Source organism: Lolium perenne, chromosome 2 (assembly GCF_019359855.2).
Source record: "Lolium perenne isolate Kyuss_39 chromosome 2, Kyuss_2.0, whole genome shotgun sequence".
Taxonomy (NCBI): domain Eukaryota; kingdom Viridiplantae; phylum Streptophyta; class Magnoliopsida; order Poales; family Poaceae; genus Lolium; species Lolium perenne.
The window spans coordinates 51,793,997-51,866,085 of NC_067245.2; the positions used below are offsets into that span (position 1 = coordinate 51,793,997).

The 72,089-nt window shown below is 40.5% G+C and overlaps 3 protein-coding genes, 2 long non-coding RNA genes and 1 pseudogene across 5 annotated transcripts in view; 4 read left to right on the forward strand and 2 right to left on the reverse strand.

Moving 5' to 3' along the window:
• The first annotated feature begins 2,833 nt into the window (after window positions 1-2,833).
• On the forward strand, window positions 2,834-5,140 carry LOC127330010 (uncharacterized). Its single transcript, XR_007869087.2, has 5 exons — window positions 2,834-2,923; window positions 3,094-3,184; window positions 3,538-3,586; window positions 3,706-3,763; window positions 4,807-5,140. It is a non-coding gene; the product is annotated as an uncharacterized lncRNA (long non-coding RNA).
• Window positions 5,141-8,253: 3,113 nt separating this feature from the next.
• Window positions 8,254-9,501, forward strand: LOC127328556 (leucine-rich repeat extensin-like protein 4; annotated as a pseudogene).
• Window positions 9,502-16,349: 6,848 nt separating this feature from the next.
• Window positions 16,350-20,573, forward strand: LOC127332583 (uncharacterized). The gene is made up of 3 exons (XR_007870537.2): window positions 16,350-16,868; window positions 17,567-17,731; window positions 20,261-20,573. It is a non-coding gene; the product is annotated as an uncharacterized lncRNA (long non-coding RNA).
• Window positions 20,574-27,338: 6,765 nt separating this feature from the next.
• Window positions 27,339-27,956, reverse strand: LOC127328557 (uncharacterized). Its single transcript, XM_051355149.1, has one exon. The coding sequence runs from the start codon at window positions 27,954-27,956 to the stop codon at window positions 27,339-27,341; it is 618 nt and encodes a 205-aa protein (XP_051211109.1).
• Window positions 27,957-28,802: 846 nt separating this feature from the next.
• Window positions 28,803-29,420, reverse strand: LOC127328558 (uncharacterized). Its single transcript, XM_051355150.1, has one exon. It carries the CDS (start codon window positions 29,418-29,420, stop codon window positions 28,803-28,805), a length of 618 nt encoding a protein of 205 aa, XP_051211110.1.
• A 41,050-nt stretch (window positions 29,421-70,470) lies between these two features.
• The window catches only part of LOC127328560 (uncharacterized), a 2,133-nt gene continuing 514 nt past the window's right edge, over window positions 70,471-72,089 (forward strand). The window contains exons 1-3 of the mRNA XM_051355153.1: window positions 70,471-70,616; window positions 71,711-71,775; window positions 71,819-72,089. The exon at window positions 71,819-72,089 is cut by the window's right edge and continues 514 nt beyond it. Of these exons, the coding sequence (XP_051211113.1) occupies window positions 70,471-70,616; window positions 71,711-71,775; window positions 71,819-72,089 (482 nt within the window). The remainder of the gene's footprint in view (window positions 70,617-71,710; window positions 71,776-71,818) is intronic.

Below are 72,089 nucleotides of genomic sequence, written 5' to 3' on the forward strand. Positions count from 1 at the left end.
CTCGCACCGGGAGACCTGTCGCGGCGGTGAGTGGAGCGTGGGTTCGGAGGATGTGTTCGGAGTTGTTGCGTTCGGCGTAGCAGATGACGCGGGCGAGTAGTTTGGACTTCGCGTGTTACTCGGGTGGGGTAAGTTAACATGAATTTGAAGGGGGTTTTCACTAGGGCTGGTCATATTGGTAAGTATCATGTAATAGTATCATACATATAATACTACTACATGATACTATATGTATAGTGAGTAGTATCATGATACTATATGTATAGTGAGTAGTATCATGGAGTAGTACATAGTCATGCTATATTTATTGTTTTTTAGAATCTCAATGCAATTTATGTACAAGATTTGTTTAGCATTACCTTTTCTCATTATTTGCGCAATGATACAGTATCTACCTATGTTACTCTAATCTCTTCTCCTTAATTAACTGTCACATCAGCATTTTTGTGAGACCAATGTGCATGATACTAGCTATGATACTAGCACTATAGCTAGTCTAAGAAAACACATTTTAGTTGGGTTTTTTGCTAATTAACTTACCTCTGACGAGTCAAGTCCTCTACCATCTGCTCTGCATCGCAATTCGTGTACTTATTGTTGCAACTCGGATTTTTTCTGAGGTAGCTACTACATAGTAGGAATTATACCTCAGACGGTTGAATTTGCTTCATGACTAATGCTAATTGGAGTTGCTACACTGGTTGCAACTTAAATTCAACGACGTCACTTCATTCATAACTAAATCAATTCTGATTCAACTAAAAATTAGTCGCACCAATTTCAATAAGTCAAAGAAATCTGGCAAGTAGAACAAAACTCCTTATTAATTTTTAGCGAATATTCTCTTTGTTGGTCGTGAAGAAATGTGATGTCGTATAAAAAGAAGGAGGATTTCAAATGATTTTGTGAGTGGTTGGAAAAAAGCGCTAGGAGGATCCAAGGCGGTTGGCATCTGCTTAGTGCCTAGGCGAAGTTTAAGCTCCCAAAGCGTGGCCTAGGCAGACATATAGATGTGACAATCAAGTGTATCACCACTACTAATAAAAGAACGAGAGAGTCCCATCCAACACATCTCGGCCGCACGATCATGATATCCAACGGTTCACTTCTTCTGCGTGTTTGACGGGAGCAGACAACTTTACCGTGGTAATCCTACTTCGTTCCCCCGCATGGTTAGCGAACGGAAACCGCTCAACCAAAGAAAATTGACATCCTGCCTCGGGTTCACGTCTTCGGGTGAAAGCCTTGATCCTATGGGATCGGACGACGGCGTCGATTCTTCGTCGTGTCCCCTCTTGAGGGCGTCGTCTTGAAGGTGGTGACCCCCTTCGCGCACTCCGGCGGGGTAGGCACACATGGCTTCTGGGTTGGCAGGAGGTCAATCGGAGGTCCGGGTGTTCCGGGTGGAGTCTTGTGAGGCAACGACGTTGGTGGTGACCAAGGTTTGGTTGCGGCAAGGTCATGTTAGTCGGCTCCGTTCCGGCGTGTTCGAATGTCTTCGTGGTGATCTCTTCTTGCTGTGAAGTCGAAGCCACCCTCTGGTGTACGATGACCTGCGTGAGGCGGTCCGGTGAAGGTCCTATTCGGCGCTTGTCTTGCGCATCTCCTCTCCGAGGCTCGTCGTCAGAAGCGGAGCTGCCGGTCTCTCTCCGAAGAGCCATCTGTTTGGCATAGGCTGGCTTGAGCTTCTTAGCTTTTGTGGGTAGCCAGGGTGGCTGGGTGTGCCCTTGTGGCGGTGTGTGTGGTTTGGGTGTGCCATTATGGCACAGTTGTTGTTGGTTTTTGCTTGGTTTTCTCCTAAAAACCGGGCACCTTCTGCTTAATAAATGGACGAGGCAAAGCTTTTGCCTCTGTTTCGAAAAAAAAAAAGATCCCATCGCCGCCTAACCCTGCCGCCGCCGCCGCCCTGCCGCCGCATCCTTCTCAGGCTCCCTCCCGCCGCTAACGACTTACTGTCAACCAGTTCGCGATCTGCAATAACCACGGGAGGGCCGCGTCCTCAACGTCGGGGAAGCGAGGCCGTCCTCCACAACTGGGGGAATCGAGGCCACCCTCCACACCGGGGAAGCAAGGTCGTCCTCCACGCTGGGGAAGCGATGCCGTCCTGCACGCTGGGGAAGCCACGCCGCCCTGCACGCCGGGGAAGCGACCATGCCCTGAACGTTGTTACTCCGACAACACTCGCACTGGCCGGACTCATGCAACTCGGCAACTTCCCTGCTATTCGACCATGTACCCTGGCAGGGTTTCTTCAATTTCAGTATGTCTGTGGCAGGCCGGGTTTCCCGCCTAAGCCAAATTTATAGTGTAATGTATGTTGTTAACTGTTTTTGACATTCTTAATTTCTTCTGCATGTTGCTTGTGTCTTTCATCACGTGTTATGAAGAGAAAGGGTGTATGATTGTGTTACCTCATGGACTTCTGAGATTCTTTTTGGTTTACTTCAGGACTTCTGGTTCCATTAGTTTACACGATTACTTAGACTTCAGTAGGTTCAGAAAATTTCACTTCAGTTTATTTTTCTCTATTAGTGATGCATGGGTTGACATCCTAATAAAAAATTATTACTGTAAGTAGCCTAGAACCTAAATATATGACAGTGCTTTCTTTATCAATGTTCCTTTATAAATCTAGGAGTCTCACTGGACTTATAAATGATAAAAAAGGTTCAGCAACAAATTATTTGTTTCTGCTCCTAGAACACTTCAGATAACAAGACATTTCTCTGAATACTTACAAAGTCTGCACCATCTGCAAGAGGGCTGAATTTGAACTTACCCTCAAATTTGAATTAAACTTTCCAATGTGATTTCAGAATCATAACGATCTTCGTTGCAGATCAGTTACAAGATCCAGGGTGTACAACCCCGGTTCGTCGACATGGACATCGAGAGGAACATGAACATATGGCTCAGAACATTGGTGAGTTCAGAATCGCCAGCTCTCAGATCCTTTGATTGTTAGATGCATGAACTAATATTGAGTGACACATTGTGATTTATGTTTGTAATCTACAGTCTATTAATAAACACCATAACTTGGCGGGAGCATTTATTAAGTGTGCATAAAATAATTGCTTGCAATCACATTAGATTTTCCAGAACTGTCAAGATGGCATCTCTGTACAACTTCAGTTGCATCCCGAAAAATGACGTGGAAGTACAAACAGTATTTTCCTGGCAGGTATTTTTTTTATCTGTTGTTGCCCGCAAATATATTATCGCTGGAGGTGAAAAGTGGTCAGAATTTAAGAATGAAATTTATTTAATGTTAAAGCCACTTAATAATGCATGTGTCTACTTTAGTTTTTCAAACGGACTCGCTGGTTATAATACTTCAATCTAAACTCTAAAGTATGCTCTATTCACTTGCTCTTTCATGAACTTTGTACACTTAAAAGATCTTTTCTTTTCTTTTGCCATTATGAAGGTTATACAGTTGTCAGTGGTTCAATGGATAGGCTTCAGGCAACTGATATCTGGCGATGTTCATTCAATAATGCCCATTCCTGAATCCTACAAATTTTATATTTTCAGAAAATTTCTCATGACAAGGATCGCCTTGGATTACACCTAAATCTTGTAGGTAATTATCTCGTGGTTTTTCCATTTCCTCATTCATGTGCATACGCTAGACATGACTTGCCCGTGCAACTCATGATAGGACCTTAAATGTGGCAGTACTTAATAAAATGAAGCTGACAGAAGGAGAGTGAGGAGGAGGCGAGGAGAGCACTGGCGCTGCTGTTGACCATATGCAGGGGTAAGCCATCTGTGTCTTTCAGGCACCTCTACTACTCAATTTCTCTGTATCCATAAACTGATGTTTTTTTTATGTATATAATGATTGAGGTTTCAGGCTTATAGCATCTTTCAGTTTCATGCATAATTAAATTCATGGTTAAGGTTTTTATATAACAATTATGCCTCATTTTCTTATTTCTTTTAGTTATTTCAACTTCAACTTTAAGAGTATTGGATATGTACTGAATACAAATTATATCAAATCAAGCATTGGAGCCATTAGGGTTTTAAAATTTCTTATTGATATTACTATCTTACATTGCATGATTAATTGTCTTGGTTTGCATTTATACCTTTGAATTTTTTGTTAAGGAAGTCTAGGATTTTTCCATGCACTGAGATTGTATCTGTTTTTTTTTCATATCCCCTTTCACACACATGATAGTGCTAATAATTTACCCGAGATACCTAAACAAGGTATTATGTGAAATAACAAGAAAGCTTTGATATTTGTATGCCACTTGGGACCTGCTATTTAGTTCAATGCAGATGGCAATTGGTGGAGTTTCTCGCATCTGTTCTCGAAAGTTTGTACTCAAATCAGTGCACGATTCTTTTATGTCTGATCATCCTTACAAGACAATCATGTCACGTGTGACCAATTTGAATAAGAATGGTCGATATAGGTCTATCGTGCATTGCCTAGACGCATTACGCAACACATGATCAATTATTGTAAACAAAATTAATAGGTATGTAAAAAACTATATGTGAATGGTATGCGAGTTAATATATGAGACATTGTTTCGCAAGATGTAGTTAGTTATGAGATATTGAATTCTGAACCTACATATTTTTGAGTTCTTGCAAAGTAGATCATAAGCATGGTAGCCATTTATTGGCTGTCATAAAATTGATGTGTGCATCTTGTGGTAATAATTTAAAAATATATAATTCAGAGATTTACATCAATGGTTGCTACATGCACATGCATTTTTATATGGTAACGTTGGTAGCAATTTCGAGAATATCCATTTTATCTATCTGATATATTATTTGCAGGCATATAAACAATCACAATGATACCACCTTACTGGAAAATTAGAAACAAGACTTGTCCCAGCGTTTATCATGATTTGAATATGAGCCTTTTTTCCCTGCTATTAATAAAGGTTATTTGGTTGTGACCGTGCATCACCAAGAAATAAACTTAGGTTTCTTGATACCGAGGTCGAGAAAGGTGGTAGAACGCAGCACACATGACAAAAGATGGAAGACAATAATATTTGCTATGATTGAATAGACGTGTTTTGCACGTGCACACTTACTAGTATAGATTATTATATGTGAATACACGTTAATTTAGAGGATGTAAATGTACTACAATTATACTATGGACCCCTCGTTAATGAAGTATGGCACGTTTTTCTTATGGAGAAAGGTAATTTGTTGATTATCCTGCCTAGACTTCCGCTTGTATCCTACACAAGGCATTTATTCATCGCATAATGCCTAAACTAGTGGAGACAGGGCCTTCAGCCCCGCACCGTAAGTGCCTTTGGTCCCGGTTGGCCAACCGCGACTAATTAGACGGGACAAAAAGGGAGGCCTTTAGTCGCTGCCCAGTTACTAGCCTGGATTAATGGCCATCCACGTGGCTGCATCACAGGGTTTGGGCTGGAAAACCTTCAGTCCCAGCCCGTAACTCCAACCGCTACTAGATATTATTTTCAGTAATTATGTTTTTTCATTTTTTAAATTTCTTTTTCATTTTTTTCTTTTTTCTTTTTATTTGACTTGTTACTATCTCACTTGAACCACTTTTAATACTAATTACACTTGTAGACTTGGTCATCACTTCTCGATCGGTCACCCATCCGCACACTACTCCACCCTCAACACGCTTAACTTCTTGGTTATTTCCTGTTCGCTCCCGCGAATGTGATTGTACCTTGTTATAAATACTACCATATCAACTGTATTAACTCTTATACCATTGTATCACAATTCTATTAACTCTTATATTATTTTGTCACATTTCGGACAAATAATATATGATTTATTATTAGAAAAATGTAAGTGATGTGAATATGAAATAATTATGTATTTATTAATTTATTATTATTATCAAATAATATATGCATTATTCATATAATATTGCCAAATAATTAATATCTTGAAATCTGTAACTCGAATTGGACAAATAATATATGATTTATTATTAGAAAAATGTGAGTGATTTGAATATGAAATAATTATGTATTTATTAATTTATTATTATTGTCAAATAATATATGCATTATTCATATAATTTATTGCCAAATAATTAATATCTTGAAATTTGTAAACCGGAATTGGACAAATAATATATGATTTATTATTAGAAAAATGTGAGTGATTTGAATATGAAATAATTATGTATTTATTCATTTATTATTATTATTATTATCAAATAATATATACATTATTCATACTCCCTCCGTCCCAGTTCGCAAGGCAAATTTCCAAAAAATATTTGTCCCAAAATTCCTCACCTCCTAGGCACATTTTGCATTTAATGTGGGAGTAAACTAATTCATTTTTGCATGCAAACACTTCTCTTTTCATCTCCCACCACGCACTAGTACTTCATGCATGTGAAACCACCGCGCACTAGTACTCGATTAACGTTTTAACGTGCAAATTTAGAGCCAATGAGAATTCACCTTGGGCCAAGATATTTGAAAACATTGCCTTGCGAACTGGGACAGAGGGAGTATAATTTATTGTCAATTAATTAATAGCTTGAAATCTGTAAACCGGAATTGGACAAATAATATATGATTTATTATTAGAAAAATATGAGTGATTTGAATATGAAATATTTATGTATTTATTAATTTATTATTATTATCAAATAATATATGTATTATTCATATAATTTATTGCCAAATAATTAATATCTTGAAATCTGTAAACCGGAATTGGACAAATAATATATGATTTTTATTAGAAAAATATGAGTGATTTGAATATGATATAATTATGTATTTATTAATTCATTATTATATAATATATGCATTATTCATATAATATTACCAAATAATTAATATCTTGAAATCTGTAAACCGAAATTGGACAAATAATATATGATTTATTATTAGAAAAATGTGAGTGATTTGAATATGAAATAATTCACCGCCTGCGCCTCCGCCACAATGTCATTAAATAGGGATGTCACCGAAGGCCATGCGTTGTCAAAGACCGTTGTGTTTCGGTGTTTCCATATCCATCATGTTGCTGCGCAACTGGGGAGGGGCGGTGAACTCAGTCGTGGGAGGGCCTGAAGTGGATTGAATCCACGACAGGACCTCAAACCAAACTATCCTGGAGAACGAGCAGCCTGTGAATAGGTGGCGCAGTGCCAGAGCGCTTGGTGCCCCTACTATATCGGCAATCCAAAGTGCGGTCAACTACATTTTGAAGGAAACAATTGGATAAAGATCTCCATCTTCACTGCATAATTATCACGACGGTTAAATTGGACTAAATTAGACTTGGTTTAGTGAATACATTTGGCTAATTCCCACATGGTAAAAGGACTGCGCTCAGCAACAAGCAAGCAGGCACGCTGTGCTGCAAGCAAGCACAGACACAAGACACATAGTTCATATATATGAAAGACACATAGCTCATATATATTGAAAGACACGTAGTTCAAATATGAATGAAAATATGTTAATAACATATATAGCTCCAGATCTAATAATGCCTATAAGGGAATTTATTGAAAAAATGAGTATTGGGTTTCAGACTAAAGGATACGAAGACTTATTTCTAGAAGATAACTGTTTAACTGATCCAATCATTCGTGGCGCTTATTTGTGTGTGTGTGTATATATATATATATATGTATATGGGAAATAGCCACATGACTTGGTGCATAGCTGTGCACACCCCCCAAACCGTTGATCTACACCATTGTTGATATAGAGAGCATGCATGTGGGCTGAAGATTCCAACGCCGGCAGGATTTTCCGTCACACCAAGAGCATGTCTCATGCAACGTCTTAACCAACACATGCATGCCTTTAACCGAAACAAAAGAACACACACATTGTTGCATGAGAAACCAAGCAGCTCACCACATGTGATACCATAGGAGTTGTGGAGGGACGGTCCAACAAGCAAGTGACTCCACATGCTAAGCTAGGTAGGCAATAAAACCTGGGAAATCCATGCGCTGTGTTTAGAGGCATATAGATGATTGTTTGATACAACAATTGATTTTTTATCTTGGATGATACAAGCAGTTACACATGCAATTTTTTCAGACATCCTGTGTTGTATGTTGTTACGGCATGTCCCGCCACTATATTTTGAAAACTGAATCAGACAACCATACTGTGGGAAGCAGGTGATCGCCCTGGGCTCAAGGACTAGTCTAGCACATGATTTGTTAAGTTATGTTGCGTTGCTACGACACACACGAAATATTAAAGTTGCAAGCCCATCCCATTTGGAGGATCGATGCATGTGTGTGTTGGAGTAGGTTTAATTTTGGAGCAACGCCCTTACACGATACAACATGGAACCATCGCAGTACCTCAAATGCATTTGTTTGCTTTTCCAAACACAGCACGCACAAGCTAGAGTTGGCAAACAATCAGCCCAAATACGGAAACTCGGAGTTGCTTGTCGCCGCTGCTCCTTGCCGCCGTGTTCCTCCTCTCCGCCGTGCTGCTCTGCTCGGGCCACCCGCCGACGCAGACGGCGGACAACAACCCGCGGCTGCAGCGCGCGTACGTGGCCCTGCAGGCGCTGAAGAAGGCCATCACCGACGACCCCAAGAACCTGACGGAGGGCTGGTGCGACCCTGACGTGTGCGCCTACTTCGGCGTGTTCTGCGCGCCATCCCTCGACGATCTCTGCGTGCGCACCATGGCCGGCGTGGACCTCAACCACGGCGACCTCGCCGGCACGCTCCCGTTCGAGCTCGGCCTCCTCACCGACATCACCGTCCTCCACCTCAACTCCAACCGCTTCACGGGTGGCCTGCCGGACTCCCTCCCCAAGCTGAGCCTCCTCTACTAGCTGGATGTCAGCAAAAACCGCCTCTCCGGCGGCTTCCCGCAGCACATCCTCTGCCTCCCCAACGTCAAGTTCGTGGACATCAGGTTCAACAACCTGTGCGGCCCCGTGCCCCCGGCCATCTTCGACAAGAAGATCGACGTGCTCATCAACAACAACCACTTCGACATTGAGCTCCCGGACAACTTCGGCAACTCCACCGCCTCCGTCATCGTCCTCGCCAACATCCGCCTCCGCGGCTGCATCCCCTCGAGCATCGGGCGCATGGGCGGCACGCTGAACGAGCTCGTCCTGCTCTACTCCGGCATCAGGTCCTGCATTCCGCCGGAGATCAGGGCGCTGCGCGAGTTCACCATGCTGGACGTCAGCTTCACCCAGCTGCAGGGCTAGCTGCCAGAGTCCATGGTTGGGCTGCGCTCCCTCGAGCAGCTTGACGTGGCGCACAACGAGCTGTCCGGGCACATTCCGGAGGGCATCTGCGCGCTGCCGCGGCTCTCCAACTTCACCTACTCGTTCAACTACTTCAGTGGCGAGCCAGAGCGGTGCGCGACGCTCCGGCGCAACGACGACCGGCAGAACTGCATCGCCGGCAAGCCCGACCGGCGGCCGACGGACCAGTGCATGGCGTTCCTGCACCGACCGCTGGTGCACTGCGACGGGCATGGATGCTTCGCCCAGCACTACTGATGCTCGATCACCGCGGTAATTGTTAGAGTACTGCGCGCTTGCAGTGGCTAGATTGTGGAATTGGCTTGGTGGTGGTGTAAAATGGATGGATTGATGGATCGATCCAACAGGATGAATCCGTACAGAGATTTCAGTCATCGTATATATATATACACTGTAATTTTTTTGGTTATTTTTTCGGGTTTTACAGAGAGAATGGTAATAATGGAATTGTAGACATTCCACATGATACAAGATTATTATTACCCACTGATATATTATTGATTGGTCTATTAGTAGCGTAGTAGCATTTTATTGGTTCATACATTGGTGAAAAGTGGAATACTGCAAAGTTAGCAACTAGATTATTGCTTGGCTTCAGTGGCGTGATGGAGAGAAGACACAAATGGAGGGTGCTCGCCCAGCCCACCAAGTGACAAGAGCCTATCAGCAACCCAAGTACCCAAACCAAACATATACCGACAGTTCTTGAGCACACCAGACTATCTAAGACTTGACAACACAATATAGCACAGAAACATGTAGGTATAGCTGGTGCTACTTCTCTGTTATTTGGTGATCTATTCACTGATTATTGTTTGTTCCATTGGGATTACGACAAGCCCTTGCTTGGTGTTAGTACTAATCAGCGATTCCGTTTTATTAACCATCAGTTTTCGATGGGTCGGACAGTGAGAAATGTTAAAACTTCAATAGTGGTGGTACTAGGTCAGAAAGAGGAAGAGCCTGACATCTCAACACTTGTCAGCACAATTTTGATACATAGTAGCAGTTGATAACAGTTAGCACCACCCCCTTTACCTTTATGCATGAACGTGATGGTCATGATTCGGCAGGGAACATGCATGCACGAAAGAGATGCGTGGCCAACCTCAGAAGTTTTACAGGCTTAACAATACCATAATCAGCACAAAGAGGCATCACGACGCAACACATAAATCAGCCAGAATAAGGCGTGTAGTCCCTTGTCAGCCAGTTTAAGAAGTGGATGCTCTTGTCACATGTTTTATCTTGCCTACCAACGTCACGCACTAAAACTCGTGGCACTCAACTACATCAAACTATACGTGTTGTTTTTCATCCATGCAAAGTGCATGCGTTTTTGACGGAGATGCATGCGACGTTAACTGCCCAAAACAATGTGAAGTATCCAAAGGCACCAAGTCTCAATCATGCTCCCTATATCTAATGGCTGAACATGTGTGCACAGCTAGCCACCCGGTTATAAAATCCGCGTTGATATATATATATATATATAGAGACTTGGTTTAGTGAATACATTTGGCTAATTCCCACATGGTAAAAGGACTGCGCTCAGCATTAAGCAAGCAGACACGCTGTGCTGCAAGCAAGCACAGACACAAGACACATAGTTCATATATATGAAAGACACATAGCTCATATATATTGAAAGACACGTAGTTCAAATATGAATGAAAATATGTTAATAACATATATAGCTCCAGATCTAATAATGCCTATAAAGGAATTTATTGAAAAAATGAGTATTGGGTTTCAGACTAAAGGATATGAAGACTTATTTCTAGAAGATAACTGTTTAACTGATCCAGTCATTCGTGGCGCTTATTTGTGTATATATATATATATATATATATATATATATATATATATATATATATATATATATATATATATATATATATATATACCAATATACACAGATTACGATTTATTTACTAATAAATTCGAAATTAAAATAAACTGATTAAAATTTATTAAATGTTAAGATTATTTTATGGATTTTTGCAGGATCTTGGAGGCTGGCGAGGCCAACGGTACTTTCGTCGGTGTGCGCAGTGGTGTAATAGTCCTACTCAGTACTCCCCGTATTTATCATTGCATTGCTTCAGAAGCAGCTAAGTTTCTTTCCCTAGATGTTTTTAGCCAAGTTTATATGTGTTGATTTTTATCGTCTTCCCAGGCAGTTCCACCCGAAGGGAACACTTCTCTACGGCTACGGTTCTCGTTCTGACGCCACATGCAGGGCTTAACAGAGAACTACACGCAGAGATTTCTCCTATAGGATCCCTAGCATAAAAACCCATCCCATATAAACATGATAAAAAGATCAAGGGAAACACGCAGAACTACTTCATTTCCACAATATAATTTACATACGGGTTTCCCTTTCGGGAACCCAACGGTACTTTCGTCGGTGTGCACAGTGGTGTAATAGTCCTACTCAGTACTCCCCGTATTTATCATTGCATTGCTTCTATTGCGTTTTCTAAATTATGTAGTCCAACATCATCTAGGGAATTTATGAAGTCATTATATTCCTCAGAGGCATCTAAATAATCTTCATCTGTCATCATTTCTCTCATTAACTCTTCTTCTTCTTCATAACTCTCTGTTAAAAATTTATTATTTATTTCCCATTGATCTTCTTCACTTATGGCTTTATTTTTATGACTTTGATCAATATTTTTGTTTATATCTTCAACTTTTGATGCTATATTATTATTTACCTTTGGTGAGCTATTTGTGGCTGTTTCTCTCTCTTTTTTAAATTTCTTTAGCCTTGCAATTTCTATTATGAAAAACAACTCTTTGTCTCTTATCTTAGGCCAATCTTTTATCATAGAATTGCTATACTCCCATTCTATATGTTTTAATTTTTGTTCATAATGATTTATTTCATTATTTAAATCTGTCCTTTCCATGCATTCTATTGTATCTTTGCTTTTATTGTCACTAGATTCTGGATTTACGACATGAGGGATTCTGTGTCTTCTACAGATGCAGATTTATAATTTGTAAACCTAATGCTACTACTTCCTTCGCAGTTTTGATAGCTTATGTAAGCTTGTGGTTGTTTTAATTCCTTTCTTTCTACTAGTTCACCTATATTCCATTCTTCTCCAGCTCTTTCCTCAGAGCCGATTGTAAGGGGACTCATGAATTTTATACCTTTTGATTGCATATTTTCGATTACATCATTTACATTTACTCTGTATCTAGAGCTACTTTTATTTGTGAGTCTTCCTATAAATTCAATGCTTACTAACAAGTTGGTTCCTCTAAAGTCTTCATATCCTTTAGTCTGAAACCCAATACTCATTTTTTCAATAAATTCCCTTATAGGCATTATTAGATCTGGAGCTATATATGTTATTAACATATTTTCATTCATATCTCCTTCCATGAAGCCTAAAGCTGCTTTATCTACTGAATCACATCTTTTGTCTAATAGCGTTATTAAGACCTTTGCTCCTATTTTCTTTCTTGTCATTCCTTTGACCCCTATAATATACATACCTTGATGAATATATTTATACCCACAATATTTGAGTTCACCTTCAATATTCTTGCTTACAATTCTCAAGTCTCTTTGGATGCGTTATTACACTTAACTCTACTTCTCTTGGATATTCTATATAGATTGCTTCTACTTTCAAACATACCCATATGATATACTTGTTGTGGTTTTATTTTTCTTAGCGTATCTTTACGATACCTTTCTAGATCTCTTTCAAGGTCTATAACTTCTTCTAAATTATTAACATCATCACTGTCTTTGCATGATAATCTATGTTTTATTGACAACGGTTTTGAGTCTTGTCTTATAAAGCTGGAGGTTTCTGTCTCTTCTAAGCGAAGTTTTTAGATATATCCATTTTTTGAATTGATATTTCTCGACGATGTTACTAACCCGAGATGAGGCTAGCACAATTTCTTTGTTTTTACGCACACTATTTAGCTTTTCTAAAGTCTGAAGTAATAAGCTGGATGATTGTGTTATTTTGTTTTATGATTATTTTGGAGTCTTCTTTTGGTGATTCGTGATCAGAAAAACCAATAGGAGGTGTTAAATATTTTGCTACTTCGTTTAAGGCTTGGTTATATTCGGTCATGCAAATTATGAAAGGATCAATTTCTTTACTTCTTGCACTAATTCTTTAATTTTAAGAATATCTTGTCTTGTTTCATTTTGTGAATAGGTCTTTGTTTTTATTCGGACAAACCCCTATACTTTTCCCAAGGGATAACACTTCTTCTTTAATATAATCGTTATTCCTACGAGGTAGTGTTCTTGTCTTGTTTTTGCTTCTTCTAGCTTATGCAAAGCTATATCAACTTTATTGTTTAAACCTGAAAATCTTTCAATGAGTTTTTGATATTCTTTCAATAAACTTTCTAATTTTTGGTCTAAATTTTCTTGCCTTTTTCCCCAAGATATGAAAAAGTTATATATCGGATCAACGACAATATTTAGCGGCTATGGGAAGTATGCCAGGTATGATCTTCCGACGGATTTATTCTACACCTTATGTCAATATTATCTTTGGATTTTACTACCTTTCCTGTGCTAACTTCTAAATTTAGATACTTTAACCTTTCAATGATTGAACACTAGCTCTGATACCAATATACACAGATTACGATTTATTTACTAATAAATTCGAAATTAAAATAAACTGATTAAAATTTATTAAATGTTAAGATTATTTTATGGATTTTTGCAGGATCTTGGAGGCTGGCGAGGCCAACGGTACTTTCGTCGGTGTGCGCAGTGGTGTAATAGTCCTACTCAGTACTCTCCGTATTTATCATTGCATTGCTTCAGAAGCAGCTAAGTTTCTTTCCCTAGATGTTTTTAGCCAAGTTTATATGGGTTGATTTTTATCGTCTTCCCAGGCAGTTCCACCCGAAGGGAACACTTCTCTACGGCTACGGTTCTCGTTCTGACGCCACATGCAGGGCTTAACAGAGAACTACACGCAGAGATTTCTCCTATAGGATCCCTAGCATAAAAACCCATCCCATATAAACATGATAAAAAGATCAAGGGAAACACGCAGAACTACTTCATTTCCACAATATAATTTACATACGGGTTTCCCTTTCGGGAACCCCCGAAGGGTTTACACACGGACGGAGAAAATACCTTACAACTTCTCCAGATATATCTTACAAGCGCCTTCTTCTATGGAGGCTTCTTATTTTAGGGAAGAACTACTACTACTACTACTGAGCGGAGAGTGTGCTCTGGATGTGCTCTGGATGCTTGATGCTTGCTCTTCTGGCTGGTACCCCTTCTTCTGAGGCTTGGCCTCCTTTTATAGGGGGGAGAGATGCCTCCAGCACCGCTTCGTGGCCCTTCTCGGCGCTTCTCTTCATGGCACCACGTGGAAACGGTTGGTGTCACAGTATTCGCCATATTATTGGTCATACTGTGTGATACAGTATTGGTCATATAATTGGTGATACTGTGTGATACAGTACCGACCATATAATTGGTGATACTGTGCGGTACAGTACCGACCATATTATTGGTGCTACAGGAGAGCACGCATTCGTGGCAATCTTTGTTGCTACAGTAGCATTTATCATTTTATTTTTATTTAAAAGGGGGGTCTTCCCCGCCCAATTTATTGATAACACGTTATCAATATGCCTTATATTATTTGGGGGGGTCATGTCCTCCATGCCCGAAGTATTGATATACATATCAATATCTCAGACTTATTCTGGTGGTTGTGAATCTTCCATTGTATCATCGGTCTTGCTATCAAATTTTAGGAAATAATCTTCCTCAAAGTTTTTAAATTTTTCTTCATACTGCGTCTTTAATTCATAAAAAAATTCAATAAATTCGACTCGTACTTCTCTTAGAACTTGTTCTTTTATTTCTGATATGATTGAATTCCTTGCATCTTCCATTTTCGCATCTATTTTTTGGTCTATATATTCTCCATCCAAATGATCAACACCCTGTATGAGGCATTGCTTATATGAACCATATTTTTGCAATTCTTCTTCTTTTGGCTTTTTAGAAGAAGTTTGGCCTTCTGGCTTCTTTGAAGAAGTTTAGCCTTCTTCTATTGTCTTTTTGATAGGTATCTGTTTTGAGGCTATTTTACTTTGAGCCAGTTTTTGCTTATTAATATATTCTTTTGCTTCAGGCTCTATATAGTAATTTATTCCTATCATTGTTCTTGCGAGAGATAATGCTTCTTCAATATTAGTATATTTCTTCTAGGATGCTCCTCCTGTATATTTTGCTGCTGCTTTTGCTTCAATTATTTTTTCGAATGTGGTATAAATTCCAGGTGTCTTTCCATCATATAGGATGTATAATGGTTTTACCTCTGGTATTTCAATATTTTCTGATGAGGGTATTTTCCCATTAATCATATTAAAATATTCAGAAAGGCTATTTAGGATTGATAGAAAATATCCCTTCTCATCTCTTTTGTTATTATATTGGTACCACAAATTGTCTAATATGCATTCTTGCATATCATCGAGGACAATGTGATCCTTCGGCTTGAATTTGTATGAATTTGGAGGGAATATTCGTAGTTTATTTTCAGCTCCAAATGAGAATGTTTCCATTCCATTGAAATTCATTCCTCTCTTCATTTCTGCAAAATTGATGAACGAGAGAATATGTCAGGTAAACAGTTATCTTTTCCTTTAATATGTTCAAAAACAACCTTATATCCATTCCCAGTTATTATATCTTCAAATAGAACCCATCTTCTAGTTGAACTTTTCTTGCTATTGATTTGATTATAATATCTGCATATTGCTTCACAGTCAGTTCGTACTGTGAATTCTTTAAATCCTAAATATAGTCTAAATGCATTGATTGCATGGACTATTGCAAGGATTTCTCTATCGATGTTATTTACTATTTTTAGACTCTATTAGACCCCCTGGGTGCAAAATAATTATTCTGCACCCGGTCGGTCGACTGAGCCGGATTACCACTTGGTTCCATCGAACCTGTTTGATGTGGTTCGCACCACCAGACCACTCACCATAAGTTTCTTCTTTATTTTACCTCGACAGTTTACTTTCTCAATTAGGGTCGTGGGGTCTGGAGCTAGCCCCCGTCACCTCATTTCCCCCCCTGGTTTTCAATCGTGGGCATACGGCGGCGAGGCGGTTCAGAACTGAACACGGCGGAGGCGTGTAGGTGAGCGGCCTACGGCGAGTGGGTGAGCTGCCGACGGCGAGCGGCCGGCGTGCTTTGCGGGATCTGGGCGTTCTGGACTCCATCGGCGTTGCTTGGTGGAATCGGCGGCACCATGTCGACCGGCTGGATCTGTGGCAATGGCCGCGTGGTGCAGACGAGTGGTGGTTTCGGGAGGTGCTGCAGGCGGCATCGACATCCTGGTCAGCAGCCCGGCAGGCGGTGGCTGCCGGCCTAATCCCATGGCCAGCCTGTCATCGCTGCGCCTCCACTCCACCCAGTCCTCGGCGCCCTCTCCACCAGGCTGTTCTTCTGCACCTCCGCCCCTGCTAGATGTAGGTATCCTCTTGCAGGGAACGGGCGGGTGGCATACCAGGTCGCGATAGCACTCTCCAACTCGGTGGATCGTTTCTCCTGATAGGAGGTGAATTCCGATCTCCAGCACCACGTTTACTTGTCGTGTTTGTTGGATACAGTTAGGAAAACCATATCATATCTACAACCGAAGCAATATGACATATACAACACAGTGCTAATTTTCCAGTGACTGTTACTAATAGAGGGATATGTTATTCCCGTCCCTATTTGGTGTCTTGCTCTAGAATGGATGCCTTGTTCATATGTGTCAAACTCGTTATATTTAGTACAGTGCGTTGGTACTATAGGAGATTAAGACAAAAAGATATATATTGTGACTGATAGTTGCAGGCTGAAAACGAACCACGATTCGAGGCACTCCAATTGGCAATAGAACTAGGAGCTGAATACATTGACATTGAGCTCAAGGTTGTCCCTGAGTAGAACATTTTCTTTTCAATAAGTTTGCAGTAAGCTTATTTACTTCATGATCTGAAGTAGATAAATAAAAGTTTGTACCGTTTATGGCAGAAAAATGTTGCTATGATGCTTAATTATATTTTTTAGACTTCACAAGCTTTACGTATGTGCCATTTTAAGCTGATGCTACTGTTCTTAACTTAAGAGACACATGCAGTAAGATGAACCTGTCTAAAGTCAATTAAAAATTAACACTCGATTTATGTTGTACCATGATGTTATGATTCTGCCTTCTGAACTACGAATCAGTTTTGCAGCTGCTTACTCTAATCTTGTTGTTTGCAGGCCGCTGACAAATTTATGAAATTCATCAACACTCCGTTGTCACAAGTGCTTGGAAGAATGTTTGCTTGGATACAGGCAACAGGAGCTTCCATAGTGAATTTTGCAACCACTGCTACTGAGATCGTTGATGTGTCAAGAATATTTCAAATACTTGTGCACTGCCAAGTGAGTTTACTGTTTAAACCTCTGCACTCTTTGTATCTTAGCCCACAAGGTTGTTTACATGTAATTCAATCACGGATTTAATAGCTATGTGTTGTTATTATTAGGATTTGTTACTACTATACCACTGACATAGAAAATGCTTTTATTTTGTCCAATTTAATATTGATTCATCTATGTGATTATGTCCATGCTTTTTCATAAATTCTTATCCAGTCTGCTATTGATCATTTTGATTTTGTTATGTCGGCAGTAGGCCTCCCATAGAAACAAACATGTTCGAGGTGCGTGCAGCGCTTACGAACTTGTTAAGATTGGTTACAGAAAGATAATTGAATGACCCCAAGCAACCCTGTTTAGTGAGGGTTAAAGCACCAGTATGCACAGACCATATCTTGACCACTTGATCATGGCGATCACCGATTAGCTTGCTACGTTATTGTGGAATATTATAGATCCACACCCACCATCATTAGCACGGATGGTGATTCTGCATGTAGATGGGATTGGTGTCTCCATTATGTTGACGTACCCATCTTCAGATCGACAAATGCTGCCATCAGCTTGGTGCTGTGCATTGTGTTGTATTCCGGCAGCCCCAAGCCCAGCTGCCTTTAGCTTTAAGATCATCTCCTCGTACATTGCATTGGTCTGAACATTATCTACAGTATTTAAGCAGCAGTTTTTCCGTAGATAATATATACTAACACCATGCAAATTATCGAAAATATAATATACTCCCTCCGTTCCTAAAAAAGCTTCCCAACTTTATCTAGATAGGTAGGTATATAGATATGTTTTAGCTATAGGTTCATCCCTATCTAGAAAAAGTTGCAAAGCTTTTTTAGGAAAGGAGGGAGTACTAAAAAAAATCTGATAGCTAAAACAACAATAGGTCCATAAGTAACTTGGTTCTTCTATTTTCCACTCTTTTGTTACAGAAGTGAAGTTCTGAATATTTCATACAATTCAGGGAAGTGTCGACTTTCCCAGAAAATGATAAAGGGAAAAAATATTTTGAGAACTGCTACTATAAAACAGTATTTTTCAAGGATCACAGATTTTATCCTGTAAACATAAAGAGATGAAGTATTTGAACAATTAAAAATCACATTTAAGTGGGAGCGGAAGTCCACCAAGTCTCATGTGGTAGCATGCTGGTATCTGAAGTTTCTCATTGCAGATCCATCGACAATATGTAAGGATACCTGAGAAGATTTTGAAATATTGTATAATTGAGACTGCCACGTGCTAGAAGGCAATGCGTAATTCTTGATTTTTTTTATTTGTATTACCAGTAGCTATAAGCGGGTCAATAGTTCAAAACTTTGCTTGACAATTGTCTGTCTATTTTGGGTAGCTTGTGGCTGGCTTTGGCGAGGGCCGAGGGGTTGCAGTGGCTGGTTTCGGTGGGGCGTTGTGGGTCGTGGGGTTGCAGTGGCTCCCGTTCTAAATTGAAGTTGGTCTCAAAATGTCGAAGTAGGCTATTTGGTAATTTCTTCATGTGTCGCCATACATGGATCTGTTAATGTGTTTCTTACTTTCCTAATTGTGTTGAATTATGAGATTTGTGGGGGGTGTCTCTGCTACACGAATTATGCTGCACACAAACAGTGTACATGGTTCTGGTGTGAAGTTAGAAGTGCATGTGTCTGCTACTAGTACTAGCAGCCACAATGAATAAAACTTTGCCTGCTCTAGCTTTTCTTTTGCGTGGGTCACCTGTACTCATGGAGTTTGCTTTGCTTCTCTAGTGTATATAGACATGGTGATTCCGTTTGCTGGCATTACTATCTTCCTCATAATTTGTCTGTTGTGTTGCTACCTTACAAGATGCTTTTGTTTGCATGGTATCTAAACATGGATTAGTGCTTTTGATTTAGTCATTGATTCAAATCTTGTGCAAATTTTGAAGAAAATTTATATGCATAATACTTTGTCACTGCACATATTTCTTTGAGGAATTAAATTGATGACAAATTACATCCTATTTTTGAAGTAATCTACTATATAATTACTTCGTCAGTCCACGTAAAGTACGGTGTAGTTTGTACTCTTGACTTTTACTTAATATAAAATTTACACCGTAGGGGAAGCCCCTACGGCAATTCTGTAAAAAAAACGTGAAGTACGGTGGCCTCCCGTTCCTTTCTCGTGTTGTTTTCATTCAGAACTAGCGAAGAGGCAAAACTTTATTTTTATCTGGCCCTTGAAACCTTAGAGACTACATTACCTTAGTGCTTCAGTTGTTGATTTAATGAATTCAATGGGTAAAATAACGTATTTTTTAGTGCTTTGACTATGGGATTTAACCTGTATCAACATAGCCTAATGCTCCGATTTTGATTTGATGGACCTACTGTTAAATCAATGATGCTTTCCCTAAACTTAAAGACTATAACCTGTATCGATGGAGCCTAATGCTCAGATTTTGCAGTGATGTAGTGGAAAACTTTTTTGTGCAATGTAACAATGGAATCATCTCTTTTATTAGTCATGTATGGTGAACAGTTGCTTTTGTGATTAATGCAGGTCATCCTTTAGATATGAAGACTATGACCTGTGTAATTAGATTGAACTTTGGTTGGAACCCTGGAAGATGGTTACTGCATTGCTGGGATATATGCCAGGCTGGCGATGAGGCAATTGATGTCTAAACTGATGTAGCATGAAAAAAGAATCTGCTGCCAAGGTGGAGATCAATCATCGAAGTGGTCGTGTAATGAAATTTATTTGAAAACATAATTTTGTAATGGGTCATTTTTTCGATAGGAAAGCCATATTGGTATTTATTCTATGGGCACACGAGGTTGTGCTAGTGATTTATAAAGATGTGAGCATGTCATCAAGCGTAATGTTACAGCGGGGCATCATTTCATACTGAAAACAGACAATGTAACTACGCACAATTTCATGCCTGCAAAATATTTCTTACAAACATAATTACATTACAAAGTTCGCAACATCATTTAAATCGGGTGTTTTCGAATTACCTCTCGTAGGCTGGTTTACTAGACGTAAAATTACAACAATTCTGTAAGCCGAGCAAAGGTCTTACGTTGTTGGTTAGAAAAAGGAAATCGTGGCCACAAAGCAGTTGGCTGGTGGGACACTCTGCAACATAAGTTTACATCACAGGCTGGTGTGCAACGTAAGTTTACATCACCTGATATTTAGGCTGGCCGACCCAGGCACTGGTTCGGATGTCTGGCGCGCGCGAGAGGGCGGGGTGCAGAATAATATTCTACCCCCAGGGAGTCAAATAGATTATATATATATATATTTAGAGCCCAACTATTCTCGAACCCCCCTTAAGAGTGGTTCTAGAATACCTATTCTAGAACCCCTCCCTAATCCCGCTCGGCCACCTCCCCCCGTCCGAACCGAACTTCCTACCTCCCGCACCGATAACGATTCGTGTAGGAACCGAACTCCCCACCTCCGTCTCATAAAAACATCGCGCCCCCGCCTCGAGCGGAGATCATCCAGCTCCGCACCTCGACCTCCTACCTGGTCGGCGCGGGCGAGCGAGCGGCGGCGGGAGCCGACGCGAGGGAGCCCGCGACGGACACGTACCTGGTCGGCGCGAGGGAGCAAGCGGCGGCGGGAGCCGACGCGAGTAAGCCCGCGCGGATGCGAAGACGACGGCGCGGGCGAGCGAGCGGCGGCGGGAGCCGACGCGAGGGAGCCCGCGACGGAGGCGAACGGCGGCGGTAGCTGACGGAAAGGAGGCAGCGGCGGAGAACGGCGAGATCCAGCCTCCTTACAGGCAATAATGGCTCCAATTCGAAGCAGATCGGCAGAGCATCCTCCAAATTCAAGCCAGCCAAGCTCCACAAGCCAGCCAAGCTCCAGAAAGAGGCCAGCAGAGGATGAGGTAACAAAAAAAACAGGAAGTTCACATGATTCACTTACTGATATTGGAAGTTCACCTCCACTGGATTTTGTTTAGAATAGAACATAAGAGCAGGCTCGTGTGAATTGAGACTGGAAGTTCACATGCAGAGTCTATTGTAGGAAAGAAGAAAACAGTTCATCCCTTTGTTTCCTCTTTTTTATATGTCTTTTACTGGGAAGTTCTTAAAAACAGTTTCATGGAGTTCACTTCAGTTATGAATAAATTAAAACAGCAAAATGAAAAAAATAAGTATGCAGGTTAGCATGTATGCAGGAAGTTCATATTACATTGTGTGGCGGTTAACTTTACTTGTTTTAGTTTTTTGAAGACATCAGACAAAGTTTTATGTATAAAAGTTCTAGTCCCAATGTTCAAGAAGTTCACATGTTAAAAAACTTACCAGGTTCTGCGACTGTCGGACAAAGAATCTGGAACAGGCAGTGACGACGAGATAATCAGCTGGTCAGGCCCTAAAAAGCCTCCAATGACTCCCATATGCTGTGATGAGCCAGTTTCATTTATCCAGCCAGTGTTCCGCAATCCCAAGAGAAAGACAAATGCTGCTGCCATTGAAAGGAATTTCAATCAGAAAATCCAAGAACAAGATGACATGGATAACAGCAAGAGGAAGCGGGATACCACAACATCAACAGATGATGATGAGGATATTATGTGTTGGTCAGGCCCACCGAAAAAACCCCGTTCTCCAATAAAGTGCACTGAGGAGATATTTGCTAGTAATGCAACGTTCCGCCAGCCACGAAAACGGCAATCTACAAGTACATCTAAAACAACCATAGCTGGAAGCAACGATGTGAACAGGGACAGTGGGCAAAAGTCGTCTTCTAGCAGTGATGCTTCTGAACAGCAACGCAGTTATGGGGATGGTCAAAGTGACAACATACACCAAGATCGTCGAGGCACTCAATCAAGTCATATGCCGCCTCGAGATCCACTCTGCCATGTACCAAAAGTCACACCGCCATGCCCCATAGTACCAGATGATAGAGCCACCCCTGCAGAGCTGCGAACATACACACACGTAAGTTCAATTTATATTTTGCTGATAAAAATTTCACTCTTACACACATTTATTTAGACAAATTTGCATGGAAGTTCACATGCTATATCTTTAGAAAAAACAGTTGATATGATTTGGAAAGTTCGTGAACCCTGTATCCCTGATAAAAGTTCAGCTGATTTTTAGGAAGTTCACATGCTCTATTTATTATATGAAATGTATAGTTGATATGTTCTCGAAATTCATGTGCAACAGTTTTTCTGTGAAAAAAAGTTCAGATGACTTTAAGAAAGTCCATGTTCTTATTTTTATTAAATTTTAGGAAGTTCACTTGACCTATTTCCTGAAGTTAACATACAATAACATATGTAAACAAAAAATAATAATGCAATAACAAACCGTGGCAATTTGCAGGCTGCAGATCTTGATCCGGACCTGATACCATCCATTGGTCAAGAATTTAGCACATTCAAAGACGCATATGTATTTTACAATACATATGCAAAGCACACAGGGTTTGGGATAAGGAAAGGACAGCACAACAAGAGCAGGAGTTACTTGAGATGTGCACGAGAAGGTGCACACCGCCAAAGTGTCAACGAGGAAGACCGACAGCGTGACAAGATGACCAAAAGAACTGGGTGCAAGGCCTTTATGAGATTGAAAGAGAGGAGTGATGGTACCTGCATTGTCAAGGACATTACACTTCAGCACAACCATACCCTGCTGTTAAGCCCATCAATGCTAGTTTTCATGCGTTCTCACAAAAGGTGGATCCAACATTGAAGGGGTTGGTAAAAGACCTTCAGTTCAGCAATATAAAACATGTAAACATAATGGGCCTGCTTACAAGGCTGCATGGTGGCCGTGATAAGATTGGCTGCCACAACAGAGACATACTCAACATGTAAGTACTCCCCCCCACCCCCCTCCTTTATATATAAAATGAAAACTTACATGAAAAACAGGGGAAAGAAAAAAGCAAAACAAAAAAAGAAAAATAACAACAAATTTCTTTTTGCAGGAAAGCAGAAAACACGAGGAAGGAGTCCATGAATGAGGTGCAGAATATGTTCAAATTCTTTGAAGACATGAAGAAGGAGAATGAAAATTTCTTTTATGACTACAAGGTTGATGACGAAAACAGACTGGAAAATGTTTTCTGGTCTAATGCTAGCTCGAGGGCAGCATATGCAGATTTTGGAGATTGCATAACTTTCGATACTACTTACAAGTCGAACAAGCACCACTTGCCCCTTGCAGTATTTGTCGGCATAAACAACCACTTGCAGTCAACAATCTTTGGTGTTACGTTGATGAGAAACGAGTCAGAGGAGTCCTTCAAATGGGTATTCAGCAGATTCCTTGAATGCATGGGCGGTAAACAACCAATCTGCATACTTACAGGTTTGGAGAAAATCAAAATCTATCCTCCTGTTTGTACCTTCAGTTGTAGTTCATAACAAAACACACAGAAGTTCAGATGTTTACACTCCTGCAACACGAAAAAATAAAAGATATTTAATTTGCTGAAGTTCACCTTTGTTTTGTTTTTGTGAAGTTTGCTTGCATTATACCTGATGTGTTTTTTCCTAATAATTGTTCAGATCAATGCCCAGCAATGACAAAAGCAATACCTAAAATTTTCAAACGGACTCTACATAAGTTCTGTAGATGGCACATAATGAAAAAGCATAAGGACCCGCTGAAGAAGCTTTATAAACTATTCCCTGACTTGAAGGATAAGCTGACTGCAATTTTGAACCATCCCCTAATGCCATCTGAGTTTGAAGATGCGTGGAAGGCTTTGATTGAAGAGTACAATCTGCATGATATAAATGTCATGATTAACTTATGGGCTGAAAGGAAATTGTGGATATCAGCTTACTGGAAAGAAGTTTTCTGTGCACACATGACTTCAACACAAAGAAGCGAGAGCATGAACTTTGTGCTGAAAAGGGGTTTTGTCACTGAACGAGACAACCTCCACATTTTTGCTAAGCAAGTTAACAACTGCATACAGGCAAGGCATGAAGCAGAGAATGCAGAGGCGAATGCATCAACGATGAGTGCTCGATTTCCTTTTTTATATTAATGAAAAAAAATATGCTTCAATAATTTGGAAAAACATAGGATGAGAACATAAAAAAAAGGAAAAAGACTATGCAGATGTTATGGAAGTTCACAACTGTTTGGTTAGGGGTTCTTCTGTACACAAAAAGTGTCATCTGTTTTCGAAAAAAAAAGTATGCATATGCATGGAAGTCCACATCTGTTTAGTTCTGGGGTTCATATATATATATAAAACTTATCTTATGTTTCATGTTCAAAGCAAATGACTTTTCCATCGACAAAAATCAAAATTGCAGGGCACAAGGAAAACAGTCACCAGGTATGGCTTCGAGGCACAGGTGATGGATAAGTACACACGGGCAGTGTACTCAGTTTTCCGGGAGCGGCAATATCACAAAGACAATGACTTTCCGCATTAAGACTTCCCAGGATAATCCCAACATTTACCTTGTGCATCACTACAATCAGAGTAAAGAATTCGCTTGGTCAAGACATGAATTCAGAGTGCTAGCAGATGAAGTTGAAGGCCGCTATGAATGCGAATGTAAACTGTGGGAACATACAGGTAAAAAAAAGCCTCTTTCAGCAATTGCTTTTGGTTGTATTACACTACAGATGCATAGAAAAAAGTAATTGTTGACACGAAAAAATAAAAAATTAACCGAGCTAATGTTAAGTTTATGCACACACAGGGTTGTTCTGCCACCATGTCATAGCTGTCTTTGAGCACCTACGCCTGGATGAGATACCAAGCAAGTATATACTCCAGAGATACACCAAAGATGCAGTGACAAACCCTGATTTCAACCGCAGAGACTACAGGACAACAACAGATGATGGGACTTCAATTGAATACAGACGAACAATCCTTTACAGTGAAGCAGTTAAAATTATAAACAAAGGATGCACTTCGGAAGCAAAATTCCAAATAGCATTATCTGCCTTCAGAGATGCCAATACAAACCTGGACAATGAGGATGCAGAGCTGGAGAATAATGAGGATGCGAGAGATGGAGAATAATGAGGATGCGAGAGATGGAGAACAATGAGCAGTCATCGAACCAAGAAAACACAACACGAGAAACTGGCGAGCAGAACGACATTCCTCAGACTGAGGACAATGATCCATATGCAGATATACAGCCTCCACTACTTGCAATAACAAAAGGAAGCAAGACTACAGATGCTACAAGGAGGAATGGAAAATGCAAACCCCCTGCACCTGCCCGTCCGGAACCAGAACTAGATGAATACGAGAGACCGAAAGGTACAAGAATATGCGGAACATGCAATAAAATTAATGGCCACAATTCCAGAACCTGCAAGGCAAGGCAGCTGGCTAAAAAACTCTTGGAAACACATAAGAAGGTGTATGGGCCTACAGCATCTTCAGCAAATATCAAGGTGCGCATAAGAAACTTGCTTGCTCGCCAGCACAACCCAGAGAATGATGAAGAGGAAAAGCTGGACACAGATGAGGGTGAATGCTTCGAAGATGAGACGGATGATGAAGAATATGAGCAAGAAGATGAGGATGAAGATATCACTGAGCAAGAAGATACACAGAAAACACCAGATGTGGAGAGCAAACTGCAAAACTTAAATAAAACCGGAGGACAAAGGAAATGCAGCGTGTGCAACCTAAGGCTAGGACACTACGCATCAACGTGCCCCTACAGGGAAAAGATACTACAACAACAGATTGTTGAACGACAAAAAAGTGATGGTGCGACAGTGAAACCAAAAGGGGTGAAAGCTTGTGGTACATGCAATAAGATAAGGGGACACAACTCTAGAACTTGCGCAAGAAGGCAGCTTGAGGAACAGCTATTACACCTGCAGTCAACAGAAAATGATAGCAACACAATGGAAGATAGGAGCAAGGAGAAGAACAGGGAGAAAACACAAACTACACCAGCAGCTATAAGAAGGAGTACCAGAAAGAGGTAGACACAAAAAGGAAAAAAATAGAATAGTTCATACTGAAACAATATGTAGTTGGTTACATTGTGTAGAATAAATATACTGCTGAAGTTCACTATTTGTTAGGTACTACGCGACGATCCAAATTGTAAAGAACAGGAATTTTCATAAATATCATATATTTTAAACCTCTACACAGGATGTTGTGAGAATAAATATATCGTAATTCAACTGCTAGACAGTTGTTCACGTAAAATGTTGATTAAAAAAAAAACAGTAGGAAGTTCACAACCGATTATCCGCGAAGTTCACTATTTATGACGGTGTGAAAAAAAGTTCGTATAAAAATTAAACAGGAACACACATGCAAAAAAAGGGAGTTCAGATATCAACAGCTGCGAAGTTCTCACATACTATTCAGACGTGAAAGGTACTGAATTGTTAAAAAAATGAACAGACAACATATAGGATTGCAAAAAAGTAAAATAGGGACATCTTCATTGTATTATAAAATGAATAAAAGGGAAGGGAAACACAAAGTAAAAAAAAACATATGACTGCGAAGTTCAGATCTAGCCAACTAAGGAGTTCTCTTAAACATAAGACCTAAAAAAGAAAAATGTAGGGAAAAATAAACGATTACAATCTGATCATAGAAAAATAAAAAGAAAAATGTCCCTACAAAACTAAATTCTTCACCAATCCCTGCCACGCTTCTTCTCGGGATGTTTGAATAAGGAGAAGAAGCCCCTCTCAAACAAATCCAGCCTTCGATAAACCTCGTACGTTGCATATGCATCCCGTGCAGCATATTCCAAATGCTTAGGCGGTAGAGGCGGCGGATTAGCCCACATCCTGTGCTCTGCCCTTCCAAAACCATCCTTCATCTCAAAATAGATTGGATCTATAATAGCTCCAGCAACATCCTTCAGGCCTTGAAGTTTCTTCTTTTTGTCCGGATCTCTCCATATTTCCTGGATATCCTTCAGATTATGAACATAGTGATTTGAACGTGAGAGAACTTTGCAGTCTTCTGTGGTGCAAAAACCAGCAAAAATGTACCTAAAGCCATGAAGAAACTCAACCAAACTTTCACTCCTCTCATCAGCATGGCATATGTGGTACACAAGAACATCGGTGCCAACACATAGCTGGATCACAGCAGCTTTCTTCGGATTGAAATAGGTACCACTAAGTCTGTCATACTCAACATCAAGACCAACAATCTTCCTAGCAGAAGAATCGAGGGAAGCTTCAGCATTGGTGATCCACTCCTCAACACTAGCTGCTGAATTCGTGTACAAAACCTTCATAGTGGTTGTGCCATGGCAGGGGAATGTGTACTCGTGGGAAAAAGGAGCGTTTGCCATGCAAATCGGTGGACAGAAGAAAAGAAAGAAGAAGCAATCGGTAATTCACGTGCACCAAGCCAGAAAAGAAAAGACCTGTATTTATAGATTGAGATGTAACAAACACGTCTTGATCCACGAATTCAGGAAACAAACAGTATATATCCAAAACAAATAAATAGAACAGCCGATAGAGATAACAAGAAAACAAAAATTCTGCGGGATAACAAAACAAAAAGGATCTTATCCGGGTCCGGGGTGAGTTAACATGCAGCTAAATGCCAGCGATCCAAATTGTAAAGAACAGGAATTTTCATAAAATATCATATATTTTAAACCTCTACACAGGATGTTGTGAGAATAAATATCACGTAAAATGTTGATTAAAAAAAAACAGTAGGAAGTTCACAACCGATTATCCGCGAAGTTCACTATTTATGACGGTGTGAAAAAAGTTCGTAAGAAAATTAAACAGAAACACACATGCAAAAAAGGGAGTTCAGGTATCAACAGCTGCGAAGTTCTCACATATTATTCAGACGTGAAAGGTACTGAATTGTTAAAAAAAATGAACAGACAACATATAGGATTGCAAAAAAAGTAAATAGGGACATCTTCATTGTATTATAAAATGAATAAAAGGGAAGGGAAACACAAAGTAAAAAGAAATTTATGACTGCGAAGTTCAGATCTAACCAACTAAGGAGTTCTCTTAAACATAAAACCTAAAGAAAAATGTAGGTAAAGTAAACGATTACAATCTGATCATAGAAAAATAAAAAGAAAAATGTCCCTACAAAACTAAAATCTTCACCAATCCCTGCCACGCTTCTTCTCGGGATGTTTGAATAAGGAGAAGAAGCCCCTCTCAAACACATCCAGCCTCCGAAAAACCTCATACGTTGCATATGCATCCCGTGCAGCATATTCCAAATGCTTAGGCGGTAGAGGCGGCGGATCAGCCCACATCCTGTGCTCTGCCCTTCCAAAACCATCCTTCATCTCAAAATAGATTGGATCTATAATAGCTCCAGCAACATCCTTCAGACCTTGAGTTCTCTTCCTGTTGTCCGGATCTCTCCATATTGTCTGGATATCCTTCACATTATGAACATAGTACTTTGAACGTGACAGAATGGTGCGGTCTTCTGCGACGCAAAACCCAGCAAAAGTGTACCTATAGCCATGAAAGAAATCATACAACTTTTCACTCCTCTCATCAGCATGGCATATGTGGAACACAAGAACATCAGTGCCAACACATAGCTGGATCACAGCAGCTTTCTTCGGATTGAAATAGGTTCCACTGAGTTTATCATACTCAACATCAAGACCAACAATCTTCCTAGCAGAAGAATCTAGGGAAGCTTCAGCATTGGTGATCCACTCCTCAACACTAGCTGCTGCATTCGTGTACAGAACCTTCATAGTGGTTGTGCCATGGCAGGGGAATGTGTACTCGTGGGAAAAAGGAGGGTTTGCCATGCAATCGGTGAAACAGAGAAAACCCACAAAAAAAGAAAAAGAAAGGAAGAAGAATCGCTGATTCATATGCACCGAAACACAGAGGAAAAAAGACATGTATTTATAGTTCCAGAAATGTAACAACAGACGTCGTGATCCACAAATTCAGGGAACAACCAATACATATCCAATCAAACAAAAGAGAAACAGCCGAGTGATAACCACAATAAAACAAAAAAATCCTGCGGGATAACAAACAAAAAGGATCTTATCCGGGGCCAGTTGTGAGTTCACGTGCAAGCACAAACCAAACATAAAAAGACTACAAAGAAGTTCACGTGATAACAGTGCAGACGTTCGCACATAGTAAAAACACTGAAAAAAATAAAAAGCTGTTCCGCACCAACCAACCCACCCCCACCCACCAAACCACGCCCAACCCACCAAAAACCACCACACGGCGCAAACAAACTCAACCACTGCCTGGTGTTCCGCCGGAAGAAGCATCCCACGGAGGAGTCGAAGGAAAAGCAAAAGGGAGAACAAGAACAGAGAGAAGAAGAAGAGGAGAAGTCTAGCAAGATCTACAAAAAAGGAATCCAGGATAAGAAAAGCGAAGGGATTGCCTAACAAAAGAAGGTGCGTCTAACCCATCCCCATCCCATCTACTCATTGAATCGCACTGCATTTTCCTCTCTTTCATCCTTCATGGCCGTGGTTTTGAATCTAGACTAGTATAAAAAACAAGATCTAACAACTTAACAAAATAATACCTTACAGATTACTTAATAAATGGTTTGCATACGATAGATCTATCAAAAAGAATCAAAATAAAAATATGTTAGGCAGAGTGGGGGGGGGCGGGGGGGAATAGACACTGATGAACAAGAAGAGGAGTTCAGATAAGAACTCCCGAGAAGCTCACTTGTGAAAAGAAATGGAAAACAATATACAAAAAATAAATAAGTTGGAGGGTTTTTAAATCTACAAACATGTATCCAGCCGGCATTAGTATACTGTGATTGGGAAACTTAAAAAATATATAATAAAAGAAGTTGGAGTTTAAAATGTAGACAAAAGAATAACATAAAAACATGCAAACTAGAAGTGGAAGTTCAGTTCAAAAAAGTGCAGAGGTCCTGTTAGTCTAAAATATGTTTTATGTTGGAATCTTGTGACAGGAATGGCTGCTGGTACATCGTACGTCATCCTCAGCGACAACGAAAGCGATGAAGAGACCTGTAAAAGAGGTAAAAAAGATATAAATGCTTTCAAAAATACTTTATGGAACTATAAATGTGCTTATTTTTTATGCAGGTCCAACTATTCATGGATTTGAAATCTTTGACAAGCACTGCCACTTCGGAAATGAAGTTGAAATGACCAAGGAAAATCTGGATCATCTCAAAAAGCAAGTACTTGACTACAAGCCAACAATCCCATATTATGTATGCAAGATGGGGAAGACAACGAACAACCTCACGAGGGGCAAAATGGTAATACCAAAACGCCAACTTACAAAACTTATTTTCGTACACTACCTGTATTACATATGATGTTTTGGCTGAACCAACATGTATTACTAACTTTATTACAGTCTTCCAATATTTAAATGTTTCCTGAAGTCCAGATAAAAGAAACAGTGAAGTTCACTTACAGCAAAACACAGAAAAATGTTTCATGTTGACTTTGATACCTATTAACTAGCATACTGAGATCAGTTGTTACATGGCTATGATATTCACTTTCATGTGTTTTCATGCAGACTTTCGATAAGGAATACACTGAAGAACACCTAAAGAATTATCTAACGGAGCCAACAACAATTCCAATAACCTCCAACACAAATGCCTGGGTTGGTACACGGGTAAGGATAAACAAGGTTGCAACTGGAAATGCAGTGATGACAACAAATTGGCCAGATGTAGTCATGGGTGCAGAAATAAAAGATGGAGATATCTGCATGTTCTGCTTCTACGACGGAACAAGAGAACTCGACTGCTTCGTGACACGTCTTAGCAACTGAGTCTAAAAAACTTACTATGAAAATAAAATTATGTACCAGTTTACTTTATTGAACCTTATGTTTTGTATCAGCACACCGAGAACAATTATGGTTGTTTCAGTATTGTTGATGTAATAAGAATGCTTACTTATGAAGAAGTTCACATAGAGTGAGTACGAATTTCGCTTATGAATGAAAAAACATTAGCAAGTTTATATTCACGAAAGTTCATACATGAAAAATCATTTCTGACTATACAGGAATAAAAATAGTACAGTTTGCATTGAGAAAAACGAATGGATATGGGAATACTTTTACACACATAACTGACAAAAAATAGAAGTTCACACTATGATGACAGAGAAGTTCACTAATAACAAAATACATCACAAATTTTGTACAATTCGCTGTTTTGAAAAAGAAACAACATATCCTCACTAATTAAATCTGTATCCTGAATTCAATCACATAAATGAGAAGTTCAGTACACTAACACAAACAATATAAAAATGTTGAATTTCCTATCAACTACTAATTGCGAAAAAATTGAATCAGATCATGATCATGCAGATCCCAATGATTGCTGGGTTGTCTGCGAACCTAGACCAATAAGCAGCATCTGATCTTTCAACATACTAGGCCACTCCTCCACCAGAATTTCATTCTTGGGATGAAATAGGAGCTGATACATGTACTCAGCTTTCCAATCCTCAACGCGCCGCTGGTAGACAATCAGGAATGCAAAAAAAAACATAAGAAAAACAGTAAAAAAAAGACAAAGAGCTATACCGCGAAAAAAACACAGCACTACACTTACATCCTGGTTTTTTATATTATCAGCAATCTTATCACCACCGTATGTAGCACAAATTCTTAGAGCATAGAAACCACACTCATTAATCCCTTGTGCCGGAGTATTTGGATATGAACACCTGTCAGCAACAACATCCCACTGTATATTACCATTATGTTTGTTAAATTATGTAACACCATACACCTGTTTTATCAAGGCCACCATCCTATTAATCTGCAAAAACAAAAAAAAAGTGAATGGTTTCAGCAGTTTAAAAACAAAAAGGAATAAAAAACTGGGAAGTTCACATAGTAATGACATATCAGTTCATACACTACTATGGATAGTTTCAGCAGTTTAAAAAACATATAAAAAACTAGGAAGTTCACATTGTACTAACATATCAAATTAACACACACAGTCAGATGGTTTCAGCAGTTTAAAAAAATATAAAAAATAGCTAGGAAGTTCATATTGAATGGTTGCAGTAGTACATGATACGTCTCCGACGTATCGATAATTTCTTATGTTCCATGCCACATTATTGATGATATCTACATGTTTTATGCACACTTTATGTCATATTCGTGCATTTTCTGGAACTAACCTATTAACAAGATGCCGAAGTGCCGATTCTTTGTTTCTGCTGTTTTTGGTTTCAGAAATCCTAGTAAAGAAATATTCTCGGAATTGGACGAAATCAACGCCCAGGGTCCTATTTTGCCACGAAGCTTCCAGAAGACCGAAGAGGAGACGAAGTGGGGCCACGAGGTGGCCACACCCTAGGGCGGCGCGGCCCAGGCCCTGGCCGCGCCGACCTATGGTGTGGGCCCCTCGTGCCGCCTCTTTACCTGCCCTTCCGCCTACAAATAGGCTCCGTCGCGAAACCCCCAGTACCGAGAGCCACGATACGAAAAACCTTCCAGAGACGCCGCCGCCGCCAATCCCATCTCGGGGGATTCAGGAGATCGCCTCCGGCACCCTGCCGGAGAGGGGAATCATCTCCCGGAGGACTCTACGCCGCCATGGTCGCCTCCGGAGTGATGAGTGAGTAGTCTACCCCTGGACTATGGGTCCATAGCAGTAGCTAGATGGTTGTCTTCTCCCCATTGTGCTTAATTGTCGGGTCTTGTGAGCTGCCGAACATGATCAAGATCATCTATCTGTAATTCTATATGTTGTGTTTGTTGGGATCCGATGAATAGAGAATACTTGTTATGTTGATTATCAATTCATGTCTATGTGTTGTTTATGATCTTGCATGCTCTCCGTTACTAGTAGATGCTCTGGCCAAGTAGATGCTTGTAACTCCAAGAGGGAGTATTTATGCTCGATAGTGGGTTCATGTCTCCGTGAATGCAGGAAGTGACAGAAATCTCTAAGATTATGGATGTCTGTTGCCACTAGGGATAAAACATTGGTGCTATGTTCGAGGATGTAGTTACTGATTACATTACGCGCAATACTTAATGCAATTGTCTGTTGTTAGCAACTTAATGCGGAGGGGTTCGGATGATAACCTGAAGGTGGACTTTTTAGGCTTAGATGCATGCTGGATAGCGGTCTATGTACTTTGTCGTAATGCCCAATTAAATCTCACAGTACTCATCATAATATGTATGTGCATGGTCATGCCCTCTTTATTTGTCAATTGCCCAAGCGTAATTTGTTCACCCAACATGCTGTTTATCTTATGGGAGAGACACCTCTAGTGAACTGTGGACCCGGTCCAATTCTCTATCTTGAAATACAATCTCTTTGCAATACTTGTTTCTTGTTTTCTGCAAACAATCATCTTCCACACAAGACGGTTAATCCTTTGTTACAGCAAGCCGGTGAGATTGACAACCTCACTGTTTCGTTGGGGCAAAGTACTTTGGTTGTGTTGTGCAGGTTCCACGTTGGCGCCGGAATCTCTGGTGTTGCGCCGCACTACATCCCGCCGCCATCAACCTTCAACGTACTTCTTGACTCCTACTGGTTCGATTAAACCTTGGTTTCTTACTGAGGGAAACTTGCCGCTGTGCGCATCACACCTTCCTCTTGGGGTTCCCAACGGACGTGTCAACTACACGCATCAAGCAAATTTCTGGCGCCGTTGCAGTGAGATCAAGACACGCTGCAAGGGGAGTCTCCACTTCCCAATCTCTTTACTTTGTTTTTGTCTTGCTTAGTTTTATTTACTACTTTGTTTGCTGCACTAAATCAAAATACAAAAAAATTAGTTGCTAGTTTTACTTTATTTGCTATCTTGTTTGCTATATCAAAAACACAAAAAAATTAGTTACTTGCATTTACTTTATCTAGTTTGCTTTATTCTTGTCTTGCACTCTATATTAAAAATACAAAAAAAATTAGTTACTTTTGTTACCATGTCTAGCTCTGAACCTGTTACTTCTTCGCCTGAAGAATTAGTCTTCACTTTTAAACAAGGGGATGAGGAGAGTTTTAAGGATGCTTGGTCTAGAATTTTTACTTCTTATCGTAAAACTGAACCTCAAATGACTCTAAGTTTGCTCCTTAGTAATTTTTATTTTGGTCTTATGATTCGTTATAGATATGCTTTGGATGCTTTAGTGGGAGGAGATTTCCTTCATTGCAATGGGGATCAAGCTTTTAATGCCATAAAGAAGTTGGTTGCATCACATGATTCAGCTAATAACTTTGATTCAGCCCTTATTAGCATTTATAATAGATTAAACAATCTCGAGATAAGTACATCTCGCTTGGGTGACAACTATCACCATGTTCGTAATCGTCTTGAACAAGTTTTAGTGAACTCTAAACCTTCATTATGGGATCCTACTGTTAAAATTGTTATCGGTGATCAAACTCTTCGTGCCAACTGTGATATTATATCTGAATTTTGCCTTATACCTGAGAGCATTTATAAATCTTTGAAACTTTGGGGAGTTGATGAAGGAGGAGAAGAAATAACTCTCATTGATAACTCTGTTATAATTCGTAAGGGAATAGCCGCAGGTGTGCATACAACCATTCTTGGAAGAACAATACCCATTGATTATCTTGTTATTGAATGTGTAGGGACAGGAAAAATCACACTCGGAAGATCCCTGCTAAAACTATTGGGAGCAGTCATAGATGTGGGAGAAGGCACCCTGGAATTCACCTCTATACCGGGGGGGAATCATATATTTCCTAAATCAAAGAGAAATAAAAACAACAAGAAAGGTAAGGGTAAAGCCCAAGGTAAGGTTGATGCACCACCCTCCGATAATACTTGATACACACTTTCTGCGCCTAGCTGAAAGGCATTAAAGAAAAGCGCTTATGGGAGACAACCCATGGTTTTTACTACAGTACTTTGTTTTTATTTTGTGTCTTGGAAGTTGTTTACTACTGTAGCAACCTCTCCTTATCTTAGTTTAGTGTTTTGTTGTGCCAAGTAAAGTCGTTGATAGTAAAGTTCATACTAGATTTGGATTACTGCGCAGAAATAGATTTCTTTGCTGTCACGAATCTGGGCTGTTTTCTCTGTAGGTAACTCAGAAAATTATGCCAATTTACGTGAGTGATCCCCAGATATGTACGCAATTTTCATTCAATTTGGGCATTTTCATTTGAGCAAGTCTGGTGCCTCGATAAAATTCGTCAATACGAACTGTTCTGTTTTGACAGATTCTGCCTTTTATTTCGCATTGCCTCTTTTGCTATGTTGGATGAATTTCTTTGATCCATTAATGTCCAGTAGATTTATGCAATGTCCAGAAGTGTTAAGAATGATTGTGTCACCTCTGAACATGTTAATTTTTATTGTCCACTAACCCTCTAATGAGTTGTTTCGAGTTTGGTGTGGAGGAAGTTTTCAAGGATCAAGAGAGAAGTATGATGCAATATGATCAAGGAGAGTGAAAGCTCTAAGCTTGGGGATGCCCCGGTGGTTCACCCCTGCATATTCTAAGAAGACTCAAGCGTCTAAGCTTGGGGATGCCCAAGGCATCCCCTTCTTCATCGACAACATTATCAGGTTCCTCCCCTGAAACTATATTTTTATTCCATCACATCTTATATGCTTTGCTTGGAGCGTCGGTTTGTTTTTGTTTTTGTTTTTGCTTGAATAAATGGATCCTAGCATTCACTGTATGGGAGAGAGACACGCTCCGCTGTAGCATATGGACAAGTATGCTCTTAGGCTTTACTCATAATATTCATGGCGAAGTTTCTTCTTCGTTAAATTGTTATATGGTTGGAATTGGAAAATGATACATGTAGTAAATTGCTAAAATGTCTTGGATAATGTGATACTTGGCAATTGTTGTGCTCATGTTTAAGCTCTTGCATCATATACTTTGCACCCATTAATGAAGAAATACATAGAGCATGCTAAAATTTGGTTTGCATATTTGGTCTCTCTAAGGTCTAGATAATTTCTAGTATTGAGTTTGAACAACAAGGAAGACGGTGTAGAGTCTTATAATGTTTTCAATATGTCTTTTATGTGAGTTTTGCTGCACCGCTTCATCCTTGTGTTTGTTTCAAATAACCTTGCTAGCCTAAACCTTGTATCGAGAGGGAATACTTCTCATGCATCCAAAATCCTTGAGCCAACCACTATGCCATTTGTGTCCACCATACCTAGCTACTACATGGTATTTCTCTGCCATTCCAAAGTAAATTGCTTGAGTGCTACCTTTAAATTTCCATTCTCCACCTTTACAATATATAGCTCATGGGACAAATAGCTTAAAAACTATTGTGGTATTGAATATGTACTTATGCACTTTATCTCTTATTAAGTTGCTTGTTGTGCGATAACCATGTTTCTGGGGACGCCATCAACTATTCTTTGTTGAATATCATGTGAGTTGCTATGCATGTCCGTCTTGTCTTAAGTAAGAGAGATCTACCACCTTAATGGTTGGAGCATACATATTGTTAGAGAAGAACATTGGGCCGCTAACTAAAGCCATGATTCATGGTGGAAGTTTCAGTTTTGGACATATATCCTCAATCTCATATGAGAATAATAATTGTTGCCACATGCTTATGCATTAAAGAGGAGTCCATTATCTGTTGTCCATGTTGTCCCGGTATGGATGTCTAAGTTGAGAATAATCAAAAGCGAGAAATCCAAAATGCGAGCTTTCTCCTTAGACCTTTGTACAGGCGGCATGGAGGTACCCCATTGTGACACTTGGTTAAAACATGTGTATTGCGATGATCCGGTAGTCCAAGCTAATTAGGACAAGGTGCGGGCACTATTAGTATACTATGCATGAGGCTTGCAACTTGTAAGATATAATTTACATAACTCATATGCTTTATTACTACCGTTGACAAAATTGTTTCATGTTTTCAAAATAAAAGCTCTAGCACAAATATAGCAATCGATGCTTTCCTCTTTGAAGGACCATTCTTTTTACTTTTATGTTGAGTCAGTTTACCTATTTCTCTCCACCTCAAGAAGCAAACACTTGTGTGAACTGTGCATTGATTCCTACATACTTGCATATTGCACGTATTATATTACTCTATGTTGACAATTATCCATGAGATATACATGTTATAAGTTGAAAGCAACCGCTGAAACTTAATCTTCCTTTGTGTTGCTTCAATACCTTTACTTTGATTTATTGCTTTATGAGTTAACTCTTATGCAAGACTTATTGATGCTTGTCTTGAAGTGCTATTCATGAAAAGTCTTTGCTTTATGATTCACTTGTTTACTCATGTCATTACCATTGTTTTGATCGCTGCATTCATTACATATGTTTACAAATAGTATGATCAAGGTTATGATGGCATGTCACTCCAGAAATTATCTTTGTTATCGTTTTACCTGCTCGGGACGAGCAGAACTAAGCTTGGGGATGCTGATACGTCTCCGACGTATCGATAATTTCTTATGTTCCATGCCACATTATTGATGATATCTACATGTTTTATGCACACTTTATGTCATATTCGTGCATTTTCTGGAACTAACCTATTAACAAGATGCCGAAGTGCCAGTTGTTGTTTTCTGCTGTTTTTGGTTTCAGAAATCCTAGTAAAGAAATATTCTCGGAATTGGACGAAATCAACGCCCAGGGTCCTATTTTGCCACGAAGCTTCCAGAAGACCGAAGAGGAGACGAAGTGGGGCCACGAGGTGGCCACACCCTAGGGCGGTGCGGCCCAGGCCCTGGCCGCGCCGACCTATGGTGTGGGCCCCTCGTGCCGCCTCTTTACCTGCCCTTCCGCCTACAAATAGCCTCCATCGCGAAACCCCCAGTACCGAGAGCCACGATACGGAAAACCTTCCAGAGACGCCGCCGCCGCCAATCCCATCTCGGGGGATTCAGGAGATCGCCTCCGGCACCCTGCCGGAGAGGGGAATCATCTCCCGGAGGACTCTACGCCGCCATGGTCGCCTCCGGAGTGATGAGTGAGTAGTCTACCCCTGGACTATGGGTCCATAGCAGTAGCTAGATGGTTGTCTTCTCCCCATTGTTCTTAATTGTCGGGTCTTGTGAGCTGCCGAACATGATCAAGATCATCTATCTATAATTCTATATGTTGTGTTTGTTGGGATCCGATGAATAGAGAATACTTGTTATGTTGATTATCAATTCATGTCTATGTGTTGTTTATGATCTTGCATGCTCTCCGTTACTAGTAGATGCTCTGGCCAAGTAGATGCTTGTAACTCCAAGAGGGAGTATTTATGCTCGATAGTGGGTTCATGTCTCTGTGAATCTGGGGAAGTGACAGAAATCTCTAAGATTATGGATGTGCTGTTGCCACTAGGGATAAAACATTGGTGCTATGTTCGAGGATGTAGTTACTGATTACATTACGCGCAATACTTAATGCAATTGTCTGTTGTTAGCAACTTAATACTGGAGGGGGTTCAGATGATAACCCGAAGGTGGACTTTTTAGGCTTAGATGCATGCTGGATAGCGGTCTATGTACTTTGTCGTAATGCCCAATTAAATCTCACAGTACTCATCATAATATGTATGTGCATGGTCATGCCCTCTTTATTTGTCAATTGCCCAACTGTAATTTGTTCACCCAACATGCTGTTTATCTTATGGGAGAGACACCTCTAGTGAACTGTGGACCCCGGTCCAATTCTCTATCTTTGAAATACAATCTCTTGCAATACTTGTTTCTTGTTTTCTGCAAACAATCATCTTCCACACAATACGGTTAATCCTTTGTTACAGCAAGCCGGTGAGATTGACAACCTCACTGTTTCGTTGGGGCAAAGTACTTTGGTTGTGTTGTGCAGGTTCCACGTTGGCGCCGGAATCTCTGGTGTTGCGCCGCACTACATCCCGCCGCCATCAACCTTCAACGTGCTTCTTGACTCCTACTGGTTCGATTAAACCTTGGTTTCTTACTGAGGGAAACTTGCCGCTGTGCGCATCACACCTTCCTCTTGGGGTTCCCAACGGACGTGTCAACTACACGCATCAGTACACATAAAAGAAAAAGCTGGGAAGTTCACATTATATTAACAAATGAGTTAAGATAAAAAAAGTAAAAATGATAGCAGTGAAAAAGTAAATAAACAAATGATGAAAAGAAAATCACATACGATCTCAACACGATCCTCGTGATGCCGACTCCTTGAAGTATGTGCCAGACCAGTATACCTCCTAGTGTCAAGGATGTCCAACGTACCAGTGTACTTGTTCATAACATAAACAGAGTGATGATCATGCATGAAATGAGGGATGATGATCTGTTCAGCAACAACCCAAATTAACAAAAAGGAAGTACGCACGTGAAAAACAAAAAAAAATAGCAATTTCACTAAAGCAAAAATATATGAAAGAGGTTCAGATTAAAAAGCATACCAACTTTGCTTTCAGCAAATTTTCATTAGGCCGAACATAACGCTTGAACATTTTAGCAGCAGACTTCACATCAAAAGGTTGTCTCGGTAATGGATTACCATTGCTATCCCTTAACTTGAATGGTGCAAAGTCAAGCAAGTACTGCACAAAAACAAAAAGGAAAAACACAACCAAAAAAAGAAAACTATACAAAGTAAGTATATGCATACAAAGGTATATCTGAAAAATAAATTTTCAATGTTTGAAAAACCTACAGGGATAGTATGAGGTGACATCAAAACACGGGAGCCAGATTCAAAAATATATTTCATCCCTGGATCATCCTTCCAGTAATTGATGATACGATCCATCATGTCGGATTTCAACATTTCACAGCGGCCAAACAGTTTATACATGTAATTGGCATCAATTAAAACAGGATCATCAAAAGCATTGCAGAACTTCACCAGGGGGACACTGCAAACACATTAAAAAAGAAAAAAAGTATATATATAAGACTAAGGAAGTTCACTTAGCATATAAAAAAATGAAACTCTCCTAAACACAAAAAAAAATAAAAAAGAACTAGGGAAGTTCACTTAGCACAGTACATGAAGTTCATATGCCACAAAAAAATAAAAACTAACTAAGTAGTAAACGAAAAACATACCTTCCATGAGCTTTGATGTACTCCTTGCTTAGAATTAACTCCATCATCTGCTTGGCCTTGGATAAATGAGGAAACACATATGGTACAAAGTTTGGGACTTCTTCCCTGAACTTATTGGACAATTTAGTAGGCCTTTTATTCGAAAGAACCAGATTTTTAGCACTAGACTGCCTGGGCTTCTGAGTTTCAAAATCATCACTGCTAGTCGGAGAACAGTGCCGAACATCCTTTGTAATGGGCTTCGCAGTAAGCTTCTTACCAAGCTGAGTGACAAAGTCATCAGAATCATCATCGTCATCGAGCAAAACTACATCAGCCTTCCCCTTCTGTGCAGTGTCAGGAACCTTATTCCTAGAAGATTTTCTGGTATTGGAATGCAGCCTCTGGATAATCTTCTTTGACTTGCTTACAAGACTATCAAAATTCTCTTCAGGAATAATCTGAACTTCTGGTGTGAATGACTGAGTCTCGAAAAGTGAGAAATTATCTTCCTCGATACCAAGAGATGGACCTGCATGAGAAGTATACAAAACCAGGAAGTTCACTTCTAAATAAAAAAACAAAAGGTAACAAAAAACAGTGCAGTCCAAAAAACATGTGTTATAGAGCATAGCCAGCGATATATTTTGCGAAAATGTAAAAATCATACCAGGATCAACACCTAAAACATCTTTCAGGTCGATATTGAAATCTCCACCTGTCAGCCAGCTATATAACATGGTCGTCCTAATGTTTAGAATATCTTTTTGACTGAACAAGCACATGCTTTCGCCATCATAAGACTGGAGGATCTGTAGCATGAAGAACCCACAATCATGGCTGCAAAAAATAACAAAAAAAGAATAAGAATAAAAGAAAACAATTGTAGTAGTCAAAAAAAAAACCTGAAGTCAATGTATACAGAATAAAGAGCAAAAAAACAGAAAGAGGAAAAAAACGCTTACGCAGTTGCCTGTCTTGGAGAATTAACATAGTGAAGCTTGAAGTGGTTGATGGATTTTGGATGAAAATGATCACCCTTTGAATTCCCTGCTAACGACCATAACTTCTTGATACCAGATGCCATTGTATGTAACAGCTTCTTACCATCTGGATCATTTATATCGCGTAAGGAATCAAGCAATTCAAAACGCTCTTTCTCAAGGTTCAAAGCAACAACACAGAAGTGACCAGGAGCTTGTGGTGCACATGGATCAGGAGGATCAAATGTACCAAAAAGAATCTGCCATTAAAATGATAAAAATAAAAAAGGACAGGTTAGAAGTATGAAAGGTACACTATTTCCTGAAAAAAGAAATCACATTTAACTTTACTACTGAGTTATTTTAATAACATGTACAATAGGGGAGGAAAAAAAAGGTAGGAAGTCCACATGCCATAATTAGTGAAGTTCAGATGTATAGAAAAGAAGAAAAAAGACAACAGTCAGTACCACTTTCTTGTGGTCCAAACATTCCGGAGCATCGACGCTGAAAATATTACGAACAAGCCGAGAACTCAGATTTCTTTCAAATATCTGCCTCTGCAAACATGACAATGAAACACAAAAAGGTGAAAAACATAAAGGAGAAAAAAAAATAAGCACCTACATTAACAAAAAAAACTAAAAAATGATAAAAAGAACGGAAAAATAACTTACAGAACAATTGTATGGCACCACCATTTTATCAGAATTCTTGTACTTCTGACCAAGCAAGTATGTTCCAACAGGAACAGTTAGAGAACAAAGAAAACCGTTGGGTTTAAAAGCTTCAGCAATTTGTCCGATCGTGCAATCACATTGATCATTCCTGAAAAGGGTCTTCTTACTGCAGAAAAAACACAAAAATAGAGGACAAAACAAAAATTTAATAAAAATAAAAAAGAAAACAAAAAAGAAAAAAGAAAAAAGCCTAAAAAACAGATAGAACCTTCTTATAGGATCTTTCCTCAACTTGCAAACGCTTTCATATACTTCTTTGATTTTAATCATCATAGGTTGAAGAGACAGTGGAGGCGTCGAACATAAACTCGAGTCTGCAAAAAATAAGAAAATACAGACAAAATGTAAGAACAAAAAGGAAGTTTAGATGATGATATTCCAGAAGTTCACATATTCAAGAACGTGGTGCAGAAACTGGAATGTCCAGAAGACCCACAGTTCATCAATGAAGGCTACCATCAAAAAATACACACACACGATATCGCTCCCCCCCGGTCAGTCATATACATGCAGAAAATGAAAAACTACGACATGAACTCATGCCGCATTACATAGCATTAGAAAGTGTCTTACATGGAACATGATGCCAAACAGCGAAAAACAAAATACATATACAAAAGCACCCCACCACACCCCCTCCCCCCATAAAAGAACCAAAAACAAGGGAAAAAGGTTTTAGATAGAGATATATGAGGAGTAAACATAAAGAATAAAAAGGCGGGCTAGCATTAGGGGAGGGTGTGTGGGGTAGGAGAACTGTATGTTCCCCATTCAGATATCCTTGCCTAAGTCTTGCGGGGATTCTTCAATAGAAGCGCTCAAGTCATCTGTTGATTCTTCAAAGATTGAGCTCGACTGCTCAACCGAATTAGAGGCATCGCGTCCATGGTTATCTCCAGCCTGAAACTCATTATTGTCATCATCATCAGCACCAGTGCTGCGCTCTATATTGGCTTCAGTACCCGGCAGTTCTCCCCGTGCAGCAGCAACACCTACTTCCTCACGACCATGCGCAGCAACAGACTTACAATCCATAGCAGCTGGTAATACAACAACATCATCAGCAACCTCAGCACATGTTTCGGAAACAACTGCACCAATGCCAGGTAGTTGGGCAGCATCCTTCGCATCATTTCCATCCTGACATGTTACAAGATCTTCAGGAATTGAGAAACCTTTTCCAGCAACTGCACCTTCTTCAGCATGGTGTTCAGCATCTTTGTCTCCATCAGAATGTACAACTATCTCAGGAAATAAATTCCCCTTTCCAACAGAGTCTTCCTCAGAATAATGACCAGCAACTTTGTCACAGGCACCACCAGAATTACCATCACTGTCATCTAAAGGAGGAGTTACAGGGGTTGCCGGATGGACAAAATTATGCTTGACATAATAATGATCAACAGATGAATTGTCATCACTGTCATCTGGAAGACCACCCTTCTCAACACACTTTTCATTTACCTACCAACAAAAAAAAACACAGAAGTTCAGATGGAGAAGATGGAGTAGTTCATATACACAAACAAAACAAAAGCCCAACTATAAAAAAAAAAAAAAAAAATTGCAAAACACAAAAAAAATACCTCAGCTAAAGGAGGTGATTTATCAAAAACTACATCTTCAACATGATCATCTGAAAAAGCTGGAGGACATTGAGGGGTTGGCGGACGAACAAACCCATCATTCACAGGTGCATCATCACCATCTCCTGAATTCTGAGGTGCATTTTCCTCAGCAATCCTAGCATCTTCCTGCAAAAAATAAGAGGATAACAAAAAAGAAAAAGGTAAGGAAGTTCACATGAAAAAAACACAGAAGTTCACATATATGTAATAGCACAAAACAAGAGATAAAAAAGGAAGTTCACATAAAAAGGGATGGACATAAGTTCAAGAAGGACTAATTATACCTCAGCTTCAGTGGTGACCAAGTCTGCATCAACATCTTCAACGAGAAGAAGAAATATTCTTGAACATTACTTTCAACACTATTATTGCACGATACATTTGCACGGCTCTCATCTTGCTTGCACAAAGAGTCCTGATTCATACCAAAATCAAGAAAACACATGCGCATTAGAGACAAAGCCCCCTCAAGCTATCAAGGAGCGATGTTTCACGCTTTGTTGCTCATCCGATTAGCTTCAACAACGGGGAAATTACCATCGACAAGCCGACCTTGAAATTGTTTAGACGATCAGCTGTAGTCGGAATCGTACGAGATAGATACTCAACTTTACGCATGATGATCCAATCTCATCAATAACACCAATGAGAAGGCATCCAGCCACTAGTTGAAGCGGTGGTGCTTGTCTTTCGTGTTGACATTAGCAATTTGCGAAATTGGAATCTCGCAATGACCTCCAGCAGGATGTTCATTGGCATTACCAGCATCAGGCTCACTACAATAGGTGCCCTCATTAAGATGAACAATTAAATCTTCAACACGATACCGACATGAATAAGCAATTTGGTTGCGGCCTTTCCACTGCATTGTAATACAGGAGTTCACTTAGCAGATAATATGAAGTTCAGATGATACATAAAAGTAAAAAATATATACAAAACTAGGTAAGTTCACTTGGATATAAAAAGTAAAACTGATATGCCACATAAAACATTAAAAAAAAGACTTCGGAAGTTCACTTGCGACGTAGTAAGAAGATCAGATGCCACATAAAAAAGGGTTACAGTTTGAAAAAACTAACCACAATTATGCCAAACTTGTACTTCATCAACTCTGGTCCACCATTCTTTTCAATGTCCATTTTGTAAATAGCCTTCAGCGGTTTCTCATGCAGAAAGTTTGCGCGAGGAGTTCGAGTATGCATGACAGAATGTGGTGGTAAAAAGATGCTATCAAGATACATAACAGTGGGGACAACAGCACACCCTTCTAACCCAGCCTGAGGGATATCAGGGTCTTGATATTTAGTAGAAGCTCGTTTCAACTCATCAACAACAAGCTGGCAATAATCCATCTTTGCCATCTTAGAATAATCCATGTTCACAAGCATTGCAGCTTCCCTACCGATACGGGTAGCTGAACCAGGACATATGAGCTTGCTAAAAAGAATGGCAAAAAAGACCTTCACAGCCAAATCTACCTTCTCGGGGTCTTCAACAAGATCAGTTAACAATTGTCGCAGATCTTTAGGCTCAATACTAGCATTGCTTTCGAACCCAAACTCTTGTTTCAAAAGAGCCAATGACTCATCATGTCCAGATTCTGCAGGGAGTATGGGAGTATCACCTCCTATAGGAAAACCAAACACCTGATGAACAATGTCTCTATTAACCTCTAGAACTCTGCCAGATCCACAAGATAACTTCATGGTAGAGGTGTCAATATTCTTCATCAAATAACACATGAGAACACGTGATATGTTACCCTCGAGGACCCAATGAAAAATACAGCCAAAACCAGCTTCCTGAACCTTCAATCTGTGATGATCTTTTAACAATGCTGCAGCAGAACGCACTTCGCCGAGAGAACAGCGAATAGTTTGCTGAAAACGCGCTTCTGACCATCAAGATCTTCAACTGCCTTCCTCTTCTGAGCCATAGTTTTCTTTGTCGGCCTTTTCAAAACTTTTTTCGAATCACCTTCCAAAACAACAGGTTTAGAAGGAACTAGCTTCCTACCAACTTTCTTCCCCTGGTAATGAAAAAAGCATAAAAAACCAAACAGTTAAAAACCACAAAAAAAATTGATGAGAATAGGAAGTTCACACCAATATGAACAAAGAAGTTCACACTAACCTTGGCAGGAGCTTCAAAATCTGATTCATCACTAACAACTTCTCTACGACTCTTCTTAGCATTGCACTACATAAAATGAGATACATAAAGAAGGAAGAGTTCAGATTCAATAAACAAAAAAAAAAAGAAGTTCACAGTGGTACAATTATGTAAAAATGGACAGACAAAAATAACCTTGCCAGCAGCAACACCATCTTCAGTGGCATCCGGGACATATGTCTCATCGACATCAATCTTACGTTTACGGTTGCCCAGACGTGATTTCCCAGGAGATGAAACTCGTTTCGAAGAAGCGATGATGCAGACGATGCATGACAACACGAGGGCTGCGGCCTTACGGGATTTGTAGCACACGCATGTAGCAGCAGATTTTTTTTAAAAAAAATAGAGAAGTTCACAATGGTACACCAAAGTAAAAGTGAACAAAAAGGGAATTTAACAGAATAAACAAATAAGAACATAAAAGAAATAACCTTGTCAGCAGCAACATCTTCTTGAGTGGCACCTGGGGCGTATGTCTGCTGCAAAGGATCTCTGGCACAGGCAAGAAGCGGCAGTAATGACCTTTCCCCAAAGGTGAATTCTCTTTTATCTTCCTGCAAACAACCCTTTCTTTCCTAACTTTAGGAGAAACAGTTTCAGCACCACATTCATCACATGTGGGTTCAGCAGCCTCGCCATCACATGCAACATCATGGACAACGGCAGTACCCTTAGCAGACTTTGCTTTCGCAGGATATTTCCGGTAATATGTAGTAATTCTCTCCTGGTGCTGAGCTAATTTAGCAGCTTGTCTCTCCTTTTCTTTCGCAAGCTGTTCTTCCACCATATAATCCTGAGTAACTATTTGAGTACCAGCCACAGACTGAGATTGGGTTTCTTCCATCACAGGTGTAGCTTCAACTGTTTCAGATTCAAGAACTTGCCGCAGAGGAGTATAATCAAAGACAGGGCTGCCCATGTTACCCTTCTCAACAGCAGGAGTCCTGTCAAATACAGGGGGATCTAAGAAACGCGGTAATCTAGCAGCAGAATATGCAGCGAAATCCTGGTTCAGCAAGTCCAGAGATTCTCTTATAGTCTGGTCAGCTGCATAACACAAACAAAAAACACAAAAAAGAAGGACATGTAAACAAAAAAGCTTGTATGGATTGCAGGAAAAGGAAGTTCACTAGAAAATGTTACTGAGGTTCACATATGTATGTTGCTAACCTGACTCATCAGCATCATCTGTCATATTAGAAGATAGATTCCCCAAACCAGAAAACACAGCATCACCACAATCATCAACATGATCAAATACCTTCCCTAAAAAATACAAAAAACAAAATAATTCAATGTTCCTATGTGCAGCAAAATGTTAATTTCATGATGCACTTTAAAAAAACAGACTCTACATGAAAATAAAAATTATAAATAGGAAGAATGAACATAATTAATATAGTGAGTTCAATTAATGACAAGTAGTTCATTACATGTGCTATACAGAAAACAGATAAATAGATAGAACACTAAATGGTGACCACGGGGAATTATAACACAGAAAAAAGCCTACAGAAAAGCAAACCCTAGAACAAAAATAAATGGGCCAGTCATAGGACAGAACAAAAACATGGATATTTCATTTTTGACAACGCAAGAAAAGCATGAATTTATGGGTAGTAAAAAATACAAAACCGAAAAGCAAACCTCCACCACCAGTCGAAGCATCCTTATCCATCAGACAGAGAAAAAAGAAAGAAGAATGGACTCCCAAACCAAAAATTGATGACGACCAGCCCGTCTGGGACGAACTAGAACCACCGCGAAGAAGAATCAGAGTAGCGCCGGAGTTCCAACCGCCGGCCGAACGGGGAAATGTTGCCGGCAAACACCGAAGACGGCGAGGACGAGCAAACTGCAGCGAACCTAGGGTTTAGACCAAAGGGGAAATGGTGGATTTCGAATAGAAGGAAGGAATAAAAACAGGGGACGGGGAGAGCAAACGATGCGGGGGGCAGCAGTTACCTAGAGCGCCGCCGCCATTGCAGAGAGGATGTAGCAGTTTCGGGATGTCCGCCTGCGAGTGGGGGAAGTGGGGAGGGCGAAGGCGAAGGCGCAGACAAGAGGAGTAAAAAGAGGAGTTGGGAAATAACTGCACCAAATTTATATTAAAAAAAAAAGGAGGCAACAATAAAAAAAACACTGAAACGTTACCTTTGTCAGTCAGATAGAAACAACAGGAAGTTCACATCAAACTGCGACTGCGATTCACTTTGTCTAAAAAAAGGAAAAATTATAGGATGGGAGGGTCACACCCGAACTGACCCCACAACCATTACGAAGTTCACTTCAAAACACGTCAGGGGTTCACTCATCTTGAAAAAAGGTATTTGAGTATGTTTTAAAAACATTAATTGATTTCCTAATATGGCGGGTAGGAGTTCCCCACCACAATTACGAAGTGCACTTCTGTAAACGCAAGGAGTTCACTCATCTTAAAAAAGGTATTATACTCTATTTTAAACATTTATTAAAAAACCTTTTATTCATTTCCTAGTATGGGGGGGTCCCCCCCCCCCAACCCCCCCTCCTATAAAACATTATACTTAAAATGTATGTACAAGAATAAAAAAAATTAACACTGGTTAATTTATACATGGAGTTAAAGAAATAGAATAAAAGAAGTAAACTGACAGTAGTTCACGTAATAAAGTAACAGCAGTTCATTTTCAGATAAAAAAAAGATAAAAACATGCGTATGAATGGAAAAACAATAATACAACAAATTGTACATTAAAGTGAAGTTCACAACTTACAAACAGAGAGATACATACATGTTCGATGTGGATTTACATGTGAAATAGAGGCCCCAACTTGTCTGGATGATGAAAATCAAACATGCAATTGACAAAGTTCATGCATTCCGGTAGTTCACATCATAAAGTTAAAGAAGTTCATTTGTTATAACAACAAAAAACATTCACTGCTGGTAATGAAAAACAGAGCAGAGACTTGTAAGCTACGAAAAAACCCACAGATAACAAGCATTATCTGGATTCTGTTACTACATCAAAGTGCAAGCATAAACACCACCGCGTCGTCACTGCATCAACTGAGGAAAACATAACTACACAAGCATAGGCAAATAGCGAACTAAGCAAAGAACATAGATCTGTGAAAAACAAAATTCGTGGATAAGGATCAAGCAAACCTATCAAAACAAAATCCTGCAGGGGAGAGAGACCCAATACCATTACCGAAGACAAACAATGCGCGAGAATATAACGGCGGAGCCATCAACCTCGAGGATTTCACGTAAAAGAACGCCGAAGCTGTGCGACGACCATCGAAAAAACAAATCTGCAGATCAATATAAAAAAGATAAGAGCAGTGTCCGGATAGCATAGAAGAAACTGTGCCGCAGACATCGACGATCTGCGATGCACCAGTGGAGAACAAATTCGTCGATGGAGCGTCGGACACGAGCATGGAGATGAGCCGCCACCGTCGCCGAAGTTCTAAGAAACGCATCGAGCAAAGGGAGGAGCTCGGGAGCGAGCAAGGGAGGAAATCGCCAGGGAGGAGCTCGGCAGCGAGCAGGGAGGAAATCGCCAGGGAGGAGCTCGGGAGCGAGTGATACGTCTCCAACGTATCGATAATTTCTTATGTTCCCTGCCACATTATTGATAATATCTACATGTTATATGCACATTTTATGTCATATTTATGCGTTTTCTGGAACTAACCTATTAACAAGATGCCGAAGTGCCGATTCTTTGTTTTTCTGCTGTTTTTGGTTTCAGAAATCCTAGTAACGAAATATTCTCGGAATCGGACGAAATCAACGCCCGGGTTCCTATTTTGCCCGGAAGCATCCAGAACACCCGAGAGCCGCCGAGAGGAAGCCACAGGGGCCCCACACTACACCCTGGCGCGGCCAGAGGGGGGGCCGCGCCGCCCTATGGTGTGGTGGCCCCAGGCCCCCTCTGAGGCTGCCCTTCCGCCTATTTAAAGCCTCCGTCGCGAAAACCCTATCACGTTCGACGAAACCAGAGAAAACCTTCCAGAGACGCCGCCATCGCGAAGCCAAGATCTGGGGGACAGGAGTCTCTGTTCCGGCACGCCGCCGGGACGGGGAAGTGCCCCCGGAAGGCTTCTCCATCGACACCGCTGCCATCTCCACCGCCATCTTCATCACCGCTGCTGCTCCCATGAGGAGGGAGTAGTTCTCCATCGAGGCTCGGGGCTGTACCGGTAGCTATGTGGTTAATCTCTCTCCTATGTACTTCAATACAATGATCTCATGAGCTGCTTTACATGATTGAGATCCATATGATGAGCTTTGTATCGCTACTAGTTGTGTGCTACTCATGTGATGTTATTAAAGTAATCTATTCCTCCTGCATGGTGTAAAGGTGACTAGTGTGTGCACCATGTGGTTCTTGTCGTAGGCTATGATCATGATCTCTTGTAGATTGTGGAGTTAATTATCATTATGATAGTATTGATGTGACCTATTCCTCCTTCATAGTGTAATGTGGACAGTGTGTGCACTATGTTAGTTCTTGGTTTATTTTGCAATGATCTATTATGCTCTAAGGTTATTTAAATATGAACATTATTGTGGAGCTTGTTAACTCCGGCATTGAGGGTTCGTGTAATCCTACGCAATGTGTTCATCATCCAACAAAAGAGTGTATGTAGCACATATGAGAAAGAGTTATTTATTATGCGATCAATGTTGAGAGTGTCCACTAGTGAAAGTATGATCCCTAGGCCTTGTTCCTAAATACGCTATCATTGCTTGTTTCTTGTTTCTTGCGTTACTCGCTGCAATACTACCACCATCAACTACACGCCCGACAAGCTATTTTTACGGCACCGTTGCTACTGCTCATATATATTTATACCACCTGTATTTCACTATCTCTTCGCCGAACTAGTGCACCTATTAGGTGTGTTGGGGACACAAGAGACTTCTTGCTTTGTGGTTGCAGGGTTGCATGAGAGGGATATCTTTGACCTCTTCCTCCCTGAGTTCGATAAACCTTGGGTGATCCACTTAAGGGAAACTTGCTGCTGTTCTACAAACCTCTGCTCTTGGAGGCCCAACACTGTCTACAGGAAAAGGAGGGGGCGTAGACATCAAGCTATTTTCTGGCGCCGTTGCCGGGGAGGAAAGGTAAAAGGTACTCACACTCCGGATCTCGGCTACTAAGCTATTTTCGCCGTTGTAAGTACTCAAAGCTATTTCCTTTAGATCCTGCAATTGCATCTTTTTGTTTCTTGTTTACACTAGTTTGGCATAATGGACAAGAATGAGCTTCTTATTCTATTTCCTGATTTAAAACATGGATTGTTTGATGCGAAAATTAAAAAACCTATGGAATCTTATTTGCATGCTGGTAGTAATATTAGTATGAACGCTTTGAACACCATTGTTGATAATAATATAGAAAGTTCTAAGCTTGGGGAAGCTGGTTTTCATGATCTTTTTAGTCCCCCAAGCATTGAGGAGAAAATTTTCTTTGATGATACTTTGCCTCCTATTTATGATGATTATAATGATAGTGGTCTTTTGGTACAACCTACTATGGAGAGTAAATTTTGTTGTGATTATACTATGCCTCCTACACTTGATGAGAATAATAATGATAGCTACTTTGTTGAACTTGCTCCCGCTATTACCAATAAAATTGATTATGCTTATGTGGAGAGTAATTATTTTATGCATGAGACTCATGATAAGAATGCTTTATGTGATGGTTATATTGTTGAGTTTTCTCATGACACTACTGAAAGTTATTATGAGAGAGGAAAATATGGTGGTAGAAATTTTCATGTTACTAAAACACCTCTCTATATGCTTAAAATCTTGAACTTGAGCTTGTCTAGTTTTTCTATGCTTGTTGCATCATGCTTCTTGAATTTGTTTATTTACAAAATTCCTTTGCATAGGAAGCATGTTAGACTTAAATGTGTTTTGAATTTGCCTCTTGATGCTCTCTTTTGCTTCAAATATTATTTCTTGCGAGTGCATCATTAAAACTGCTGAGCCCATCTTAATGGCCATAAAGAAAGAACTTCTTGGGAGATAACCCATGTGTTATTTTGCTACAGTACTTTGTTTTATATTTGTGTCTTGGAAGTTGTTTACTACTGTAGCAACCTCTCCTTATCTTAGTTTTGTGTTTTGTTGTGCCAAGTGAAGCCTCTAATCGAAGGTTGATACTAGATTTGGATTTCTGCGCAGAAACAGATTTCTATCTGTCACGAATCTGGGCTGTTTTCTCTGTAGAAAAATCAGAAAAATATGCCAATTTACGTGCGTGTTCCTCAGATATGTATGCAACTTTCATTAGTTTTGAGTTTTCTGATCTGAGCAACGGAAGTATTTATTAAAAATTCGTATTTACGGACTGTTCTGTTTTGACAGATTCTGCCTTTTATTTCGCATTGCTTTTTTCGCTGTGTTGGGTGGATTTCTTTGTTCCATTACCTTCCAGTAGCTTTGAGCAATGTCCAGAAGTGTTAAGAATGATTGTGTCACCTCTGAACATGTGAGTTTTTGATTATGTACTAACCCCTCTAATGAAGTTTATGAGAAGTTTGGTGTGAAGGAAGTTTTCAAGGGTCAAGAGAGGAGGATGATATACTACGATCAAGAAGAGTGAAAAGTCTAAGCTTGGGGATGCCCCGGTGGTTCACCCCTGCATATATCAAGAAGACTCAAGCGTCTAAGCTTGGGGATGCCCAAGGCATCCCCTTCTTCATCGACAACATTATCAGGTTCCTCCCCTGAAACTATATTTTTATTCCATCACATCTTATGTGCTTTACTTGGAGCGTCTGTATGTTTCTTATTTTTATTTGTGTTTGAATAAATTGGATTACATCATGCTTGTGTGGGAGAGAGACACGCTCCGCTGTTGCATATGAACACATGTGTTCTTAGCTTTTAATATTCATGGCGAAGTTTCTTCTTCGTTAAATTGTTATATGGTTGGAATTGGAAAATGATACATGTAGTAAATTGCTATAATGTCTTGGATAATGTGATACTTGGCAATTGTTGTGCTCATGTTTAAGCTCTTGCATCATATGCTTTGCACCCATTAATGAAGAAATACATAGAGCATGCTAAAATTTGGTTTGCATATTTGGTCTCTCTAAGGTCTAGATAATTTCTAGTATTGAGTTTGAACAACAAGGAAGACGGTGTAGAGTCTTATAATGTTTACGATATGTCCTTTATGTGAGTTTTGCTTCACTGGTTCATCCTTGTGTTTGTTTCAAATAGCCTTGCTAGCCTAAACCTTGTATTGAGAGGGATTACTTCTCATGCATCCAAAATCCTTGAGCCAACCACTATGCCATTTGTGTCCACCATACCTACCTACTACATGGTATTTCTCCGCCATTCCAAAGTAAATTGCTTGAGTGCTACCTTTAAAATTCCATCATTCACCTTTACAATATATAGCTCATGGGACAAATAGCTTAAAAACTATTGTGGTATTGAATATGTACTTATGCACTTTATCTCTTATTAAGTTGCTCGTTGTGCGATAACCATGTTCACTGGGGACGCCATCAACTACTCTTTGTTGAATTTCATGTGAGTTGCTATGCATGTTCGTCTTGTCTGAAGTAAGAGAGATCTACCACCTTATGGTTAAGCATGCATATTGTTAGAGAAGAACATTGGGCCGCTAACTAAAGCCATGATCCATGGTGGAAGTTTTAGTTTTGGACAATATCCTCAATCTCATATGAGAAAATTATTAATTGTTGTTACATGCTTATGCATAAAAGAGGAGTCCATTATCTGTTGTCTATGTTGTCCCGGTATGGATGTCTAAGTTGAGAATAATCAATAGCGAGAAATCCAATGCGAGCTTTCTCCTTAGACCTTTGTACAGGCGGCATAGAGGTACCCCTTTGTGACACTTGGTTAAAACATGTGCATTGCGATGATCCGGTAGTCCAAGCTAATTAGGACAAGGTGCGGGCACTATTAGTATACTATGCATGAGGCTTGCAACTTGTAAGATATAATTTACATGATACATATGCTTTATTACTACCGTTGACAAAATTGTTTCATGTTTTCAAAATCAAAGCTCTAGCACAAATATAGCAATCGATGCTTTTCCTCTATGGAGGACCATTCTTTTACTTTCATTGTTGAGTCAGTTCACCTATTTCTCTCCACCTCAAGAAGCAAACACTTGTGTGAACTGTGCATTGATTCCTACATACTTGTATATTGCACTTGTTATATTACTCTATGATGACAATATCCATGAGATATACATGTTACAAGTTGAAAGCAACCGCTGAAACTTAATCTTCCTTTGTGTTGCTTCAATGCTTTTACTATGAATTATTGCTTTATGAGTTAACTCTTATGCAAGACTTATTGATGCTTGTCTTGAAGTACTATTCATGAAAAGTCTTTGCTATATGATTCACTTGTTTACTCATGTCATATACATTGTTTTGATCGCTGCATTCACTACATATGCTTTACAAATAGTATGATCAAGGTTATGATGGCATGTCACTCCAGAAATTATCTTTGTTATCGTTTTACCTGCTCGGGACGAGCAGAACTAAGCTTGGGGATGCTGATACGTCTCCAACGTATCGATAATTTCTTATGTTCCATGCCACATTATTGATAATATCTACATGTTATATGCACATTTTATGTCATATTTATGCGTTTTCTGGAACTAACCTATTAACAAGATGCCGAAGTGCCAGTTGTTGTTTTCTGCTGTTTTTGGTTTCAGAAATCCTAGTAACGAAATATTCTCGGAATCGGACGAAATCAACGCCCAGGTTCCTATTTTGCCCGGAAGCATCCAGAACACCCGAGAGCCGCCAGAGGGAAGCCCTGGGGGCCCCACACTACACCCTGGCGCGGCCAGAGGGGGGGCCGCGCCGCCCTATGGTGTGGTGGCCCCAGGCCCCCTCCGAGGCTGCCCTTCCGCCTATTTAAAGCCTCCGTCGCGAAAACCCTATCACGTTTGACGAAACCAGAGAAAACCTTCCAGAGCCGCCGCCATCGCGAAGCCAAGATCTGGGGGACAGGAGTCTCTGTTCCGGCACGCCGCCGGGACGGGGAAGTGCCCCCGGAAGGCTTCTCCATCGACACCGCTGCCATCTCCACCGCCATCTTCATCACCGCTGCTGCTCCCATGAGGAGGGAGTAGTTCTCCATCGAGGCTCGGGGCTGTACCGGTAGCTATGTGGTTAATCTCTCTCCTATGTACTTCAATACAATGATCTCATGAGCTGCTTTACATGATTGAGATCCATATGATGAGCTTTGTATCGCTACTAGTTGTGTGCTACTCATGTGATGTTATTAAAGTAATCTATTCCTCCTGCATGGTGTAAAGGTGACTAGTGTGTGCACCATGTGGTTCTTGTCGTAGGCTATGATCATGATCTCTTGTAGATTGTGGAGTTAATTATCATTATGATAGTATTGATGTGATCTATTCCTCCTTCATAGTGTAATGTGGACAGTGTGTGCACTATGTTAGTTCTTGGTTTATTTTGCAATGATCTATTATGCTCTAAGGTTATTTAAATATGAACATTATTGTGGAGCTTGTTAACTCCGGCATTGAGGGTTCGTGTAATCCTACGCAATGTGTTCATCATCCAACAAAAGAGTGTATGTAGCACATATGAGAAAGAGTTATTTATTATGCGATCAATGTTGAGAGTGTCCACTAGTGAAAGTATGATCCCTAGGCCTTGTTCCTAAATACTGCTATCGCTGCTTGTTTACTGTTTTACTGCGTTACTACTGCTGCAATCCTACCACCATCAACTACACGCCAGCAAGCTATTTTACGCACCGTTGCTACTGCTCATATATATTTATACCACCTGTATTTCACTATCTCTTCGCCGAACTAGTGCACCTATTAGGTGTGTTGGGGACACAAGAGACTTCTTGCTTTGTGGTTGCAGGGTTGCATGAGAGGGATATCTTTGACCTCTTCCTCCCTGAGTTCGATAAACCTTGGGTGATCCACTTAAGGGAAACTTGCTGCTGTTCTACAAACCTCTGCTCTTGGAGGCCCAACACTGTCTACAGGAAAAGGAGGGGGCGTAGACATCAGCGAGCAGGGAGGAAATCGCCAGGGAGGAGCTCGGGAGCGAGCAGGGAGGGGTGGGCAGCGAGCACGGAGGAGGTGGGTAGCGAGCGGGAGGTGAGACACGTAACGGTTCGTTGTCTCGTAGGAAGTTCACACGCAAGCGGGAGCGGGACGCGAGCGGGACGTGGGACGCGAAATCTGAAGACTCACGGGAAGTTCGCATGCGATAAGTTTGGAAGTTCAGAAAGGGTTCGAGAATAGTTATTCTCGAACCGGTTCGAGAATAGCAGACCTATATATATATATATATATATTTCTGAACTTCCCACTTATTTGCACGTGAACTTCCTGACGGAACACTATAATTCCATGTTTTGGCGGACAATGTTTTGAGGCTGATTTTCGAAGTGTTTATCGGAATGATGCATATGATATACCGTTGGGAAGCTACAGAAATTTCGCAACCTTTTTGTTCAGAAACTGTTCCCAAATTCGTAACGGTATAAAAGTAATTTCAAATATACAAAACTATATTTTCGCGGATTTCTGCATTTCCGTGCAGTTTTTTCAGTCTAATTTTTAAATCGTTTGTCCGATTGATGCATATGATATACCGTTAGAAAGATATGAAAATTGCGCAACTTTTTTATGTTCAATGGTTTTCCAAATTATGTATGGTTTAAGAGCAGATTTGAAACTACGTTAATCTGTTATCCGAACTTCTTAATTTTTTGTACTGTCTTTTGGGATTTTGTCCGAACCACTTCTCAAAATGGTACAAATGATATGGCTCTTGAAAGATATTGGTTAGGCGCAAGTTTTTTATGTCGAATAGTTTTCCAAATTCTAAACGGTTTAAGATTAATTTCAGAAATATGGAAAATGAGTTATGACGTCGACATATGAACATTTTGAAATTGGCTTGCCTAGATTGATTATGTGTGGCATGGCGGTATATTTGAGTATTAGCAGAGTCATATCACTATCGATTGCACGGGGTGGATGCCGATTTGGGCAATCGGAGCACGTGTGAATGGTTTCTATGTGTATGATTTCCGTCCAGGAATAATAGACTACATGAACTGCCTTGTAAATAGGTGTGAACTTCTCCGAACATGTTAGTGAACCTCCGATCGCAGTGTAAAAGTTCCATATTATATATTGTTTTTGTCAAAGTTTTCAAACCGTTTATCGAAATGATGCAAATAAAATATCGTTGGAAAGCCATGCAGATTCCACAACCTTTTCATATAGGACATTTCCTAAAATGTTTCATAACTAAAGACCAATTTAAAATGTACCAAAGTATGGAATTTTTAACTTGTCTATTTCTGTGGTATTTTTACGGTGAACTTCTTTAATTTTGTACAATGAACCGCTGAAGCTCAAAGAGTAAGCTCATATTTGCTCATATTTAAACGGTGTATGGCTTTCTAGATTTAAAATCAGAACTTCGGACATGCTAACAAGTGAACCGTTGTTTTTTTCCAAGTGAACTTCAAATTTCTTCTTCCAACTTTTGTTATATGTTTTTTGAGTGAGAGATCTTTCAATTGCTTTATTTAGCAAATTCAAATGATTTGTCGAGTTGAAATAAACAAAATCAAACTTCATGACACCATAATATTACCTATTGTTCCTCGTGGATGAATTGAACTCTTTTGCCAAGAATAAATGAACTACCGTTGCTCGATGTAAAGTGAACTTCTCATACAAACAAAGTGCACCTTAGAACTTACTTTTAACTAATACTATGCATCCAATAAGAGTGAACTGTCAAGATAAAAAAAGTGAACTTTTGCCAAGAATAAAAGATGAGTGGAATTGAACTATTCGATTAATTTAATAGGACTTCTCATCTTGCACGGTGCAATTCTGATTCTTTTTTATTGTGCACTTTTAACTAAAATTGCCAACACATATGGCACTAACTTCCTTAAAACAAAATTGAACTTTCAGTGTAAATAACAATGAACTTCTTTTTTTTCTATCACACATCAACACAAGTATATGCTATTCATTTCCCCAAATTATTACAAGTAATCACAGCTGAAGGCAAAAGTGAACTGTCAGACACAGTATCACTTCACGGAGGAAAAATGCTACACAACCTCTGTGACACAGTAGCACTTCATCAAGTTACAGTTTTAATCCCTGGCCGCGCGCACAGGACTGCTAGTGTATGTGCTGGTGGACTTCCTGTCCGTGCACAACCAACTTCCAGGGGATCAAGCTGCAGAACGACTGCACAAGGGAGCAGGAAAATGAGATCAAATATCAGAAGTGTCACTTATAAACTATCACAATGTAAGTATGCTTGACAGATATAAGAGGTGACTTTTGCATCACCATTTGAAACAATAAACTTCGATCCTCCCTATTAGTCTCTCCCAAAAATTACAATTGATGTAGATACTGCTAAGTTAAGAATTAATAAAACTGCATCATAATTCACAGCCTAGCAGTTCAACACTCACTTTAAATCCTAGCCATTCTTATGAATAAACTGAAGTATGAGAAGTGAATTACCCGCATGAGGATAAACAGAACTTCAGTGAAGGTAAAACTGAACTGGACTCCGTAACAACGGTAGAATAACACTGCAGAACCTGGTGGTTTACCCCTAGCAGCATCTCTGCAAAACGAGGTCTCCGCGCTGGTCGGGTTTAGAGGACGCACAAAACGAAACTTGGATTAGAAATAAAAGAATAATCCACCTACCAGGATTATCTAAATTGAAGTGTCAGGAGATGTGAACTTCAACAATTAGGAGAAGTGAACGTCACCAATTAGGAGAAGTTAATTCCATAGATTAAAAGAACTGAACTTCTGATGATGAAAAATAGTTGTTGCATATTTTTTTGTATAGCTACACCCCGCAATGTTTTTTATATAGAACTTCCTATGTCAACAAAGTGAACGTCCTGACAAAAATATAAATTTGAGGTACAATGTACCGTGCACTACACTGTGTGCTGCATTGTTACAACTATTTTATCCCTGCAATTTTGCAATACATCGCCCAAAACTAGAAATCAACAGTTCGCAAACCTGAAGATGGATCTGCAAGTGCTAGAGCGATGTGAACTATAGCGGACTGCTAGTGCTTTTAAGTGAGATCACCGAGTGAACTCCAGATCAAGTGCACCAACTGCCTAAAATAAACAAGTGTACCAGTGGCATTTTCCCCTCTCGTTTTTTACAGGTACGTGAACTCCCTTTCCCTTCTTCGCCCTAAAGAGAAGACCAAACTGAACTTCAGAAAAAGAAAAGAGTGAACTCCATCAGAAAAAGAAAAAAGTGAACTCCAGATCATAATAGAGCGAACATCCATACACCGAGCTAACTGGAGAAGAATGAACTTTCCGTAAAAAAATAAGTGAATTTCTCCGTAGCATCGGCACATACATATTAGTAAGAATGAATGCCCAGTACAGGCATCATGAACTACGTAACAATGGTTTCTTTTAACATGGAGAACTCTTGTTAATATTAGAGGGTACATTTTGAAATTAAAGTGTACTTCACGGCAAGGAAATACTGACATTCATATCATGCATTTTGTACACATCATTTTTCATTTACACCAAAAGACTAAACTTCATATTTCTTGCATTTTCTAATCCTTCTTTTTACATGTCGGTGCAAATATGTAATGAATAATTCAAAAGAGTTAACACAAATTTACCAATTTTTGCCAAATCTGAACTCATTCACATATAGAATTATAGACAGTGATCATATGATTGAATCTACCTGTTTTTTGTCACAATCTTGAGCTTGCATTTCTGAACAGAAATTTCAGGAAAGTATCTGGTGCCATATCCTGCAACAGAGCAGTGCAATGCACATATTACATACAGTAGAGAATGATGAACTTGAAGTGTTGAAACCTTTGTGCAAATGAAGAGATGAAGTACAAGTATAGAAATATGCAAATCAACAGATGAAAAGCAGCGGACTGGAAAGCTAAGGATGTGGAGGCACTGTTAAGAAAAAATAAAAGAGATCAGGGGTAAACAGGAATAAAAGAGAATCAGGGGAAAACCTTTGCTCCTCTGTACTACCTGTGTAGGTGTGGCTGAGGCTGCCCGGTGGAGGAGGGCCGACGCCCGGTGACCAGTTCCTTAGCGGCGACGAGGAGCCTTTGGGCGAGGAGGCTGGCGCGAGCTCATTTGGACTCCAGCAGCGGGCATTTGAACCAAGTGAGCTTCCGAAAGAAGTTGAGGTGAACTTCCAAATATAGATGTGAACTTGGCGAATTAAGAGAAGTGGGCTTCACAGATTATGATAAGTGAGCTTCACGGATTAGAAGAAGTGAGCTTCATGGATTATAAGAACTGGCAGAAATATATAAAATGAAAATAGCAGTAGATGTGTCGCGAATTATGAGAAGTGAGCTTCACAGATTAGGAGAAGTGAGCTTCACAGATTAGGAGAAATGAGCTTCACTGATTATAAGAAGTGGCAGGAATATATAAAATGAAAATAGCAGTATATGTGAACTTCGCGAATTAAGAGAAGTGAGCTTCACATATTAGGAGAAGTGAGCTTCACGGATTATAAGAAGTGAGCTTCACAGATTAGTAGACTAGAATACCGCATCATAATCAATCAGTTGTCAACCCATTTCATATCTCATAATGTTTCAGTAATTGGTTATTAACGAATCAATTCAATAATCACTAGCTAGCTATGAAACAAACAAGAAAAGGGATTGTGATGAGAATGTTGTACATACAGAGGAAGTTTGAGCAGACACCATTGACGACCATCCCCTGGTTATTGGTATACACGAGCCTCTTGCCGCAGAGCCATACCATCTTGGCGTTCCCAAAGCCCCCAAGAGGCCTACTGGCCAAAATTGTTGCAAAGATATAGGAGTTCAGAGGAGGCAGCTTACTTGTGACAAACAACAACAAACTGAACCGCACCATGGCTAACAGTGAACTGCATCACTACTACTTGATCGAGATAGCATAGTGGTCATGGTAACCTACCAATAATTAATAAGAATATGATAAATTGTTCAAAATGTAAGATTGTAAGTCATTATGCTTTAAACAGGGCCAATAAGAACGAACATGCTATGAACTCACTGTGATCATTTAGTTTGGTTTCATAGAAGAATTGCACTGGACGGCCAAAGCATGGCTGTAATCCGGGCGGTAGTGAACCACCGAGGGAGCAGAAGGTGGACTCGCCGGCTGCATGCTTCTGGGCTTGTGTTTTGGAGCAGAAGGTGCAGCTGTTAATTTTTTTCGTGAAATTTTCACTTTTCTGCACATTGACCAGTACCAATGAACTGATGTTATTTTTGGCAAAAGAATATAAACCTAGCTGTAATAAACTGAAACTTTTGTAGGAAAATAAAAAGGTAAACACCCATTGTTGATTGAACTGAACTTCCTATCTAACAAAATTAAACTTGACATCCAGACCACACTTTTTATATGAAAAAATGAACTTTTGTGCAAATACGAAGTGAGCTTCAGGAGAAGTTTCAATGAACTTCCAAAAAATTAAACAATTTCCAGATGATATTTTTTGGATATTCCAAGAGACCTTCTCTTGCTGACAAAAGAGAAAATAGAAACTCAAACTTCTCTTGCTGACAAGCGAACTTCTCTTGCAGCATCAACGTAGATCATATATAAGAAAATATCATAGGTAAATATTTGTGTTGCAAACAATGTTAACTCCCGTGCGAGGCGAAAGTGAACTTTCCCATTGACATAAAGTAAGCTTTTGTTAGAGAAAAACGAAATTTCAAACAAAGAACAATGATTTTCATGGAACTGTACCACCCCGATGCCATATAAGTGAATTTCTCAAGCTTAATAAGTTAACTTCTCGAAATTAACTAGTGTAGTGCCCATGGCCTTTTGTACAATTCTTCAAAAGAATGTGGGATAAAGCGATTTGGTTTTGCAGTGTATGGTTTTGTAGTTTTAAACACTTGACTTCGGATGTGCTAACAAGCGAACCATTGTAGGTTGCAGAGTGAACTTTGATTTTCTTATTACAAATTCTACAGTAAGAGAACTTCATTTTTTATACATCAAATTCTAATGTTTTTATACAGTGGACTTCGATATTTCATTAAATGACCTGCTATGGCTTAACAAGTGGAGTAAAAAAAATGTTTTTTATAGCAAATCAAACGTGTTTTGCAAAAAAATAACATTGTTGTTTCGACCAGAATAGTTTACTTAAAAAGGTGAACTTCATGGTAATATAAATGTGAGCTTTTCCCAATGCAAAGATCCACTTCCACACGCAGGTCTGATGTGAACTCGACACATCATAGCGGGGATAGCACGAACTGACGGGACTGAAACTAATCGACACGACGACACCCAAGGTTAACTTCTGAAACTATTTTTGTGTGATGTAATCGTCTAAACTTTGGCCAATATGAATAAAGAATACACAATCTGTATTAAAATCTCAAACACACCAGGTGCAGTTTATAAGGATTACCATCACCAACATTCTAAGATCAACTACACGAGATGATATGAGCAGAAGGTGGACTCACCAATTTGTCGTCGTGGTTGAGTACTGAATCGTGTGACGTGAAGTTGTAGTGGAGTTCCTGACGGAGCACGGTGGACACCAGAGTGAGACGCGTAGTGGACTTCCCAATGGAGCTCGTTGGAGGGATCACAAGAGAGGACAGCATGAGTGCTTGATTACTCGCATCTGAACATCCATCTCATGTCCCCGATATGGATATGCCTGCACTGGGTATATGCACATGGTTTTGTTGTGCCTGGATGGATCATGCCATCCTTCTTACCATGGATAAATACCTGAAAAGGAACAGCAAAAGCAAGTTAAAATAACCGGCTTTTGTAAACAAAAGGAACCTCTACTTCCTTTTATAGTCAGACACGACATCAGCACATACTTGTACCATATTATTCCCAACCTTGATTCATTTTTTCCATAAAAATGAGAGAAAAAATACAGAAAAAAGAGAGACAGAGAACACTATTTCAGCAAAAAACAGCAGTGAGGACAATATACGCCTGCACTTCACAGATGCAAGGAGTTGCATTTTAAATAAAAGCAAACTTCACATTTTTGTGCTTATGTGGACAAGCAAAATTGCATTTTAAGTAATAGCGAACTTGCATTTTAAATAAAAGCTAACTTCACATTTTTGTGCTTATGTGGACAAGCGAACTTGCATTTTAAATAACAGTGAACTTCACATTTTTGCGCTTATGTGGATGCGAACTTGCATTTTAAATAAAAGCGAACTTCACATTTTTGTGTTTATGTGGACAAGCGAACTTGCATTTTAAATAAAAGCGAACTTAACCTTTTTGTGCATATGTGGACAAGCGAACTTGCATTTTAAATAAAAGCGAACTTCATATTTTTGTGCTTGACAGTGGAGACTGCAGCTATTTTTTTCCCAAGTTGTACTGTTGTAGATACATGATATGCACCAACTGCAGTACCCACCCTTCTGAAACTAGTAATGGCTATCTCCAATAGGCAGGCTAGTCAAAATAAGCTAGCAATTTTCTGGCCTTGCGGCCCAAGATTTTCCGATGGTAAGAACAGTTTCAACAAATGTAAAAAGACTGGAAGGCACCAGTAACTCTGGTTCTAAGCTTGAATCGGCTGGACCAGATACCAATCTACATTACCTGTGCGTCATTCCCAGGATGGTGCGAACTGAATCGACAGACAGGTCCGTTTCCCCGAGCACATTAGACAGAAAAAAGAATCAACGCATAGCCAGAATCAAGAAAAGGATGTCTACATCGGCGAGGTTATGACCCGATTAGATCGTGGGAGATTACCATTGAATCCCAATCGTATCGCAGAGATATAGAGAGAGAGGAGGGGGAGAGGGGGAGGTTGCAAACCTGAATCGCCTATTGCGGCCCCCCTTGGCTGGGAGGATGGGCGCCGCCTACCAGGACGGCTATCCAGGCAGGGGCGGTGCGGCGAGCAGGGGAGGATCCAGGCCGGGGCGGCGCTCAGGGGAGGAGCCATGCCGGGGCGGCGCGCAGGGGAGGATCCATGCCGGGGCGGCGCGCAGGGGAGGATCCAGGCTGGGCGGCGCATGCTGAGTAACGTGGAACGCAGTGGAGGCACGGCCCCACCCAACGGCACGGTTGATATGGGGATCCGGCTGTGCGTGGGAGGAAGGCGCGCGGTGACGCCGGCTGCCTCCGGGAAGAAGGCGAGTGGGAGTTGGGAACGGGCGGCGATGCCAGCTGCCGCCGGGAAGAAGGTGAGGCGGGAGTTGGGACTGGTCTGCGACGCGGCTGCCGCCGGGAAGAAGGTGGGGCGGGAGTTGGGGACGGCCACCGGGAAGAAGCTGGGGAAGTTCACAAGGAGGAGAAGTGGGGAGGCGTCGGTGGGTTTTTCTCATACGGGTTGGTTCGGGAGCTTGTCGGTGGTTCGGCTCGGTCTGGACCAGGGGGTTCGAGAATAGGTATTCTAGAACCCCTCTTAAGGGGGGTTCTAGAATAGTTCAGCTCTATATATATATATATATATATATATATATATATATATACCAGCACTATTCTGCAACTGGTTGCAGAATAATATTCTGAGCACCGACTTGTACTTTCCTGGACACAAGGTTGAACTTCCTGGATAAGAGGGTTGACCTTTTTGTCGGAACTTACTTGAACTTCCCATTTTCTTAAGAGCTACTGATTACACTATGATTTTTTCAACCATTTGTCGGAACTATGCAAATGATATACCGTTGGATAGATAATGAAAAACCGCAACTTTTTCATGTTCACAACTTTCACAGATTCAGCACGGTTTAAATTTAATTTTGAAAATACGAAAACTCTTCTATATGACCAGAAAACGAACTTTTAGTTTGATTTTTGAACCGCTTATTGGAAATGTACAAATGATATACCGTTGGATAGATAATGAAATTGCGCAACTTTTTCATGTTTTAAGTTTTTTCAAAATCCTCACAGTTTTTGAACAATTTTGAAAATACCGAATTTCGGACGTACTCAAAAACGAGCGGACAGTAATTTAGATGAATTTTTTCAACCGTTTGTCGGAATGATGCAAATAATATGGCGTTGGAAAGCTATGAACTAGGCGCAACTTTCTTATTCCAATTGTTTTCTCTGATTCCTTACAGTTTAAGAGAACAACTTGAATTACTGTCCGCCCGGTTTATGTGACGGGCACCGAATGATTTTGCCCGCGATTTCCATCCGGTATATTGAAACAATGCAAATGATATACGGTTGGAAAGGTGTTGAAAGGGCGCATCTTTTTCGTATCTACCATTTTTGCCAAATCCAAACGGTTTAAAAGTAATTTTAGAAGTTTTGAAATCATGTTTCCGGTATACTTTGCGAGATAATGACTCGAATTCGATGAATTAGATCCATTTATTTATTGTGAAATGTTGTAGGTAATGAAATTAGACTCATACTCTATCATATAAAGCTTTGGGTGGCAATGGTTGAGTTGGTTAGTGAACAAAACAATGAGATTTTCACAATAGATTTCCGTCTCGCAAAAAACAGAGCATTGAACTTCCGCCGACATGAGCTTGTACTGCTCGGGCAATGCGGTTGTACTTCTTGGTGCTGTTTCACGAAGTTGTTCAGAAAAACTAATAAATTTTATCTGAACACTGTCTACTTCCCGTAGTTACCGCTTGTACTTCCTGCAGTCGCCGCTTGTACTTCTCGAAATCACAGATTGTACTTCCCGCGGATGAGGATTTTTATTTTTTATTTTTTGTGCATTAGGATTTTGTCGGTTTTTTGTACTTCCTATATTAAGTGGGTGTACTTCTTGTGTCGAACGATTGTACTTCTTAGCTTTAATTCTTTGTACGTCCTCGCGGATGACGAGATTATTTTGTATATTTGGATTTTTATCGGCTTTCTTATAGTTCCTAAATAACTGGTTGTACTGCCTGTGTTGAATGGTTGTACTTCTCATCATCGAGTATTCGAACTTCCTCGCGGATGATGGGATTATTTTGTTTTTTCTACATTTGGACTTTGTCAGGTTTCTTGTACTTCCTATATTAAGTGGGTGCATTGCTAGTGTCGAATAGTTGTACTTCTCATTGTCAAGTATATGAACTTCTTTAAGGGTGATGGGATTACTATTGTTTTTTTTCTATGTGGAATTATGTGGGAGTATTTTCTTTGAACACTTTTAATTCATGTAATTGCCGCTTGTACTTCATGTCGTCTCCGCATGTACTTCTCGTAATCACTGCTCGTACTTCCTCGCAGATGACGGGATTATTTTGTTTTTCTACATTTAGATTTCACCGGGTTTCTTGTACTTCCTATATTAAGTGGGTGTACTGCTCGTGCCGAATGGTTGTGCTTCTCGTTGTCAAGTATATGAACTTCCTCGCGGGTGATGGAATTTTATTGTTTTTTGTACATTTGGTTTTTCTTGGTTTTCTTGTACTTCATGTATTAAGCAGGCGTACTGCTCGTGTCGAATGCTTGTACTTCTCAGCGTCAAGTAGATGTACTTCTCACCGTCAAGTATTTGAAGTTCCTCGTGGATGCCGAGAATTTTTTTTTCTACATTTAGAACTTGAACTTGCTAGTCTTGTGTACTTCCCGTTGGGATTTTTAATTAGTCAAATATAAAATACATTCCAAGTTTTTCTATTTCTACACTCTAGAAGTCCAACCAACTATGTGCCTGTTTGCTTCGATGCATCCACTCTAACATGTGGCATTTTTTTATGGTCAGCACCACGTGAAGCGACTCTGAATTTGGCAAACGGGAAACTGAGACGGTGACAAATGCGAAAAGATCATCAATCAAATGCTTTAAATTTAATGTATTTCAGCCTACAATATGGCCGTACTGCCAGAATTACCCAACCAAATGAGTATGCAAACTTCCGCAGTTTAATTTTAATCTCTGCTGGCCATACAATTAGATGTTTTTGTTTCTTTTTTTTTTTGATTTATTTTTTGAGCGGGAGGTGTACTTCCTGGTAGCAAGTTCTTGTGCTTCTCCATTGTTGTTTCTTATACTTCTTCGTACAGCTTTTTTTCATTCATACAAATTTCTTCTAATTCCCATCAAAAAAATTCTTAGAAGTATAATTTTTTTGATCAAAGAATACAGGGAATATAGGGAATTTGTGCCCAAATGATCTCTTAATCATGTATAATTTTGAAACAGCACAAATAAAATTCAGAAAAGGAATACAGGGAAGAAATTTTGAAACAGCACAAATCTAAGGTCCATAAGAACGCCATACACAAATCGTATATGATTTGCCGTACGCATAGCAATGCTCTACTTCCTTATAGCCTGGCAGGAGGAACGGACCTCAACGGCCACGGTGCCGCAAGCGCTCAAGTCCTACAGCCGACTAGTTCTTTGCATGTACTTTTGTTCTGAACTTGCCTGTACTGCTTAATCCTACAAAAAATGTAGAGAAGCAACAACATCTCGCCCGAGCATCTTGCAGAGCTTGCGGAGTACTTAACACGAAGAACATCTAGAAAAACAACTATAGCCCGAACTAGATCCATGCACAGAACTATCCATATGAGCATTCAGTAGAAGTATTCATCAATCTGAAAAATAAATAAACAGAGAGAAAAACGAGAACTGCCGACACGACCACCAAATCAATTGTTACAGTCCACAATAGTAGCAAGGTATGAATGCCTGATACAACCGCAAGGTCATATGGGTTCACTGCATATACAGTGTGACTTTTATAATTCTTTTACAACAAAGTGCGACTGTGTGAGAGAGCAGTTGGTAAGTAATTCACTTCAGAGCAGAGGTGCGGACTTCACAACTACTCCGTATCAATTAAAGCCAAGACAAATACCAGCGCGCATTGTTAATTAACCATTCATCCGTCTCTACTGAACTGACCTGCTCTTGCCGAACTGTTGCTGCATTGCATGGTCGTGGTCACTCGATCTGGACCGGTTGGTGATGCTCTTCGCACCATAGGTTGCAAACTGCCTATGAAATAATTAGCATGCCATACAATTTCAGAATTGAGGTGTACACAAGAACATCCACCCTTGATCTACGTTCTAATCTGAACAAGGGAACCAAGGACATTGAAACTTTTCTCCGCTTGTTTCCAAAACATGAACTGTCGGAGGAGGAATCAAGAACAACTAACTACTTTTCTACTAAAAATAAGCGTGTACTGCTCAATCAAGGAAACTTGTACTTCCTTCCAACAAGCACATATGCTGCCAGTTCCAAGAAGAAAACCATGAACTGCACGGTTAATAGAGAGTAGAGAGAGATGTAAAAATATACAAATAGTAGAGAGAGAATGAGGAATTGGACGAGAAACATGGTCGTGTTCAGCGCGCTGGTACGGGGCGGCCCTGCGCAGGTCGCCGGCGGCGCGACGGGTAGGGGGCTGCGGCACGCGGGCAGGGGGACAGCAGCGCGCGGGTCGGGGCGATCGTTAGCCGACAGAGGGTCGGGGGCACGCGGGCTAGGACCAGCGGCGGGGGTCTGGCCAGCGGCTAGGTAGCTTGGTCGACGGTGCTTGCCTTGCCCACGGGAAGCCGGCGGCTAATGCCTGGACGGCGGCGCGGGAGCCTGCTCGATGTTGGTGGAGGGCGGTTGGGGAAGGTAGACAATGCGGGAGATCGGGGAGGTCCGGCGGCCGTTGGCAGTACCCAGGGACACCATGAATGGGAGACGTGGAAGGGGATAAGGCTGGGACGACGGTGGGCGGGCCGGCGGCGCGCGGTGGAAGGGGCCTGCGGCACGCGGCGCGGAAGGGGCCGGCGCGCGGCGGAAGAGACGGCGGCGCGCGAGGAAGGCGGCGGCGCTCGGGGAGGTGGCCTGCGGCGCGCGGCGCGGAAGGGGCCGCGGCGCGCGGCGGAAGGGCCGGCGGCGCTCGGGGAGGTGGCCGGCGGCGCTACGAAAGGGGCGATGGCGCGCGGTTGGGGATAGGCTACGAAAGGCGGTTGTGAGGACCAGCGACGGGCGCCGGCGGCGGGCGCCGGCGGAGGGGCGGCGGGCGCCGGCGGCGAGGGCCCAGCTTGAGGCCGGAAGCAGATACCGACACGCAGGTCGCGGGGTTGGATGCATGGGAGGAGATCGTGGGGTTGGGGAAAGGGGCAGGTTGACCGGCTATTTTTTCCTTCCGCAGGCTCGCGCCCGGTTGCAAAATAGTGCAACCCTATATATATATATATATATATATATATATATATATATATATATATATATATATATATATATATATATATATATATATATATATATATATATATCGACGCGGATTTGCTACCATGGTGGCTAGCTATGCACCCATCACTGGCCATTGGATATAGTGTGCAAGAAAATCAAGGGATCAAGATTCCTATGTCTATGGTGAAATGAGCTAACGGAAATATGAGTGGGCGTCTACAGCCGTTAGCTTGCTGGCCGAATTGGTGGATGTGTTCTACCCTGTAGAATCTGAGCAAATAAGTGAAGTGCAACTTCAACTGTAGTACTAAATAATATACGTTTGATAATACACATATTTCTACATTTGTTTCTACAATGTAGAATCTAAGCAAATGTTACTGCAACCTCAAATGTAGTACATATTAATCTACGTTTTAGAGTACACATGATGAAGCAATGTTTTGGAAATACACATGATGAATCTACAATACACGTGATGCTTGCGTTTGTTTTTACACTCTCGGTGAGGATTGGAAAAAATGGTGAACTATGTGCCAGCCCCTGCGGCCGATTGTAGTCCGGCGATCATCGACGAAGATCTTCTGGCGCGACGCACGTACAAACGAACCTCTATTGCATCACGATTTGCACATACGCTCGATTTAGCTAGCACCTAATTAAGCAGCTACACAAGCACGTCGATCGATTTCAGCTAGTTTTAGCTGTATGCACATACCAAGCTAGCTAGTACGAGTCGATTGATTGATTCTATAGTAGCGCCGAAACAACTCACGCGTACACAAAAGCAATTGGATCGTCACAGGTGCGTATCACACCTGTTATAAACTTGTATTGATTTCACGATGTTACAACCTATATTACATGGGTATGAACACTAGGCAAAACGTCGCAGCAACAATACGAGTCGCACTCCGAGCATCTGCAGGTCTGCCCGGCTGTTCCCGCGAGATGGCCGCTTCTCCAACCTTCAAGCTTGATAATCGGGTGCTTCCTCCAGCATGCCGACGCCAACAAGAGGCAGGCCAGCTTCAAAACTTGATGACTGGCGCTGCATTGTGCACGCCTGTGTCAGAGAGTTGCCGCCGCAGTACTGGCTGACGAAGTCAGTAATCGCTGCCGGTGTATCTCCGCTCATCTTCTCCCTGTACACATATGCATGCACGTGAAATTCAAATATGAGAGAAAACATTATGCTAAATTAAGTGCTTATTTGTAATACAAGTAAAGGCGCAAGGTCTAGATCCACTTGCTTCTTGAGAATGCACCGTACATGAGCATACTTATCATCGCGTGCAACATCAAGCGATGTGCGTAATATTTCCTTCAAGATAAAAGAATATCGATGATGATATAACTAAGACATTTGATGGCCATGAGGTGGTCTTATTCTGTCACGAAGAACACTCCAAACCACTATTCCGTGGCTCTGCTTGCAACTCATATGCTAGTTGCATTTTCTTCTCCATGCCAGACTGAGGAGTTTCATAGAATGGCAAAGTGTATTGCAAAGTGTATTGCAAAGTGTTTGATAACTGAGCAGTATGTGTATTGCAAAGTGTATTGCATGTAATTGTGTGGATTCAAAATTTGAAAAGTGTGCTCCTGGACAGCTGTGTGAGAGACAGCGTTATCTTGATCCGTTTGCAAGCTGTGCTCTCAAGTGTACATCTAGTATCATATGCAGTATATCCGACGGCTTCTGGGGCGTGCACAGCTAGCCACCATGGTAGCCCACTATTTTGGATATATATATATATATATAGAGAGAGAGGTAAATTAACTGGTGCTCCATGGTGCCCGGGCACCATACGTAGATATTTTTTGCTTTGTAGTACACATACTTGAGGGTATACATACCTAAGTTACATATATATATATATATATGCAAAATAGTGGGCTACCCCCATGGCTAGCTATGCATGCTCATACAGCCGTCCGATTCACTATAGAGTGCATGAAATCCTTTGCCGGGAGCACATAATTCCTAATGGAAGGTCCAACGCCGTTGTAGTCAGAGCAGCAGACACACCTGTCTAGTCCATGCAATTCCCAAAGCCAATCCGAGTGCATTTTGTAGTGCTATTTCACATGTTAAAAAGGATGCCAACTTATTTGGATGACGACTCCGACCAGCAAATTTACCAAACCATCGTTCCTAGCAAAATATTAGACATCACACATTTGTGTCTGGTGCGCGTGTTGCTCCTGCGTGTCATTTTATATCCTGCTTGATTGAAGCAATTATCCCAGCGGAGGAAATTCATGGATTATAATTGATCACGCAGAGCTCATCGACGAGCAAGGTTAGTTGTTAACGTCCGGTTTTCCAATGATTTTCCAATGCAGCAGACTACATTCCTCCCCGCTATGTTCTGGGATTCAAGAAAGTAAACGAGTTTTTTTTGCTGCAGGGGGTGAGGCCGTTCGTGGAGCTTGCGCCGGCGGTGGTGTGCTCTCTGGACTTCAATGACTCGCTAGAGGATACGTCCTTCACCGCTTACCCATGGACGACGTTGATGCTGTTCGAGCCATTGGGGGTGGCCATGCTGATGACCATGGGGAAGGCGGGCGGCGGTGGTGTCGTGGGATCGGCCTGGTCGCGCTTCGTCTTCAGCAT

Coding starts and splice junctions, on each gene's coding strand:
- LOC127328557 (XM_051355149.1), bottom strand. CDS start 27,956: ATGAAGGTTTTGTACACGAATTCAGCAGCTAGTGTTGAGGAGTGGATC.
- LOC127328558 (XM_051355150.1), bottom strand. CDS start 29,420: ATGAAGGTTCTGTACACGAATGCAGCAGCTAGTGTTGAGGAGTGGATC.